The 72,089-nt window shown below is 41.2% G+C and overlaps 1 protein-coding gene across 2 annotated transcripts; it reads left to right on the plus strand.

The window, feature by feature from the left end:
- Positions 1-205: 205 nt before the first annotated feature.
- On the plus strand, positions 206-32,527 carry ngfra (nerve growth factor receptor a (TNFR superfamily, member 16)). 2 transcript variants are annotated; one of them, XM_028598903.1, is made up of 6 exons: positions 206-545; positions 3,409-3,571; positions 11,964-12,329; positions 21,962-22,202; positions 23,674-23,873; positions 30,472-32,527. In XM_028598903.1, exons 1-6 carry the CDS (start codon positions 507-509, stop codon positions 30,522-30,524), a joined length of 1,062 nt encoding a protein of 353 aa, XP_028454704.1. In that variant the 5' UTR covers positions 206-506; the 3' UTR covers positions 30,525-32,527. The 2 variants fall into 2 exon arrangements, with proteins under 2 accessions (XP_028454704.1, XP_028454705.1); XM_028598904.1 differs by lacking the exons at positions 206-545; positions 3,409-3,571 and adding an exon at positions 10,618-10,839.
- The last annotated feature ends 39,562 nt before the right edge of the window (positions 32,528-72,089 follow it).

Raw genomic sequence — 72,089 nt, forward strand, 5'->3', positions numbered from 1 at the left:
AAATGTAAATCATGTTTATGTCACTTTTGCATTTAGTCAGACCTCACTTGAGATTAGAGAGAGAGAGAGAGAGAGAGAGAGAGAGAGAGAGAGAGAGAGAGAGAGAGCAGGTTGTATAGCTAATACTGCAGGAGTATCAGGGGTAATAAACCGGAGGGTGGACGTGCCCCCTCTCTCCTCCGCAGTGCACTTGCAGCTTAGCAGCACTCCGGACAGGACGGTCTTCTCCACCTCCTGCTCCTCTTCTTCTTCTCCTCCTCCTCCTCTCTGTGTGTTTGTGTGTGCTGGTAGTGGTGGTGGTGCTGAGGAGTGCACCGACAGTCGCAGCTGACTCCAGTCCAGAGGTCCCGGACAGAGGCGTGATGGTGCGGACTCATTGATAAAATCCGCTGCCGCTGGAATTAAAATGAGCACTCCCGCTGAGCGGCTCTCCTCCTCCACATAGCGCTGCCTTCTCTGCACAAGATCTGTTTGTGTGTTTGTGTGAGTCCAGCAGGCGACGCAGGATGACTACTACCCTATCTCTGGTGATTCTGTGCGCTTGGGTAAGTACTCTTTACAGTATCTAGTGCGTGATTGCTGGAATATTTGGAATAATTTGGGTTTCTCAGAGAATGTAAATAAGTTTTTAGTGACTTAATGCACTTTGTGATATATGTTTTTTAAACATTTCGTTTCCCTGTTTCTATATGGTTTTTAATTTGCGTGAACGTTTTATAGATTCCTTTCTTAGATTGATATAACATTAGGCCATTAGTCCTGCTGGGAATTTAGTAGTGAGTTTTTCTTGACTTCAGAGATCTTCTTGGCATTTATAATCCCTTATGTGATGCCTGTGATATGTAGCCTATACGATATTTTGAACAGGGTTGAAATGTGTACTGTATCAGTGCTGTGGTGTTTCCCTCTTTGAGAAAAAGCCATATTAAAAAGGACCAATGTGTCGTTTTTTCTTCTGCTAAACATGCAGTTGCTGCATGTAGCAAAACAACTGATTTGCATGTGATATTATGCCAGTTATGTTATACCCCCTTCAGCTCCACACATGCAGCTACATGCACACACACACACGCTCATGCACACGCTCATGCACACACACACACACACACACACACACACACACACACACACACACACACACACACACACAGATTTCTGCTTCACATTGAGCTGCATCCAGTTATCCAGGAGCAGTCTGCTGAAAGGCGCCTTGGCCCAGACTTTAATAGCATTAATGAGAAGCAGTAATTTCCTTCTAATTTTTAGTCTAATTTCAGGATATTAAAATAAGAAGAGATAAGGACGCTGCAGTAAATTGATTTATTGAATTCCTAGCAGACACGAGCAGTTCATTATTTGCCTCATTTTGACATGAAACACGAGGCTCTTGTCTTCTGATAATGTGAGAAAGTTGATTATGGGAGGATGGTGGTGATGAAGCACAGAGCAGACAGAGAGGGCACATCCTCCCAGCACTCTGGTATGTCCACAGCAGCTGGTCTAATTGGGCTGCGCAGCTCAGTCATCACGTGAACAGCCCTGGATGTGAGGGGACACTCTGTTATGACAGCTGGTTTAAAGGGTGGCGACGGTCGGGTGCACTTTGGTAGAATTAAATTTAGAAATAAACTCTCAAATTGACCATGAAATTGGGGAGAGTACAAACCAAGCACATCACAGCTGGGTCACCCTACGTTGTTGTTGTTGCTGCAAGTGTGTGTGTGTGTGTGTGTGTGTGTGTGTGTGTGTGTGTGTGTGTGTGTGTGTGTGTGTGTGTGCATGTTCCTGCTGCTGGTGAACAAATTTCCTGTTGATTTTTGCCATTAATCTGTATTTGAGCTGAGTGATATTCCAGGAAGATGTCACAGGAAAGGGAGCTGGTGCAGCAGTCAGGGGCATGAGTCCTCCCCCTGTAGATACAGGAGGGAACTCTCTTGAGATTTTGGACTGCATCCAGATTTCATTTTTTGCAGACAAAAACGTGACTTTAATCCTGATGATATGCTCAAATAAAAGATTTGTGCGGAATTGTTGAGATAGCAGGTTGTAAGGTCAGGAGGAGAAATGCACCTTAAGAGCAAAATGTGGGATGACAGAATGGGGGAAATGTAACAGCAAGAATGAGAGAGTGAGCTGCTGGCTGCTCAGTACATCTGTTTCTGAATGAAAGCAGGAATGCAGAGAGAGGATGGAGGGGAGGGATGAATGACTGAGAGCAAAGATTAAATTGATGTCTCAGCAAATGTGAATTAAGTGGAAATGAGTTTTTGCTCGTTACATAATAAGAGCCACAGAACATGAAAGTGTTTCTGTATAATGGTTTTCTTTGTTCTAAAACGTCTGGATATGAATTTCTTTTATTTAACATTGTTGCATACACACCAGTGGAACAAGCCTCAGTTCTTTTGCCAGTAGAGCTGCGTGGCATTTATATCAGAGGACTTAGGAAATGCAACAAGAGAGGTGGGAGAGTAAGAAGGTGATAACTAGTACAAGTAGATTAGAAGGGATGAAGACATTCAAACCAAACCATGTACGCAAATACTTATGTGTCAGGAAGAAGGAAAAACATACAACATATGCATGTGTATTTACAGTCCAATGTCTGCATGCTGCAGGCATTTAAGGGAAAGTTAAAATGTGTTTATATGATTGATATGCAAAATAATACAGAGTTATATAAATAAAGCACGTATGTGTACTTCTCTTGATCCACTGGGAACACAAATCTGTTCAAACAATTACAGTCTACCAGTTAGGTAAAAAAAACAAGTCCCCACAAAGTAAACCATTAAATTGCACTGTCCTCCTAAGTTTTGGAGCGCAAGGACAATTTTGGTAACAGGGAACATTTTAGCCGGTCCTCACTTCGTTATTGAGCTGTCAGAGTTTTTCTTTGAGCATTTAGGGTTACAATTAGGCTCAGGGAGGGATTTAAGCATGCAGTTGTGATGGTTAAATTTAGGTGTTAGGGAATGCATTATTCCCATAAAAAAGTCCTCACAAGTACATAAATACAAGCATGTGTGTGTGTGTGTGGGAAGCAGGGGCTGACGTTCTCAGCTACTCTCACCTTTAGACAGTAATTAGGACGGGCATGTGTATAATGTTGTGCACACATTATTTTATGGTAACTGCCTCGGCCAGAGCGTGTCAAAGGGTTACTATTAGAGCTGATGTGCCTTCAGGGGAACTATTAGGGCAGTTTAGACTTGTTCAAAGTGGGTCTAATTCGGGTGGAGACAACATGATTTATGATGAATCCTGATAGCGGTTGGTTTGACAGGTTTGACACCTGGCAGTAATTTATACCAATTTGTTTTGCTGTGTATGTTTAAGTCACAGTGGCCCTGTGCTGTGTGTGTTTGTGTGAAAGTGCTGCTCTGATGTACTGTACCGCTGTCCCAGGTGGCGTTAGCGTTGGCTTCTAAGACGGAGCGGGCGGTGCAGCTCCCCTGTGACTCCGGCCAGTACACCACCAATGGAGAATGCTGCCAGGAGTGTCCACCTGGAGAAGGAGTGGTGAAGAAATGTGGCGTCACACAGACTGTCTGCTCCCAGTGTTTGGACAGTGAGTAGAAATGTTTTATTAAGTTATGGAGTTACACACCAGGACTGTCAACTACTGTACATTCTGATCAAATCAAAGACACGGGTACCACTTATGCCTACTATACACTAGAATACTTTGAACAGACTTTGGTGAAAAGACTAAAGTTTGACATCATCTCACATCTAATGTCAAAGACTGTTATAATATTTAAAGACTGGAGATCTTGCAGGGTCACAAATTGCAAGACTACAACTAGATTTGTTTTAAAAGATTTACCCATGCTAGCTAGCTACCACTAGCATTAGCTAGTAACTCAAGGGAAAGTTTGCAGATTTTCTGTTCTGCCGTACATGCAGATGAATGGTGGCAGTACTCTGAGGTCCGCGTTTATCTGCTGGTAAAACTCCCGTTGGATGACATGCTTCAGAAGGGTTGAAATCTGCAAACTTTCCCTCTTTAGCGTTTAGCTTAGTGCGGGCCCATTAGCAACCATAAACAACACTGGCTCTAGCTGTTGCTGCTTCCTGTTTGGTGCTGGAGGGAGCGCACCCATTGGTTGTTGACAATGTTCACGCGATTTCACTACCAAGAATTAAAACTTACGATAATATTAAAGGAACACGTCGACTTATTGGGAATTTAGCTTATTCACCGTAACCCCCAGAGTAAGACAAGTCGATACATACCCTTCTCATCTCCGTGCGTGCTGTAACGCTGTCTGACGGCTCCAGCGGCATCAGGCCAGCACAGAACATGCAGGTGAATGGTTCCAGCAATCCTACTGCTCCGAATAAGTGACAAAATAACGCCAACATGTTCCTATTTACATGTTGTGATTTATAGAGTCACAGCGTGTACAAAAAACAACGTAACATGAGACACAGCCGTCTTCTAACTGTAAACAAACTGGGAACTATATTCTCAGGCGGAAGAATATAGTACTTGGGCGGAGTGATATGCTCGCAGCAAGCCTGTCAGACAGCGTTACAGCACGCACGGAGATGAGAAGGGTATGTATTGACTTGTCTTACTCTGGGGGTTACGGTGAATAAGCTAAATTCCCAATAAGTCGGCATGTTCCTTTAAACACGTTTGATTTTGTCGGAACGTCAAGACAGGAAAAAGACTGACTCGGGCTGAGTTTTATGACCACCTTACACCAAACTATAGAGACGACGGGAGCGCACCCCAACTCTAGCAAGACTCTCATGATTTCATTCCGATATTGGAAAATAGTCTGCAACAGTGGAATTGCTTGAAAACTCGTTTAGTGTAAGGTCGGCAGTAGGCATCTAGGGTTTATAAGTTGTATCAAATGGTTTAATAAATGGTTATTAAATCATTAAATAATGCTTTATAGATCAGTTATTAGCCATCAATACCAACAACTTCTTGGTTTGCTAGGTTGTTAAAGGTCCCATGGGATGAAAATTTCACTTTATGAGGTATTTTAACATTAATATGCGTTCCCCCAGCCTGCCTATGGTCCCCCATTGGCTAGAAATGGTGATAGGTGTAAACCGAGCCCTGGGTATCCTGCTCTGCCTTTGAGAAAATGAAAGCTCAGATGGGCCGATCTGGAATCTGCTCCTTATCAGGTCATAAGGAGCAAGGTTACCTCCCCTTTCTCTGCTTTGCCCGCCCAGAGAATTTGGCCCACCCATGAGAGAGAGACATCATGGCTTTCAAACGAGCAAAGTGGCAATTGGTCAAGGCCACACCCCCACCCCCACCCTCCACCCTCCACCTTGACCCCACCCCCCTCTCCTCCTTAATAGCTACAGACACAGAAATGGCACATCCTAAGGAAAGCTCATTGTGGGACTGGCTCTAGTGGCTGTAATTCTGCACCAAGGCTGAATTTCGGGAAAGAGACTTCAAATACAATATTAGGGGACCACTAAGGCCTATAGAAAAGCATCCAAAGAGCACCATGTCATGGGACCTTTAAAAATAGTATCAAAACATTCTCTCATTTTTTTACAATCAGATGTCAGTTTTGTGTTTTAAGGTTTTGAGAAATTTTCCTCTGAAGATGCCAGCCCCATTCGTGGTGTTCAAAATTAAATATTACATTTGAAAAAACTCAACAGCGACAAGTCTTTCCATCAACAATGTCCATAGACTTGCTGTCAACAATTTTCATCTTTGGTACAATGTGGTTCCAATGAAATCTGCTCACTTGATTGATTCGGGTGAACTGATGCTTTAATAGATTGGATAACTAACTTATAACACCAAAATGCTAAAACTTGACTTAACAGAAACTCCACTTTCTAAAATGTGTTAAACGTAAAAGGATTACATTCAATCTGGAGACAATCAAAATACGGGAAATACAAATGTAAACGGCCTGTCTTTACCAGCATTACACACACACACATACACACACACACACACACACACACACACACACACACACACACACACACACAAATGCAATGTTTCTGCACTGACATCATCTTTATTTATACATCCACATTCATTTTCTGTGCCTAATTTAATGCTTAATGGCAGCTTGGGCCCTGAAATGAAAACAAAAAGAACATTAAAGCCAAAACAAACTCATATTGTCCAATTTTTTCATTTGTATGAAGTGTCTGTTTTGCCTTTATCGAGTGTCTTGAGAAATAAGACAGGAATTCACATGTTTGATGCTTGTAAGTGGGTCCAAATGTGTTCGCTCGCAGCTCAGCTCAGGCTGTGAACCATTAGCACTCGCTCTACAGACCAGAGCTGGGAGAGGTGCCAACACCGCAACATCCCGGAGAAGAAGAAGAAGAAGAAGAAGAAGAAGAAGAAGAAGAAGAGCCAATGCTGCAAACAAATGTGTTTTTCTAGAACTGCAACAACACAAATGTTGCACCTTTTCTTACCTTTTGAAAGACCATGCTGTGTCAGTTTGAGAATTCGAGGTGACTGACATGGAGCCGAAATCCAAAATGAGTATTGTTTAGAGTGCACTCTCAGTCGAACATTGATTAATTGCATTAATCCACTCAGACACATGCCACATGTAAAGAACTTGAAGTCTTTTAACAGCAAAACACAAGAATATCAACTGGATGTTATCATGATAAATTCTGAAGGAATGTTTGCAGGATGGCATGCTGGAAATTGTCAAGAACATTAATACTCTGGTTATCCTTGCACTTGTGAACTTATTTGCACAACAGATGCTAATCTCAGTGTTGTGTTATGTTATGAAGAATCTCAAGTCTGGCTGATATCATCCCTTTGAAGTTTGTATTCTTTGCCTCGAGGAACTCAAGAGCTGCAGCAATGGGTTCAGGGGCAGAAAGCCAATTCTCTACATCTAGAGCGCAACAGTGCCACAGGGTAAAAAGGAAAAGGACTGCGAGTCAGTTTCACATGAAGCTTCTCTGTCAAACAAAATCAATGTTAGGAAAGGTAGTGGTGTAAAATTTGCAAATAATGTTTCTTGTGCGAAAAAGAAAAGACTTCTTATGCATCTGTGTTGTTAGAAATCCAGTCACACCAGTAGATGAGAGTGAGCAGTGGGATCAATTAATAGTCTTTATCAAATGTTGCATATGATAGACTGGAGCAGGAAATTGGTTGAGTGGAGGTGCCTTCACTCCCTCCTCCCCCACCCCTTCACACAGGCGAATCCCACCAACTCTTTTTCTCCATCCTGTACTCGCTTTTCTCAGCGAGCATCCCCCCCGCCTCCTCCTCTTCTCTGTTGCTATGACTCATCGTCTGTATTAGCGGATAAAATGGTATTAGAGAGCCAGGCACCAAAGGGCACGATCTGCTCATTCATCATGCATACTGTTACATCAATGCATCTTTACTTATTTGATCCAGCTAATTAAAGCATATTGAAAAGCCTATTGTGCCTCTAACAGTGAACAATTATCTTGCTCTGCACTACAGGAGTGGTATTCACTGCTGATAAACACTCAACAATTAAGATCAAACACCCAGGCGGTTGCACTCAATTTCCGGTGCAAATGCATTTGCGTTGGTTTCAACATTGTTTTTGGTTTAGCAGATCAAATCTTAATGTACCTGAGGCCCACAGGAGCACATAAACTAAAATAAGACCGAGTGGGATTTATATAGAAGATAGAGGCCGAAACACTGACCTTACTTGGAAAACTAAAGCTATGAATACATTTTCTAAAGTGCAGAAATGAATAATTGAAGAGTAAAAGTCAACACATCCATTTCCTGTTTCATGGTAAATATGGGAGAATCTTTATTTACCCCCTTAATTCCCCACTTCCTGCCAGTGTAACCACCCCCTTCTTCATGGCCTCCTGATCGCGGCTCGGGACGAGTGCCAGCGTCAGCAGCGCTGAAATATTTATCAGTCTCCTCCACTTTTCTCCGCTGTCATGGGAGACAAGACAACCGGACCTGCCTCACTAAGTGAACCATTCAGAAAAATTTGCCCTGCAAACTGACTGAAGATCTGAGATAAAAAAAAAGAAAAAGAAGAAGACAGAGACTCACGAGTCAACGTAGTGTTTAAGAAGAGCCCCGCTGGCCGACTGGAGCTCACTGGGGTTTTATAGGGGGAAGTAGAGTAGAATCCCAGCTGGTGATGGCTGAAACAGAGCATCAAGAATCGCTTCCAACGCTGGATCATGAGGGATAAAGGAAGGGGAAATGGAGATTTTCCTCTGGCAGGTCCTCTGTGGCAGTTTCAGGTGAAGCTTCGTCCCTACATGGCATCCTAACGCAGCAAAAACTGCTCAGCACAGGATACAAGAGCAACTGTTGATTGTTAAATTACAACGTCCCTCCTTTGGTCTCCTTATAATAGATTTCTAATATCCTAAAACATCCGTTTCAAATCTGGAGGGAAGCTTAGTGGACCAATGAAGCACAGCGATAATTACACACAAAAATGTTTCACGTTCAAAAAGACAAATAAAGCCGTCACGCAGCTTTCCCCATGTTGACAATTTATGTGCAGTCAGCAGAGGGTCAGGAAGAAAATGGTGTCTCTGCTGAATGGGGGACCCTGACACGCTGTGGAGTGGCAGAAATGGCCATCCTCACTAAAAGCTTACACCTAAAGTGCTGATTGTACAGATCATCAGTTTCAAGGCCGTCCAGAGCTACATTATTGATGACACTAATGGGGCCCAAACACATCAGTGTTTTGGAGGGGGGTCTTCATGGGCTGAAGTGGCACATTTTAAGTGCATCATCCCCCGGTACACAGCCAAATCCCTGTTTACCAACGGCCCTTTTTTTTTCTGCCGAACATTAAAACTGATTGCTGAGATGTGCCGGTCATCGCTCAATTGGGGGCAATTAGAAAAAAAGGATCATATTTTATTAAAGACAACACTCTCCACCTGATTCTCGATGCCCTTTTACTTTCTTCTTATAGCCCCCAGATGAAAGCGCTGACACAAATTACACAAACCACACACACACACACACACACACACACACACACACACACACACACACACACACATCTCTCAGTGCATATGGTGGCGTTTAGACGTGTTTACACACACAAGGACTGCAAAGGGGCTCATGCATGCAAGTTAAAATTAGCCAAGGAAGCCTGCGCGCTGTGGGATAATTGAAATGAATGAGGACAGCTTTGCTGGTTGAGCCCGACTGCAAAGAAAACAAAGGCTTCAAGCTCACAAATTCAAATAATCGTTTACCTCCGAGATCTGTTATTTGTCTGGTCCGGTCAGTCGGTGTCACTCTCTTCTATCACTTCTGCCTCCGGACAGTAATAAGAGCAAGGGTTGATGACAGAGAAAAAAAAAAAAAAAACACTGAATTTAGTATGTGTGTGTGTGTGTGTGTGTGTGTGTGTGCGTCTATCCGAGAAGGAAACTGAACTCACTCACTGAGTGCCCCATTTCCCCTGACCCTTCAGTCATACATCAACACTTTGATCTCTAAATCATGTTTTTTAGACTCAGGTTGGACGTCTGACTCACAGTGGTGGTCTGAGCAAAACAGTCCCGAGATTCTCTCGATCAAGTTGACCGGCCACCCTTACTTGTTGATCCATCTTTCTGCCTACTCCCTACCTGTCTTTATATCATTACCCGTGTCTGCCCTCCTCAGTCTGCCTGTATAATGTGACAATTTTCATCGTCAGCTTCTTAGCCGTGATACTCTTTACAAGGTGTTTAGAGCTTCAGTCTGTGCCAGTGTTTACTTGCCAGAGCCGCGCTACAGCGCAAAGCAAGTGCTGGGACATTGCTGCAGGGCTTTTCACACTGACAATATGCTGTTGCTCAACATGACACACGCTAAACACTTCCCATGAAAATACACACACACACACACACACACACACACACACACACACACACACACACACGTGGCTTTATTTACAGTTACACACAGTCCCAATGATTTATTTCACTGTAAGACAAAGAGCTTTCAAACACTAAGGAGATTTATTAAACCAGTGTTAACTTGCTATTGGCTTCATTTTGTGAAATCAAGAGTGACACAGGCAGTAATTCAACAATTTACAAAGCTGTTTCAACTTACATTCTTTTTTTGGTTTCATAATGCTGCTCCTTTCCATCCCGCAAATTATTCTTTTTTTGGTATGCAGCAGGCAGCAAAACGTCACACATTGTGTCCGAACTGCAGCTCTTGCAAGGTGACCGTTCTCATGTTAAGCATGCCACAGAAAAAGTAAAATGGGATTTGGAGAACAGTGAAGCTGCCTCTTTAGTGAATCTGAGCTGGAGATTTATTTCCCTGTCAGCCTCTCTACTCCACTCCTGTCTCATTCAACCACTAAAACACACTCAGGGACGCCCCCCCTCCCATCTCTCATTGTATGCATAATTCATCAGGCATCCAATTATATCTGAAAATAATTCTATGTGAACATGCAATATTAATAAATTACTTTGAGCCCCTAGGAACTCTCAATGTAAGAATAAACTAATTTGAGGTCATCACTTCCTCAGCGATGAACTCCCCCGAATCCTCCTGATGCAAACGTTCCTGGAGAGCAAATCTGAAGTGTTTGAAGTAATTGAAAAGCAGCAGGCAATTAGTCAGCATTGGTTGTTCAACACTGATCTCCACAACTCAGCTGTGGTCTGCTATCTCAATGCTGTTGTTTCTTGTTCTTTAAAATGGGGTAGACGATGCAGTCAATTTGCAGGACATTTGTTTGACAAATGTTTGACACAAACCGCAACTAACAAACTTTGAACCACGCTGGCACATTTGTCCTGAAAGAAATATCTCAACAACTACAAGACGCGTTATGATTCCCAAAGTCAATAACTTTGGTGATCCTTCATCAGGTAAAAGTCTAAATTTGTCACTTTGGTTTATGACTGCAAAACTAATGGCATTGCCTTCAGCCTCAGCTGTACTTTGCGTTTTATGCCAATTAGCTGATGTTCGCATGCTAACATGCTTAATGAAGATAGTGAAAATGATAAATATTAGTTCTTCCATAATCCTGCAGACACACAAACAAACCCACAAAGGGACAAACCGAAATGAAACAATAACCTCCTTGGCGGAGGTAACAAAGACGTTAAGCAAAGTCAAAGACTAGTGTGTTCTCCACTCCAGGCTCCTTAGCTTCAACTAAACGGACTGACAAGCACAGACATAAGTATTAACCAATCAGAAGCAAGAACTGATTGAGGTCATTACTGGTCCAAATTAAATATTCTACACAGGCAGTTAATATCTAGGTAAGCAAATTAAACAATAGAAAATTCATTTTGACAAATATTTATCTTCTGTATGAATGGCTCCAACAACAGTATATTCAAGAACACAATATACTGAATCAATTTTCTATTTAGCAATGAATTAATCATTATAGATGATATAGTGGTAATCCAACAGAATATGTATGTGTTTAGATGAGTTTAGATCTAGCAATGTGAATAAACTATTGGCAAAAGATTTATATAAAACTTAATTCAAGCAAGACAGAATCACTCCAACACTCTCTAAAGCCTTAAAATATACCTGTCTGATTGCTTGATCATTTGGGTATACTAAACACAAGTCTTTTTCATCTGCACATCAGCGTAAGCATGTCGATGCACCTGCACCTCACTCTGTGTGTATGACTGAGATTAAAGCAGTTTACTCGGCACAGCACAAACAAATTGGGATCGATATCGTAATAAGCACTGCAGGCTTTTGACTCGCTCCCTAACAAAAGCACCTTTCTCGTCCCGGAGCACAAATCACTAAGAGCCCAGTGGATCAATGTGTCCTCCCTTCTAATGAATGTGCAGTAAACATGATTAATGTCATTAGACTCACTGTTTATCCCTCTGTTTATCTCCTCATATTTCCTGCTCTTTCCATCGTCTAACCTCCTTTACTCTTTGCCCCTTCTCTTGTTTCCTCCCTCTAACTTTTCTGTCTCGTCTCCTTTGACCTGTCCTCTCGCCTGCAGGTGAGACCTTCTCAGAGAACTACAGTCACACAGAGCAGTGCAGGCCCTGCACTGAGTGTACCGGCCTAATGCGCATGGAGACGCCCTGCACCGACTCCAACGACGCCATCTGCGTCTGCAACTACAACTTTTTCTTCAACGGGTTATCCGGCCAGTGCGAGCCGTGTACGGTGTGCCCAGTGGGCCAGGGTGTGTTCGCGCACTGCGACCACGACCATGACACGATGTGCGAGGAGTGCGTGGATGATACCTTCTCCGACCGCGAAAGCTCCCTCGACCCCTGCCTGCCCTGCACCATCTGTGATGAGGAGGACAGTGAGATACAGCTGGCTGTGTGCACACCAAACAGCGACTCGGTCTGTCACAGTAAGTCTGCCACACACGCAGGTCGCTTTCACACCTTCAGTTCACGTAACTCGGTCCAGACCAAAGAAAAGAAAGACATATACTGTTGTCTGACTTATTACAAACCAAGAGGTGCAAACATCAACTCTTATGACCGACGGATAAATCATTAATTGGACATCATCGGCGTCACGTAGACTCAGAGAAGAAAGAGCTGACAGGAAATTAATTGGCAACTATTTTGACATATGACTAATTGTGGCAGTGTTTCTACAGGCATAATTGCCACTAAACACTCTTCGCACAAATGTCTTCTAAAGTTATTATATTTTTAATGTGACAGTACTGTTGGTTGGACAAAACAAGTGACTTGAAGATGTCACCTTGGGCTTAGAAAATAGTTTATAGACCAAAAAATGGATTCAATTGAGAAAATATTAATTAGTTGCAGCCCTTAAAATGAAGTCTTGCTGCAAAATTATGAGTTTATGTGTTTTCTCTAGTGGAATAGGTGGTAAAGTATTATTAGCTGAAACTGCAACTGGACTTCACCTGACATAAAAAATAACTGGCATGACAAAAACTAAGCTTCTTGTACTTGTACTAATATAATGGGGAGGGATAGTTGATAGTTAAGTTCACACAAGCCAAAATGAACTGAGCCAATCAGGCAAGTGCACCAGAGTTTGTTTGAGCGGCATCAAACAGGTTAGGTGTGAAAAGCACCCTTAAAAGAGAACAAGAGCAGAGTACATACTGCACACTGGTTGTTAGGAATTTCAAAGCTGTGTAGGAGCCATCATTCGAGCCAGCCACCAGTGACTCCCACATGTGTCTGTGGGAACAGGCGAGGTCAGAGGTGGGTGCTGGTCATGTTTTCAAATGGCAGGAAGTTGAAAGCTTCAGCATTAAAAAGGTCAAAGACTACTGCAGTGTCAACACAGAGACAATGAATAATCTGCTCTCCCACAAAGCAGAAGGCAACATGCAAGGAGCACAGTACACTGCTTGTATTTAAGAGTGGAGGCAGCGCGTAACTAAGGAAGCTGTAAATTCTCGGGTCGGACGAGGCATGAAATCAAGCTCATCAGGGGGCTACAAGGCTCAAATCTGGGAGGTAAAAATGTCTTAGGTGGCATGGCTCTCTGTTTCCTTGATACAAATCTGCTATCTTCCTTTAAAGGTCCCATGGCATGAAAATGTCACTTTATGAAGTTTTTTAACATTAATATGCGTTCCCCCAGCCTGCCTATGGTCCCCCTGTGGCTAGAAATGGCGATAGGTATAAACCGAGCCCTGGGTATCCTGCTCTGTCTTTGAGAAAACGAAAGCTCAGATGGGCCGATCTGGGATCTCCTCCTTATGAGGTCATAAGGAGCAAGGCTACCTCCCCTTTCTCTGCTTTGCCCGCCCAGAATTTGGCCCACCCATGAGTAATTCTGCACCAAGGCTGAATTTCGGGAAAGAGACTTCAGATACAGTATTAGGGGACCACTAACGCCGCCTTCACACTGGCAGATGAAATCAGCTCCGTAATACGCAATACGCCCCCAGCGGATGTCGTACTACACCGTTGAAAAGCTTCGGAAGCGACTCACAAAAATGGCAGAGAAGCTAGAACGAGTGATTAATGTCTGAATGTACGATTCTCAATGACCTCTCTTATACAGCTATAAATAGAAAGGCTGCTGCGTGGATAAAAGTTGCCCAGGACGTTGACATGTCACGTCGGTTAAATGTGATATAGCGGTATAATGTCAATAGTACGGTGTCTGTTGCTAGCTAACCAATTAGCATTAGCAGGTTTGTTTATCAGTATCATAGCAACGCTAACTTCTGTCGGATAGGAACCGTCCGTAGCCTTTCGCTAGAGTTAAATTTTTTGAACGCATCCGGATGACCAACTGACACGATTTTTTCCGCACCGCATTCGTTTGGACACGGTTCGGACCCATTCGCATGCGGTCTGCGAATCTCCATAGGAAATGAATGACTTCCGGTCGTTTCGAAGCCGTATCGGAGCGGATTTCAACTGCCAGTGTGAAGGCGGCGTAAGGCCTATATAAAAGCATCCAAAAAGCAGCATGTCATAGGACCTTTAACGCAATATCAGATAAGTGAGGACAGTAACGTAAGGCTCGACATCTTCAGCACTCGGAACAAAAACAACCTTTTCCCAACAACAGACCCTTTTTGATTTCAGAGGAAGTTTGTGGTTATGGTCTGTCTCTGGGAAAAAACTCTTTTCCTTCCACTTGAGGTTTTTTATGCATGCATTGACCAAAGAGGCACTTACCTTGTGGAGTGATTAAATGCATGTAAGAAAGCGTTTAATACCACAAGCACTTGCTAATGCAGGGCATTTATCAATCTCCCGTGTGCATTATAATTTTTGAATGAACATGCTAATTCTGGCTTCTGATATGAATGTTGGGATCTATACTCTAGCTGCAATATTCCTTTTTCTAAGGCAGACTTGGTAGGAATTTCACGGCCTAAAACGCTGGCAGGTATTTGGATCCACCAAGTTAATGAACCTCAAAAATCTGTCAACACTCTGTTAGTAACCCATAGTAACGAGGATGCGTTTGCACTGCTGCGGGTGTACATTCCTCTTTTAATAGACTGTAATAGCTCTGACAGGCAGAGGAGAGATAGACTGGGGAAATATTAGAGCAGGAGTGGTAGATAAGGTGGAAGAAGGGCTAATAACATTGACCAGTGGTTTCCAAAGTGGGGTCCACACCATCAGAAGTGCAACATTAAAACTTTGATCATCAAAAAATTAGTTATTTCAAAAACAAACAAGACTATTCAAACTGTGGCTTCTGCTCGGGATTTTAAATCATGTGCCACCAGGTCAAGTTTTGCATGAAATCTGCCAGATTTATTCACAACAGGACACAAAAAAGGTCGAAGGTGATGTACTTCAAGCAAAACAGAGAGTTTTTTTGTGTGCAGTTTTTAGCCATGATGAATGATGGAAATGTCAGACTCTTTCTCCATCCACCTGTCTGGGCCAAACTTAAGTATCTCAATAACTATTGTCGTGAAACAGATTCCCTCTAGTGCCACCAGCAGGTTGTGGTGTTGAGTGAAATGTCTTGACAACTATTTTTTGGATTGCCATGAAATTTCATTTCAACCTCAGTTTTACATGATTGAGTGGAAAGATGATGCTAAATAACAATAAGACATGGTCATGGAACCAGGCAACAACTGTGTCCATGCAAGCTAAGATCAAGATCCTTGTTGATTTTATGGAATAGAAGCAAGGACACAAGAAAAAATCCCAAAACCTTCCTGAACTGATGCAACAAGTCTGAAGTTGAAAGCTCTGTAGAAGTCCTGGAAGCAAGTGTGCATACCAAATTTCACATGGTGAGATGGCAGGAATGACTATTTTCCCTGCTGCTTGCAAACTCTGCCTTATTTTTTTCCTCAGACCCCAAATTCCACATATATCAAAGACTTCTGCTGTACAGTCATGCAGTCTAGTCAAGGAGAAAGCCATGTCCACTCTGAAAGACTCATCAGGCTGTTGTGACAGGACTGACAGCCATCAAAACAAACCCTATGCCCCCTAAAACATGCAGAATATCTACTGTATTCTAGACATATCTGATGTACAGTAAGCCACAATACAGCCTTTTGCTGCCCATTTAGCGCCCACCCATGCAGCTGGTCCCACCTTTGACCCGCCTCGTCCTAGGCGATAGTAATGTAGCGGTAGCCACTGGAGATAAGTGACCTTGTGGGACGTCCGTTTGAAAGGAGAGCCCTGTCATATAGCACCAGTGGGCCTGTGGGTAATGGCTGTAGTCACTTGTGGTGGTGATGATGTTTCCAGGCCTTTCATGGTGGTCTATGATGCATGCAGATATGTTTTCTACAGCAAACAGGAAGTTGCCTCGCTGGGATTCACATCCCGTTTGAGTATTTTTTAGGTGAGGAAAATATTTTTTTAATTCCTATCCTGCTGTCGCTCTCACTTTCTTCTGCATGCTGTTCAAAAAGAAGAAGATATGATTGGGGCATTTTCATATCCCTAAATCCCCAGTTCATATCCAGCTGTCACCAAGTGTAAATTACATGATACAATGACAGTAACGAAATGAGGGCGAGAGAAAGAAATAGAGATGAAAACAGACAGAGGGAGCTGCAGCATATGTGCTGTGCTGGTATTCTATGCTGAGGGGTCGATTCGAGTCCTGGGATTTCTTCTGCTTATGCTCAGGTTTCGCTGAATGACCTCTATGAGTGCACACACACGCACACACACACACACACACACACACACAGAGCTTGGTCGTCTCCAGCATCAGACACACAAACACTTTTTATGAGCATCCAAAATCAATACAGCTGATAGCAGGCTAACTCGGCCAAGTGCGCTTTAACTTGTACATTTTTCATTAAACTCCGGACCTCGCACATGTGTGAACCTCTTTGATCTGAAATTGAAAACACCTCCTGCGTCTTTTATTGAAAGGTCTCTGTCAGTTTTCCAAAAGGTGCTGTTCAGTCTCCAGTGGAGGAGATTTACATCTAAGTGTGGAGTGTCTGGTCTAGTGTCTGTCCTCGACAACAAAAGAGGAAAGGATAGAAAAAAAAACATAATCACAGACTTCTTTTTCTCTTTATTACACCGCTCATCACTCTCGCCCCTCCTCCCTTCATTTGCTCTATCTCTTCTCACAGTGGCCCTGGAGTGACTCGGCTAGCCGAGTGGTGGAAGGTGGCCAGTGTGCATTCAGCGCCTTCACCGCTGCAGTATAATTACTCCTACTAATCAGAGCACTTTACAGCAGCTCCTCTGTTCATTTGAACCCCCTCCTCACTCTCTCCCAACACTCTGCCTCTCTGTCTACCCTCCCCTCCGCTCTTCCTATTAACCCTCCCTAATAGAAGACAGAGCGCTCACTTGAATAATTTGTAGTATGTGAGTGTGATGGATGTGTGCGTGTCCGGCGACAAACACAGAGGAAGATTGAGATAGAGGCAGAGCTGAGAGAGAGGGAGTGTTTGGCGGCTGATAAAGAGGTCATTGTACATGTGCTGCGCCTGATAGTTGCTCATCTCCACCCTGAACTGGCAGAAGCCAAGACACCAACCTCTGCACAAGACCCTGGGGTTAACTTCACCATAAAGACCTCAATGGCTCATAAAAATTAAATCTTTTTTTTCTCCCCCTCTCGTCCACACCCCGCTAATAAACACATCTCCCTGCACACACAGCCCCACGCTCATAAAATCCGGGCTAGTTTTATTTTGTTTCATGAGTGTTTTAAACCCACTGAAGCCAAAATTAAATTGTTAAAGCTCCACCGCCGCCTTTTAGCTCCCATTCTGTTCCAGCTGAGGTATGCAGCCTCTGGAGCCCCAGGTTTATCCTTTGGTCTACAGCCAGTCGTATTTTCTACATCAGCCTTAGAAGAAGAGGGAAAGAGGGGGAGTTACAGAGAAGTTGTAGTATACTGTAGTTAAGCTGTAGCTCTGTGTTGAGTCAGTGTTATGTGAAGCAGACTCCCAGGAGAGCTGTCATCTTGGCTCATAATGAGGAAGACAATTTACGAGTCCTAAGGTGCAACTGATGGATATAGACATCTGCATGGAGAGGACATGTCACTAAACCAAAGAAAGGCACTCACGGTAGTGCAGGATGAATGATAGCCCAGTGTGGTAAAGGAAAGGCCTCTTTGACAAACTGTATATAAAGCCAGACCTTCTTCACACTTTCACACCTTCCCATTCACAATTTATTCTATTTGCAAGCTTGTGTTGCATTGCTAATACCATTAGCCAGCCCTGCATTAGCTGAGTGATGTATGGCGGAGCTGAGGAAACCTGACTACATCCGAGGAAAGGTCAAGAAATGCGTGTAATACAGACACCCGTGTTCCACTCCTCTGAGTGCTCCCTCCTTTTAGACAGATCCGAATCAATAGCACTGCTTTAAATAGGCCTTTGCATTATTTCTGTTTCTAAGTATGGCATGCACATGGGGTGTATTTTTCTGTCCGTGAAAGATACTTTCTACCATTTCAGTAAACCAATCCCCCCCGCCACAGGAGGCAGGAATGCCTCGTCATCATCACGCAGGCAGAGAGACCAACGTGGACTCTTAACGGCCAGCAGAAGTTTTTGAAATATGTCCACATTAGTTGCCCATCAAGGTCCCATCGGACTATTAAAGCGAGTAACCGTGTGTAAATTATGCAACAAATCAATGTGTGCCATGTCAGTGAAAAGAGAATATGTGTGTAGACAGGCTTTGTCCGTGATGGTCCGCTGAATTTCTTCTTCCTGTTATTTGAGCACATCACCCTCTCAAAATTCTTCATTTAAAAGGAATAGCTTGCGTATGTCCGAGCAGATAAAGCTTTTCTGAACAAACATTTTAAATTAGTGATGCTGAGAAACAGTAGGTGCATACCATCATGCACAGAAATGAGGGGACAGCTGTTAAATGTACCAATAAAACATTTCTTGGAAGTGCTTTTGGGTTTAGTTATGCATGTTTTGAGATTCTTTCTCCAAGATAATGAAAATGACATTTAAAATATTCAACAGCAACACGTCTTCGCAAAAAATGTCCCCCATCACTCTGTATAATCCACAGAACACACTGTCAACTGTCTTCATACACACCATTTCTTTGGTTCAGAGTAGTTCCAATGAAAATGTCTCGACAGTGAGGTCTGTGGGTTATCCAGAGTAACCAGGACATTGTTTCTGGAAAGACTCACTGCTGTTGAATTATTAAAACATAATTTTTCAATCCTGTGAGAAGCACAAAGTGATTTTTTTTTCACCTCAAGTGAATTGGGGTAGAGGCAGAAATGTAAGAGGTGATTATCTGTGGGAAACCTGGAGCCTCAAACCGCGCAGAAAAAGTTGTTTGAAGCAGGGTGAAATTTGCCGTCGCAACATTCCTTGCAAAAGTCGGGATTTATAAAGAATTTCCAATGCGTAAAAATGTGCCTAGTTTTCCACAACCTTTTGACCATGCGTGTGATCGTGTGTAATGCTCCCAAGGTTTTGTAGACTGCGTTTTAGTGAACTCCAATGGTAACACGAAATATCACATGGATAAAGTACTCTTGATGCATAGCGCACAGCCTGCATGTGAGCACACTCTAAATTTTAATTTAGTTTTCGTAACAATCAATTAGGTCTATCCATGAATTATAAAAATTGATATTTATATCCAACAAATAAATCTATTTAAGGCCTCCAAACAGGATTTCTTTTCGATGTTCTACCACTGTTAGGAGCACCTTGCTCTCACAATCACTGGATCGTGTTTTTCCACCCCATTTTTACGTTTCATTATTTTTTTTTTTATCAAGGGCTCTTTTACAAGGCTGAAATATTCATTGATTGATTAATATGGACCTTATTAGGAGAACTATGGGACGACCTTGGGAGGAGCATGAGTCTCGTGCACGATCGCATAAGGTAACGCACGCCCGTATTTATAACAAGAAGAGTGCGTACCGGTTTACGCCGCAAGGTGTTATAAATCAGAATTTAGTTTTTGCGTACGAAAATCTTTCAGAATAGAATCTACGTACAGTTTTATAAATCAGGCCCCTGGACAAATAATATGAAAATTACTTGAGGTGCTAGCCTTATTAGAAAATGTGCAATGTGCAAATTACTAGTAACAAAGTTTAAAAAAATGTCGCTATGATTTAAAATGAATACCTACTTTTGAAATATGTTGTGTGAGTATTAAAGATACTGAATGAGTAAATGTAATGCATTAGCAATGAAGACTGAAATCTAGTTACAATACATGGCAACCAGTTAGTGATCCATGTTGCTCGCTGTAATCATCACACTATAGAGTTTAACCCCTAAAAAACGGAACAATTGTAAAGTACGACGACCTCTTAATAATTTGGGATGGAGCGTCCCAGTCTTTGGCCTTGAAGGAAGCCTCAGGGGTCTCCACAGGGTTAAACCTGTGAGCGTCTGTACGAAGCTAATGAGGAGCAGCCTGAGGTTCTGCTGGGAATTACGGGCTCAGATCTGAACCAGGCTGCACATTCTCCATCCCCACTAGGCTGCTGAGCTCAGAGAAGTTTTGGTTTTGGCTGGACAGGCCTTCTTCTCTCCTGCTGTACTGTACCCTGAGGGAGCGAATAACGTGCAGACAACTCTTTGAGCCTTCCTACCATCTGACAGAATCACTGCAGTGTTAGTTACAGCGCTATTCAAAACAGAAGTATAATATGACAGGACTTGTAGGAGAGATCTGATGGATAAACTGTCCTGCCCATCAGAGTGGGCATGGCGCTGCTGCTGCAACATAGGAAATTACACTGAATCATTAATGGAGCTCACAAAGAAAGAGGAAATAGGACAATTTATGAAAATTAATCCTCTCTCCAGGCTTTGCTTTGATAGAAACCAGACCCGTCCAGTAGCACAGAACCTTCCTGCCTCTCTGGCCTCAGCAAAGGCTACACTCAAAGTGATGACCTCCCTAAAGCCCCCGACTTTGTTCTACATGGATCCATATGGCCTTGATGTCATGCAATGAGCAGAGATCTCTTAGATGGGGACGGGGTGAGAAGAGACCTGGGTTGCAGGGCACAGGCCTGGTGTGTGGTGGGCTGGTGGGGGACAGATATTTGCCCCCATCATCGAGGAACATTCCTTTTCTTTTTGCACACAACAACTCAGCCAGAACCCATCTGTCTATCAGAAACAGCTGCCGCATGTGTGCAGTGCATGAGACATCTGGTTGGGGACTGGTGACTAAAACCCCCAACAAACAGGCTCTCAGAGAAGATATGAAAGTGTCTTGTCATGATTTGTAAATGTAATTTGAAATGTAGGTCGGTTGGTCCATCACTTTGGTCCAGACTGAAATACTAATTACAAACTGGCTGGATTGAAATTTGGTACATATATTCATGGTGCCCAGATCATGACTTATAAGAACTTTGCTTTTTAATCTTGTGAGAGTATGAGTTTGACATTGAACATGAATTAGAAAAATATTTGGTACAGGTTACTTACATTACATTTAGCTGATGCTTTTAGCCAAAGCAACTTCCAATTGCTATATATGTCAGAGGTCGCACGCCTCTGGAGCAACTATGGGTTAAGTGTCTGGCTCAGGAACACATTGGTTGATGTATCGCAGTGGGAATTGAACCCAAATCTCCCACACTAAAGGCATGTGTCATATCCACTGCGCCATCACCACCACCCAAGTTCAGGTTACTCAGGATGAAATGTACTTTAATTACTTTGGCATCCTCTAAATCATCATGGCAGCACCATCATCATGTTAAACTTTCTGTTTTGTGCCAATTAGCAAATGTAAACATGCAAATACACTGAATTAAAATGGTGAACATTTGAACCAATTGCCCTTCTACTTAATTTAACTTGAACATTATGCCTGCTAAACACACAATGGTACAAATCTGAGCTATTTCCTTGAGTATTTCCATTTACTAATTAATGATGTATTATTAGAAGAAAAAACTTAATTGATTCTAGAGCTACCCAGTCAGCAAAAAAAAAGAAAGCCTCACAGAGCTGCTAGAATGGCCATAAACTTAATTTTGTCTTTTTCTCAGTCGTATCTAAGCATTTCTTTTCTGACAGACGCTCCCTTTTCTCCCACACAGATCCTCTGCTCCCAACATATATCTCTCCCACCTCCGATATGGGCCTGTCTCCACCCTCCTTCACCAATTATTTCCTCCCCGATGGCTCCGACAGCCCGCTGCCGGGAGGACAGACGACCACGTCTAGCGCTGGCTCTCCTCGCTTCCTCGGCCACGGGCTCAACGAAAACCTCATCCCCATGTACTGCTCCATCCTGGCCGCCGTGGTGGTGGGCCTCGTGGCCTACATCGTTTTCAAGAGGTCAGTTAGTAGAAAAGAACGGGATGAAAAGGTGCTTTGTGGTTAAAGACATCAGCACAATTGGGTTTTGCACCTCAGCCGCAATATAATCTAGGACAAAGAGGGTGATGGAGATAGTGGCCTGCTGGGTGGTGTTGGATAGAGTGACAGATGTTGCTCCGGGCTAAAAAAAAAAAAAAAAAAGGCAGGAAGGTGGTGAAATACTCAGACCTTCCATGGTCAAAGAGGTTTTGACCCACTTCTAGAGACTCACTCGAATGTACCACAATGAGCTTTGAAAAAAAATAAAAAATAAAAGGTCACAACACTTAATGCATTACAAAGGTCACACACAAACACATTGAGGACACGATCCACACGTATGCAAGCACTCATACAGACAGATACAAGCCCGGGCTGAAACACATCTAAAACAAGTAAACAAGCTCATTAGTGGAATTGATTGTTTGAGAAGTGCCGACTGGGGGAAATTCGAGTGCCAGAGTCACGCACACATCTGGCTAATAATCCTCATGTATTTGTCGTCATGCAGAAAACGGACTGCAAATTAAGTGAATAAGTAAAACACTTAGAGGTGTTAAATATACTGTACAGCTCAATACCCAATGAATATTTTAATTGATTCATGAGTAATTTATCTTTCAAAAAGAAGCATTAGTAGAGAATTGTAAAGCTTTTTTTATGTGTTGTGAACTTCTTATGAGCATTTTTTTTATATGTAAATATACCGTTTACAATGATAATGATTTATAATTAAAATTCATAGTCATTTCTAAGAACAGGGAGTTCCCAATGTCAGATAGAGGTAGACAAAAGCAGCTAATTTCTAGCGGGTGACTGTTGCTTTTGCCAACTGGCACTTGGATTTTATCCGCTGTAGTCAGCCAGCTAATTAAGCTAACGTTAGCTCCATGGTTGGAATGAAAAGAATGCGGTCTCCACCTAGACTTTTTGAATGTTTCAAGAAAATGTAACTTCCCCAAGTCCAATAAAGAGCAGGACAGAGCCGCTAGAGCCTGAACTCTGATAGAATCCCGGAGCAGCTTCCACACAGTGGGGGAATACAACACTGTGCAGATGGTGAAAATGGATTTTCTTGTTACATAACCTGTAACCCAACAAGCTAATGCAATTAGCTGCTCCCTTAGAAACACTCTGTTACTGTAGCTGCAATAGTTAGCCGGGCATGCTAACGTTTGCAGCTTATGTTAGAGCAGACAAACACGCTGTTTTCTCCTCTTGCGTGGTTTAGATTTCGAAAGTATACAAATGGTTAAGATCTTTCCTGGAAAAAGCAAAAAAATGTTTTAGATTTTTACTTAGCATGACACAACACCTCTTAAAATCTGAAAACAATTACTGTTATTGTTTTATAACTGCTGTGAAATCCAAGTATCGACCTACACATAGGATCACCATGAATCATATCGAGAGGATCGCTATCCTCCTTTGACATGCCGTTTCTCCACAGGTGGAATAGCTGCAAGCAGAACAAGCAGGCAGCTAATAACCGCGCAGCTACAAACAACCAGATGGTGACGCCGGAGGGAGAGAAGCTGCACAGCGACAGCGGAATTTCGGTGGACAGTCAGAGTCTGCAGGAGCAGCAGCAGCAGGCCCAGGCTGAAGTCCAGGCTCAGCCCTCACACTCACGCACACAGGAACAGATAGGTAAGCATAAAACTCACTCTTTATTTTTGTGATTAACAGAAGTATGAATATTTTAATGATGGAACCAGGGCATTGATTAGGGCTGGGCGACAATCCAATATTATTGTAACCTATCAAGTACATTTAATTTACATAACCCAATATCACAAATGTATTTGCTATAATTAAATTTTTTATTTTCAATTTTTCAATTCAATTTTATTTATAGTATCAAATCATAACATAGGTTATCTAGAGACACTTTACAGATAGAGTAGGTCTAGACCACACTCTATAATTTACAAAGCCCCAACAATTCCAACAATTCCAGTAATTCCCTCAAGAGCAAGCAGTGCGACAGTGGAGAGGAAAAACTCCCTCTTGGGAAGAAACCTCGGACAGACCCAGGCTCTTGGTAGGCGTTGTGTGACGGGCCGGTTGGGGGTGTGATGAACAGTGGCAATAGTAGTCACATTAATAATGGAACAGTGACTGGATGTAGCGGGAAGCAGCAGGGTTCAGCAGGAAGCACCATGACATTGCAGGGCACCGCTGAGCTCAGCAGGGAGTGCAGCAGGACCACGGCGACAGCTGGAACCAGGATCTTGGTGCCAACGTTCTCCAAGGAAATATGCTGGGGGAAAAAACATGTGATGCACACCGTGTCTTCTTTATTAGGTACAGCTGTACAGTGTAATGCAATCCAATCAGAGTATATCAGAGTATAATGTTCTTTTGACACTGTCATTAAATTATATATTTTAGCATTGAGGACATAGTTAGTAATAGTGTTTCTAATTTAACTATGACTGCAGTAATAAACATATTAAATTCACACATTTTCGATAAAGTCACCAAAAGTTAAAAATCATGAGCTTTGTAAAGACAGATTTTATGGCGGGGCTGTTGTTTTGGATTGCATTTGCTTGTACATCGGTACCTGTGGGAAAATATTGTAATCAATATTGTTATATGGATTTCAATCAAATTGCCCAGTCCTAGCATCAGTTACTGTAACTAAACCCCAAGGCGTGTCAACATTTTTACATCTACTATCTGTTAAATATAGTCAAGATTCCAGGCCTGGACCTACAACTTTATTTATAACTTTATTTTAAACTCTTAACATAAGACACTCCTCCAAGCTTGAATACATTCCTACTTGACGCTGTGATATTCTAGTTGTCCTTATCGATTACATCAAGATACTCTGATTTTGCGTGTAGTGGTTCTCCAGCAGCGTGAAAGTCTTTTCCTTGGAATAAAAGACACATTTCTGGGGGTTGCGATCAAAAACAATACATCATATGCACAGGACACCTAGCTGCCAAGAGCAGCCAAATATTACATGCATGATGTATTAGACTGCAGGAATGTAGAGAATATGATTGAGGCACCTGTAGTAACATGAATATAAGGCGCGTACTGAACATTAGTTTGGCTGTATGCCTCCTAATCATAAATATTGAGCTATACCATCAGTATGAGGCTGAAGAATTCAGCGCTGACAGACGTTGACACAGTTTCTATCTTAGTGTGCAGTACATTTAAAAATAGTAATGTATAAGGAAAGTACGTAACTGCATATCTTTAATCTTACTACTCTTCTGTATCTATATTTGTCTCTGTTTGACTCTTAAAGTATTTTGGGTGTTTGTTTGTGGGACAGACTTTACCACGTAGTGTTACAAGCCAGACAAAATCTAAAAGGTTTAGTGAGATTAACTCACTAGATCATGCTTGGCTTGGAGGGATAAAAACAACATTATGCACTTTAGAGATCTATTATAAAGCAATTTTCCAAGAGCTTAATTTACTTCTTTCGGTGCAGTGCAGTGTTTAGTTTTTAAGGATTTAAAGGATAAGACATGCGTTATATTGTTATTGTTAAATGCCATGAAAAGACCAAATCCAACTACTCCTACTTCGATGAAAAGAGAAAAATTGGTGAATTATGTATTAATATTAATATTTCAGACCTATTAGCAGCCCTCACACTGGGTACCAACACACACAAAATGAGGCTTGGTGCATTGTCTGGAAACTGCAGAGTGGCTACAAAAAGAGGATAACCTTTAAACAGCTTGGAGAATAAAAGCAAGTGCTGCAGGAATGAGATGTGACCTCAGAGCAGTCTACCTTCCTTCCAATACTCAAATAGCACTCACATTAAAGAGATGAAACTATCGCTCTCACTCAAACTATACTGTACACGTAAACCTGAGAGGCATTTTACTTGAAGAAGAACTCAAGTTCAGTCATAATCTTGTTATTCATTCAGTCATTCATGCTTCTCTCCTAGACTTTCTCTCTAAGGATCTCATATGTTTCCTTCCTCGTCTTCTTGTGAATTATAGTAAGGCCTCGAAAATGGTTATGCAGGAATAATAATGTGCTAACAAGCCATTCAGCCGATACATCCTCCCTCGAACAATCAACATCACTGTGTCTTTTTTGGTATAACCATTACGTTCTAATGAGGCTTGGGAAAAGCTTATTTTGTTTTGTTTGAGTCCCTTTTTCTATTCTTTCACTCAACAAATGCAAAGCCTGCTGCACGTCAAAGAAAAGAAGGAATTTCTTTTGAGGAAGGAGCTTGGGATTGGTTCATTGAGAAGATGAGTGCCCAGTTAACCCTGTCGCCTCTTTAACTAATTGTCTCATTAGCAGGTGTTTTGAGAAGGGGTCCAGGCCTAGTCTCGCTGCTTTTCAAAATCTGATCCAGTGCCAGCGTTTAGCACGTGCTAATTGGCATTAGCAGCGTCTGCGGGTACGGAAGCCATTAAAAAGGCAGCAAATGCTCTCGTGCTGGGGGCCGTTGGTTCTTCCACAACCAACTGGTTCTGTTAAAATACGCGAGAGGGTGAGAATATGCACAATAAATCCACGATAAATCGCAGGGGGTTTCCTGTTTCCAATGAACCATATTTTACTGCTGGCTAAAATAATGGGAACACCTCCAGTCAAAACAAGTGAAATAAGCCTTTAAAAAGAGAAATAGAGCAATGAAAATGTCTGTTTTGACTGACAACATTCAGAGAGGGTATTCCCTGCATGAGTCACTGGTGAGCGCTCCTACATAAAGAGTGCTCGGCCTCATTTCTGTCTGCTCATCTCCATTAAAAAGGACCATCTATCTGTGCAGCACTCCTCCCTGCCCGTTTCCCCCTCTAAATCGTGCATATTGAATGTGTTTAAAATTTAAACGAGACTCTAAGCCCTTGCTCACATCGCCCATCCGTGCATTACTGTCCTGCGTTTGACCTCAGAGTCTACACAAAATAGAATCAAGGCAAATGTCAGTCAAAAAAAGAAATCTGAAGGAGGGTTAAATCTTGATTTGTGAAAAAGAAGGGGTACACATCTTGGTGTTCCAGCTTTAAAACGGACTGAAAATCATGCAGCAGCAAGCATGCAGTCCTGAATATCAGCAACACAGATTGTTATTGAAATAAACTTTTCTATGTAGACAGCACAATGTAATGCATTCCAAAATGCACTGAGATGCTTCATGAATCAGGTGTAGGTGAGCCTTACTGAAAAGCCTGAGGGAGGAGGGTCATTATTACAGCACTGCAATTAACAGCTATAGAGGGGTTCCAGTTTAGTTTGCATTTGTGATTATGGACAAGAGACCTGGGGACCTGCAGGAGCTCAACAGTACATCCAGTGCGTAACACTATCCAGCAGAAAGTTACAGTAATAATGTAGCTGAGTCATGTAACAAATTACTAATGCAATTTCAATAATAGAGGATGGATGACTCATAATTTCTCCCTCATTTTGATGAATCTTCTTTGTGTGGAAGTATTCCCATCATTGCTGGGTGACAACAACATTAGGCATACAGTAATCAGTATTTTAGATTAGATTAGATTCAACTTTATTGTCATTGTGCAGAGTACAAGTACAAAGACAGCAAAATGCAGTCCAACCAGAAGTGCAAAAAAAAGAAAAGTGCAATGCGATATACAAGTATAGACAGGTGGTGCATAGGCAGGACAAGAAATATATTGGTGTTATAAGAGCACAATAAATATAGCTATGTAACATGAACAACATGTACAGATATGTGCAATGTAGTAGCAGTGACATTATACTAGTAGTAAGAATAATATAGATACAGATATATGCAGTGTATTAACAGAATATATTAATATTAATTTGCCTTGTTCATTTAGAGGTAATGGGATTCACGTTCTTTCCTCATTTTTGGCCTACAGTTCACATGCCCAAGGGTCCCAAAGGCAGAGCTTAGTGACTCAGGTACTACACTAAAGAACTAGAAATCCCTTTTTTCCACATTCCTTTTTTTAATTCCCACTGCATCTGGAGTTAAATTGGGCAAAGTAGTTTGATAAGAGATTGATAAATGATAGTGCTGTTTGAGAAACTATTTCTTTTGTGTTTTGTATTTACAGTTACCCATCTCTGATGGTTGAGTAGATGTGAAGCGGATCAGAATCATGGAAAACACAAATGATTTTTCACTTTCGTTAACATTGCGAGATAGGGCGTTTGTGCTGCATTCGTGTGGTGTTGGAATAATTGGAGAAATTTGTTCCACAACTGGGAACATTCACCCTGCATTAACATTGTGAGATGTTAAAGAGCATGCCTTGGCGGAGTACTGCGCTCTCCAAGTGCCCTTCTAGATTTTTGTTTTCGAAGCATTTCTTGTTGGAAAGCCACAAGGCTCAGCCAAAAGAAGAGATGTCCCAATCACTTCATTTCTCCTGATGCTTTAGAATCTGCAGAGTCTGATCAAATATACTCAAAATATTTACTTTTGTTCTATTCGGATAATTTCTTCCCACTACATAATACAGCTACATAGTGCATGCTTTAGGTAACGCTAAACTTACCCCAAATTAGTAAAACCATTTATTATATTTGACAGCAGAAAAAAATAATAAAATTTCAAGAAAATACATGGAGGCCTTTGGGGAGTAGGCTAGATAAAAGATGAATTAATATTTGCTTAACAGATCTGACAAACGAAATTAAAACCAGTGAGCACAGAGACAAAAAGAACTACATAAATCTCTATATTTAAATAAACGTAGCTTTGGCAACAACAACAAAAATACTGTGTTCATGTGGGATCCAATCTCTCATCTCTCAAGCTAATTGAGAAAATACGTTTTCTGGGTCTTCAAGAGTTAACATTATCTTACACAATACTCTAGAGAAAGATGCAAACGAGTGAAAGGGTTGGAGCTGTGGTGGGTAAGATGTGACTGTCATTGACTTATAATATGTACATGGAATTTGGGGTTTAAATGGAAAAGTAATAAAATAAGTTGCACAATGAAGGACTGTCTCAAGGGAGCGATTAGTAAAGTAACAAAACAAGTAATATATTTTTCAAATTAGTAAAACAATCCCAATGTCTATTCAATTTTCCCCGGGAGTTCTTGTGATCACCATGAAACCATCTGAAATTCCATCCCAATCAGCAAATTTAAAAGCTTTTATCGTGGCTTAGGGTCCAATCAGGATTGCCTGAATGTGCTGATTAAAAAAGAAAGAAAGAAAGTTGGTAACAAAGCTTTGCTGGGAGTTCACATTTCAGAACAGATTGAACTGATTCAATGAAAGACAGCTTGTATTGATTCTTGGAATGAGGTCGGACTGAAAACATCGGACAGCCATGTGGCCACCATTATCACCGCTGCCTCCAAAATGAGGTGTAATGGAACAGAAACAGTTGCAGTGAAGGTAGAAGTACAGGTGCAAGCCACTGATCCTGTTCCTGTGCGTTACAGATGGCTGTGCATTGGCCAGCATCGGTGTCTCTCTGCTCTTTGTCACTGCTGATGCCTGTCGTGTCTGTTTAGACTGAAAGGAAGAGAGAGGAGTGCTATGGACTGTGGCCGTCACTGGACAGAATCAATGTGGGTAGAACCAGTGAGCAGAGAGGCAGAGTATAGCACTCAAAGTGTATTTTATAACAGAAAAATGTGTGGAAGAAGATTTTCAGCAACGGAAAAGGAATGAAAACCGAAGGAAGGTATGACATAACTCAACAAAAGAATCCCCCTCTTCTAAAGCTTTAAAATAAACCATCTTGTAAACTTCCCTGGCACAAGGATGCATTGATACTAGAATACACCAACCGGACTCGTGGGTCCTCTCAGAAATGCCTCTGCATTCCCGAGGCGTTTCCATGGCTTCCCTCAATGGACAACAGGTTAAGAGGTTTGTGGGAAAAGAGTGCATTTGTCTCCCATCCTCATCCGGCTAATGACTCCAGTTTAGGAGGTTCAGATTGAGTGAGTGAGTGACACCACAGGGCCCCCTGCAGGGAAAAGTGTGATTATCAGGGTTTTTTTTTTCATGCAGAAGGTTTTTGGTGGATAGGAAGTTACAATATTTGTGGGCAGGGAATCGCACTGAAAAACATTCAGACACTAATCAAGGTGCCCTTAATCAAAGGACTTCCCACTTACTAAGAAGAGCTGCTCAGTGGGAAACACAAGAAGACTGTGTTGGTACAATTGAGAATACTTAATTGTGTATGAAAAATGTTCATGAACCACCGCTCATTTAAATATCACCACAAATCACCTGTGTCCTCTCCCAGGGCCTGACATTCATTTTGACTTTCTCTCTGCAGTGGTGAGGGTGGATGGCGGCCCCCAGCCTGACACGCCTTCTCCTGATGTCTAAAGGACGAGGAAGAGGAAGAAAAAGAAGAAGAGGAGGCGTCAGAGCTAAGGACGTGGAGAGGAGAGCAGGGACTTGAACTGTGGACCAAAAAGAAAGCAGGGGCAAGGATCACATGGAGACGTAAAACTGACCGATTCATATCTGAAGTGGACAAAGGAGCAGAGACTTTTATGGACATTTCAGCACCTTTGGGCCACAGTCTGACTCTTCATCCCTGCATATAGAGTCCAACTCTATCAATCAGTGTGTGCCTGGACACAACTTCTACGGCAATATCAACCAATCTGTACCAATGTCACTGCAGATACATAATCATAGATATATGCCAGTGCATCTCATATTAACTGACTACTCCAGTATCTAATAATGACATAATTCTCACTAACTGCCAACGTAGTCTCCTCAGCCCCTTCTTAAGCTTTACATTGTCCCCTTACTTCCACAATCACTCGCCATGAAACATATGTGCCTGAAGTAAATAGGTAGAAAGGTTCTCCATTATCTCCTCTTTCTCTTCCTTGTGCATCAGAGACTTTCTTCCTCATAGACCAGCGTTTTTTCCTCTCACATCTTCCTCTGTGGCGTCCCACCGTCAGATAATCCTCCGTCTCTCTCCATAGAATTCCCTCTATTAGACCCCCGCCATCATCTGCGATACAAAAAGCAGCGGGGGAGCCGTGAGTCATTCCCGAAACTTCTTCTGAAGTTCTTTATTCTTTTATAATTTAACCACAGACGCTTTTCATGGCATGTCGTCTTGTAAAATGTGTCATTGTTTCAGATCGGCTGCACCGACTGATGCACATGACTCATATTTGAGACAAAGGTGAATAGCTGTGCAGCCTGCTCGGTTATCAACTATCTTTTCTTTGGGTGAGATGAATCTTCCGGAACTCGACGCTGACCCCTTCACAGCGCCTCCAGGCATTGAATTTCATGCTTATAATGTAACACACCCTAATGTTTGTCTCCCGTTTGTGGTGCATTACTTTCATTTTGTGGCTTGAGTTACACAGCTGATTCAGCAGGGTGCCTCCATGGCCCTAACATAAGAGAAACCTCTCCAGACTGTGGAGCTCTGCTGACTCACTGTGATGCTGTCTAATGACGCCATCAGTGACCCAGTATACAGAGCTGCTCATTAAACAGATGCTTCAATGAATTTGGTACTGAAAAGAAACAGAGGAATCCCATTTGTCGTGCTTTACGCTTACCGAGTGGAAAATTGGGACACCCCTCAGAGGCACCCACCCTCTCCACACTCACTCTTAGAGTCTTGCGTACGACTCTGTCGGCGTGATAGAGCCTGATAAACAGTGCGGAGGCGCTAATGCATCGGTGGCGGCGGCGCCCAAGTCAACACGGGGCCCATTAGATAGACATCCTGACAGGCAGGTAGTAATTACCTCAGGGTTTCAGCTTCATTTACCCTCTGCTTGGCTCGGCTCAGCCACTTCTCATCGGGATTAATGCTGCGGACAACAGAGGGGCGACACGGCTCTCTTTGAAGCCTCAGCATGACATTACCGATCCCTTATCTAAGTCTGAAGCCACTGACATTTACTATAATGCCATGGTGATATAAAAGCACTTAGTTGCAAGGCAGGGTTGCACCTTTTATCACGCAGGACCACTTTACGCTGCCTCCCTCCTGCTGCTTGCAGTAACTGTAAAAGCAGTCGACATAGATATCTAGTAAAAGAAGTATAGTGTAGCAGAGTTTGACTGCACTGCTTTAGCATTCATTTCTACAGAAGCGTGTACTTTCTCAGGGTACCTCTTGTTGTGGTGTGATTTAAGATTATCAAGAGATCTGTAGAGGATTTCTGTAAACAACCTGTAGATGTATGATAGAGTAGGTAGGTAGGCAGGTACAGATATAAAGCAGCTGTTGATGTTGAAAAAAAGACAAAGATACGGGTTGACATGCTAATTAGCTGATTCCGACATGATTCAGACACTGAATTTTAAGACATAGTTTGACATTTTGGGGAAAAAAAAAAGTTATTCACTTTATTTCTCAGACTTTAATAAGAAGATTGATACCACTCTCATGTCACGTACAGTAAAGACAATGCTACCGCCAGCATGTGGTTAGCTTAGCTGAGCATAAAGACGGGAGTAACAGCTAGCCTGACTCTGTCCAGAGATTACAAAATCCACCCAGCAGGACCTTGAAAACTTACTCATTACTACATTATATCTAGTTTGTTTAATACAAAAAACACGTTTGGTGATAAGCTGGACCATAACTTTGTGACAATGTATCCATCTTCTTATGCAACTCTGGAAAAGAAAGCGAATACCTGTACGAACTAAGATATGTTTAATTGTTAACGGAGCTTGTAGAGTTTAGTGAGCAATGGAGGGATAAGAAATGTCTGGAAGACAGAGAAAGTGAATCATTAAATCATGTGCGACGCTGCATGGATCGGTCGCATGGTCACCAAAATCTCAAGAAAATTAAAGTTTGTGGTCTCTTTGCTTGTGATTCATCTGGAATCAGTGCAGCGATATTAATGGAAACTAATAAAACACTGCTGTTCTTTTGCTCTCACACTCACACACACACACACACACACACACACACACACACACACACACACACACACACACAGTGTATGATTCACTCCTCTACTGAGAGCCGGTGTGATTCATCCTGATCCTAGCTGCCGCAGTGACATTAAAGCAGACACTGCTACAGTATGAGTGACCAGAGTGTTGATTTAGAGAAAAGAAAATCCTCGACTCTGTGTCCCCCGAGGCCCAATTGACCCTCGAGCAGCGCACTCATCCACCCTGAACCGACTTATTCTCCTGCAGCTTGTGAAGTGAGAAACACAATGGAAGAATGTACAACCTGAATTATAAACAGAAATATGCAAGACACATTCAAGGATAAGGTTTATGTTTGCCCTCATTCTGTTGTTGTCTTTCCTGTTGGTTTATATTCTGAATAGTATTACACTTTTTGGAGTCAGTATTTTTTCTAAATGATATGTTATTTTGTAGCACTTATTAGATGTAATATGAATGCACTCAAAGAGTGTACCACAGTTCAAGTGCCTGTGTACAGTGTCAGGTCTTTAAGTTTAGAAGTTTGACTATATTTTTTTGTGCAGTTTTTCCACTTATTTTATGATTTTTTTTGTGCATTTCTTTGATATGTTGAGAGCTAATAAAGGTTTTTAGTAAACAGAATTCAGATGAACTTTGGAGACTCAAGCAAACTGTATAAACCTGGCACAAATACAGAGAGACTTACAGTACACATAGTTTGCCAATGAAGACATACTGTATGTTAACATGCTATAAATACTTGCAACTAACAGGAGGTTCATGTAGCAGTACAAAAACATATACAAGACACCTGAGACGTCTACTCTAAAACTCACATATGCTATTAGTCAATAGAAATTCCCTCTACTGTGCAGAGGTTTTGCATGTACAGTAAGTGTCATCATGTACCTCCAGAGGCGACGAGACATGTAATCTGCCGTAACATGAAAATCGTTACAAACTTGAAACAGATGGATCAGGACCTGCTCCTGAAAAAGCTGAATGTCACTTGTACTTACCTACTAATGTAAAATGCATTGTGTAAATGTGAATTTCTTATAGTTGATACAAGATACAAAAATACACTATAAAATGTAAAAAAAACTAAAAACTAAAATGTGTGCAAATGAATTGAGCATCTATAATACAATAAACAGAGAAATCATTGCATTATGTCTCCCATTTGTCTTTGTAGCTAAGCTAAGGCTGGCTATGTTTAAAAGCACAGAGCAATTTGATGTTTAATGTGTTAAAAAAAAACAGTTTCACATTTTGTGAAATACGCTTATGTTTTCTTCTCATATTCACAATACAAAAAGGTATGAAGACATCATACGAGGGTTAGAGAAACCTCGGTAAATTCAACTCTAATAGAGACACATTTGAAAATTTCAACTGTAAAGACCTCAAAATCTTGAGGAAATGTCCACAGTACGTTACACACAGACTTGATGTTAGGCTAAAGAAATGCACTTTTAGTATTTGTTTCCCCCCTCTTTACAAAACACCCAAAAACATTTGTGAAAATTACCTCAAGCACATGAAAATAAAATGCTGAAACCAGAAAGTATGGCGTGGCAGACTGGCAGCCAAACCACAGTCAAAAGCAGGAACATGTGTGTGTCCATTGGACCCAGAGTGTGGTTCCCTGCAGTCTTATCGCCACTTAAACATTCTGGGGTCCAACAGGGTTTTTCCCTGCTACATTCATGGATGTGTCATTAACCATTATCAGATAAAAAAATATCTAAGCAACATCCCCAACTATTAAATCTTGGATGAACTCACAGTAAGTAAGGAGTGAGACAAAATATGCAACAACTCAGTAAATCTAAAATAACTGTTGCCAACCTAAGGGTGACCACATACTGCTAAAAACCAAAACCTGCACTTAGCTCTAATAAAAAAGCAAAAGTGACACACTTTTAGTGCTTGCTATACAGCATACATGAGTTTGTGTGGAGACCAGATTAATCTCAGTGATAAAATCTTCCAGAAACAGAAAGGACAAAAGAGGACGCAGAAGAGGAGGAAAGTCACCAAATACAAAAAAAACATTTTGGGGATGCACTACAATTTCAACAACAGTACTTACATTTTTACTTCATTGGTTTTGTAGACAAGTGTGTCTGTAAAAGAAAAACAAAATCAACAGTGTGAAATGTTTCTGTACAGCGTATTTCCCTCCTTGACTGGTTCCTATATGAAGGGCCTGAATGCAGCGAACCACACTGAGATGGTGGGTGACAGATAGACTGCAGAATTTTAATTTGATCAGCAGGGAGCACTTATATGGAGACACTAATCAAACTACGTTTTCCATCCATCAAGATAAATCAAGACTGCAAGTCAGCTGAAATGGCAGAAAAAAAAAGTCTTAAATAGATAAAAGGAAACAGACATGCCTATTGTATGAAAAGCAAAAACACATAATAAAATATGCTCAGGGAGATAAAACTCAAACACAACTCAACCCAAAAAGAAATGTCACGCTGTGTGTGATGTGGCGCTCCTTTGTTAATGTTTTGTTGTTTTTATTAGCAATTTAAAATCAGCAAAGGATTGCTGGATTCTGCCTGAGACACTAGCAGAGTTACATGAACGAACCAAAATATTGCCAAGAGGGTTGACAGCCTCTATCAGCACCTGCTGCACTGGAATTTACATGGTATAACATCATGTCTGATTGGTTGAAACCCAAAGACAGAAAAACAAAAAGCAATTATTTTTTTTTTTTTTAAGAAAATACTCCCCTTGAAAAATCTGTCTTTTCAGTTTCAAATACTTGGGTTTGAATAGTGGCTCGGACAAGTTTTTGGCTTGCCACTTTATAGAGGACGACAGCTGTATTCAGCTTACATCAAAGCAGAAAAACAGACTGTCCTCTCCATAAAAACGACATCATTGGTCATTGTTCAAAAGCTCGAAATCACCATGTTTACGTTCACCTGATAAAAGCTCTTTTCTGGTTGTGCAAAGACGGAAGTAGCATGATAACACTGCAAAGCCTCTTAGGGGTGGATGGACAAGTTAACAAAGTGTCTGACTTAGACATGTGCGACTGATGTTCCCATCCTGTCTGAAAGTAAAAGACATTGCACAAGTCTTCTCCAGCTTCATTTGCCAAACATTTTTCTTCATCTGACATTGTCTGGAGCAAGCTACAAGCTTTTCGTTTGCCTACATGCCATATCTGCAACTCAAAAAGACTACAGTATCTCAATGCATATGGGATTGTCATAGTTCTTATCGTTCCTTTTTCTCTTTAAAATAACTGTGACAACAGGCGGGAGGGAGAAATAGTTAAGTCCCCGGAGACAGGAAGCACAAGAATTTATGGGAAATGTGGCTCTCATTTTGAAAACATAAAACACTACATGTCGCATGTCAAGAGTTCCCATTTAAATGCAGGTTGGGGTGAAATCAAAATGCTGAAACACTGACACACATCTGTAATGACACATCTTGGACTGTGGCTCAGTCAGTCTACATCTGCATACAATGTGAGCTGGCGTCCGGAGGGAGGATATTTTGGGGAAAATGGCGTCTATCCACACCGTGTAGGAAGGGGTGAATCTGTCTTTCAATGTGCTCCAAATGGTTGAACTCCTGGCTGTGATTTCAAAACACTTGACAAATAAATATACAAAACACAGAGGAATAAAAACACTGCACGCACACAGAACAAACTGGAAACATGGGGCCGTACTATGTTTCTGATTTATCAGTGTTTTCTTACAGGTCTCTGCAGGGTGAGAAATCAGTGTGGGAGAGCTGGCTGCAGGCCTGGATACCAGCTCTGGATCATGTGCGGGGCACACGAGGAAACCATCCGGCACAGCAGCAGTTAACACATAAGCAAATCAACCAATCCACCCCTGGCCTCTCCCTTCTGCCTGCATCCCACGTAGAAAGAAGGGGACCACCCTGTCCCAACTCACTAAGCTTTATGTATAAAGACGGAGGAACAAGAGTCGAAAAAAGATAGAAGTGGTGCTGGGGAAATGAGACCTGAGAGTGATGGAGGCCAGCTGTGGGAGCTCCATCCTGTAACACCTCACTCTGGTGGCTAGCACGACCCACCAAGTCAAACACACCCAACCACAAACCCTCATCAGTCAGACTTATTCCAATTTATCACGTTGCACTTGTTGCCGTGGGACTTCTAGGACACGCTGAATTTGAAAAGAAGAGAGAGTGTTTTGTCTCGGTCTAGAAATATGAACCTCTAGGTATCACACAGTACCAAATATATCTTATGATCCATCCAAATCCATAAATCAAATCCATATGTATACAGACCTCTACTTCCATTTACACCTTTGCAGTAGAAAAGGTAAACATATAGTCAGCTTCACTGTATAAAGGTTTGCTCTTTTAATGACAGGTAATCAACCAGACAGATTACTTCTTAAATAAACCTTTTTTTGTTGCTTCAGTTAAATTATTCTTATTTATTAACGCTCAACTTTTAGAGTCACTAAAAAAACTCAACGCTGTGGATTTCCGTGCATGGGTCTGATTTGCTTACTTCCTGCTCTGCTATAAAGTAGTGTGACTGGACAGCATATTTGACTAATGAAACGTTAGAGTGAGACTCAGTGGGATTCAGTTTGCCCACATCCATTACTTGACTGTCGCCTCGTATCAAGACAGAGATGAATAATTTCAGAGCAGGGTTAGATTTTCTTTTCTCAGTTCAACAGCCGAGGGAAAGAAATGAAAATGTGACTGTAATGTATGCACCATCTACTTTATGCCCAGTACAACTTTTTTTTTATGTAGTATATCACATTGTTTCACAGTAAACAAGGCAGAAAGTGACCGAGAAAAAAACCCCCAAAAATAACTCAGTAACTTACATTCGAAGGAAACGCAGTGTAGGTGCACAAAATGCGAGAAAAAAAAAGTATACTTTGTAGCAAAGGGAAACAATATAGACAGACACCTTTTTAAATTAATTGAATACATTTACATTTCAAAAAATACTTTTCATGTTAATGTTTTTTTTTTTTTTTTTTTACCTTTTAGTTTTTGACCACTTCCTCAATGGGTACCAAGAATGTTATGTTGGATGTTGAATATTAAACTAGCCAATACTTAAAATTCAGCCCCAAATCTAGCTGATACAGACACATTTGAGACATGAAGCAGGCCCATTACTCACTCTTAGCTCACAGGCTACATTTAGTCTCTTTACCTCTTCCCACTGGACATTGTGTATCTAAAATTCCATTTAAAGTTCTCATATTATGCTTTTTGGCTTTTCCCCTTTCCTTTATTGGAAAGGGACTTACCATCTTCCAGAGAAAACACTGTTCACAAACTGCTCCAAACAGCTCTATTGTAGTCCAGCCTTTACTTCCGTGACGAACGTGCGTCACTTTGTAACACACGTTATAATGCTCGCCTAGCTGCTAGCATGGCACTCCCTCATGCTCTGCAACTGACTAGCTAGAAGTGAGATGTCTCACTCTGTAGCTAAAACAGAGAGCTCAACACACAGGGTGAAAAGAGGAGCTGCAGCAATGTGCAGTACAACAAATTTATGGCATTTTCCGAAAATTAAACCACATAAACCTATTCTGGTACAACCTCTAAATACAATTATGAACCTGAAACTAAGCTCATATTATGATGAGCACTTAAAAATAGGCAGCCAATGGCAGGCTTATTCCAACGGTCTACATCTGGTGAGAGACCAATCTTCTTGCAACCCATGAGACATATGGACACAGACAACTGCAAAAGTCAGAGCGAAAGAAGGAAATTTGTCAATAAATTACATTTAGAAATAGTAAATGAACTCAACCTGTGCCTCGAAGGTTCATGCAACACCCAAAAAGAACTCTGCAGCAGCAGCAGCTTTGACAGAGGACTCGTTCCTTTGACTTGTGGATTTCTTAATACTGGATTTACTACATTCGTATTGGGCTGATTATATTAATCCTATTGTTGGATTAAGAAAAAATTTATTAACTGTTACAACATTGTGTTCATTGTCTTACTTTCAGTCTGGGTTGTGAACCATTGCCGTTTTGAGTTGACTTGCTGTATATACCCAACAGATGATGCAACTACCCATAACTCTCTGTCTTTGTGATGGAGTATCATTCACACAAACCACAATAACAGCACTAACTGTACACCATATGTTTATCTGTGAGCCCCACAGGTGGCAAAATTAAGCCACTACTACTATAAATATCTGCATTGCCAACAAATGTACAGACTTTTTTTCTTCCTCTAGCCTCTCTGATGCTATATGTGCCACGCTGACACACCTGGTCTTATGTGCTCAGAAATTATTTTTAATAGAAAGCAGACAGAAACAATCAGACAGAACACACACTGTGTTAATGTTTGTGAGACACACCTCCTCTGTTTGATTACAAGACAAGGCATGATTTCTCCACTCTAATCATCTTGGCTTTTCATCCTGATGAGTTTGTATATGACAAACAGCTCACACACATACAAACATATATTTAAGCATTTGCAGGAACAAATTAAGCCTTTTCCCCTGCATACAGACGGCCATATCAACCACTACCTCGGGGTACTGAGGCTGATCAGAGGCATCACACCAGTGGATGATATATAGAAAAACAGGGCAAGGTAAAGTGATCTTACATCGTTACACTGGTCTGAGCTTCATAGAGTATTGTTGATATCAGTTACATGAAGTGAAACAGTGAAAGAGGTCTAACTCCTGCTTTCAAAACCCCCCTTTTACAAACAGAATCTGACTTTCAAGTGAAGCGAATGTAACAGTCAGCTTTTCCTCATTACTTTGCCATTCTCACCTTGTAATGGACTCTATTTCTGTCAACAACAATACATTCAGACATGTTTTCTTGCATAGACCCTCTGCTGCTGCTGCTGCTGGTGCAGCTGCAATGCCCAGATGCTTTCAGCACTATGCCTCATGAATACTGAATATCCAACGCATGCATAAAAAGATAGATAGGTGGCATCCGCTGTGTGAGTAGAAGGTATGTGGGCAAGTCAGCAACTGGAGTTTTTCTGATGAATATGGTGTTGTAAATAAGAGAGAGAGAAAGGGATGTTTTTGAAGATACAATAAGATAGATTGCAGCCAGCGAGAAGTTGGGTTGCTATCTCCTCGTGGTCGGAGATGCTGGGTACCCACAGCACGTCTTGCTGTATCTGCACCAATCTGGCTGCGTGGGTGACAGTAAGCAGACAGCTCGCTCTGCTCCACAGCACACCTCAGTCCAGCAAATGGACCTGGAAATCAGTTTTATGATAAAGCATTATCTCCTGCATTTGTTAAGGCAGAGACTATTACACTGAGACAATAAAGTACGGCTGTCTCGAAGGAATTATTTCCATTTCTCCCTGCTCTTCTCTGAATAAACAGTATTGGGGGAAGTCATCATTTATAAAGGCAGAGACTAGGAGATGACCTGATATGTTGCAGAACCAACATATCAGCACAAAAAATAGCACTAGCTTGAAAAAAAGAATACCGTTAAAAAACTGTTTTTTTATATTCAACCACTATATATATATATATATATATATATATATATATATATATATATATATATATATATATATATATATATATATATATATATACACATATACATATATATACAGTATATATATATATAAAAGTTTGGACACACCTTCTCATTCAATGTCTTTCTTTATTTTCATGACTATTTACATTGTAGATTCTCACTGAAGGCATCAAAACTATGAATGAACACATATGGAATTATGTACTTAACAAAAAAGTGTGAAATAACTGAAAACATGTCTTATATTTTAGATTATTCAAAGTAGCCACCCTTTGCTTTTTTGATAACTCTGCAAACCCTTGGTGTTCTCTCAATGAGTTTCATGAGGTAGTCACCTGAAATGGTTTTACCTTCACAGGTGTGCCTTGTCAGGGTTAATTAGTGGAAGTTTTCCCCTTATTAATAAAAAAGCAAAGGGTGGCTACTTTGAAGAATCTAAAATATAAGACATGTTTTCAGTTATTTCACACTTTTTTGTTACATAATTCCATGTGTGTTCATTCATAGTTTTGAGGCCTTCAGTGAGAATCTACAATGTAATTAGTCATGAAAATAAAAAGGAAACGCATTGAATGAGAAGGTGTGTCCAAACCTTTGGCCTGTACTGTGTGTGTGTGTGTGTGTGTGTGTGTGTGTGTGTGTGTGTGTGTGTGTGTGTGTGTGTGTGTATATATATATATATAGATATATATATATATAGTAAAATCGAGATGAACATTACATAGGTCATACTAAAGTAGGGCTGCAACTAACGATTATTTTCATAGTCGATTAATCTGTTGTTTTTTTCTCGATTAATCAATTAGTGGTTTGGTCTCTAAAATGTCAGAAAATGGTGAAAAATGTGGATCAGTGTCCAAAAGACCAAGATGACGTCCTCAAATGTCTTGTTTTGTCCACAACTCAAATATATTCAGTTTACTGTCACAGAGGAGAGAAGAAACTAGAAAATATTCACATTTAAGAAGCTGGAATCAAAGAATTATTTACTTTTTTATTAAAATTACTCAAACCAACTAATTCATTATCAAAATAGTTGGCGATTAATTTAAGAGTTGACAACTAATCGATTAATCTTTGCAGCTCTATACTAAAGCATATATACTGATTCAAATCAAACAACTTAAGGACGGTTACGTGATTTGGAGTTGTTGTTACTTCTTACCTTCACTTAGGTCATGTATGAGAGCTCATTACCTGCCATTACGAGCTGACTTGCAGAAAAAACTAAAATCCCACATGCATTTTGGCTGACCATCCAGAGAACATCTAATATATCTGACAGGTCTAATGGATAATTACTTCTCTTGTGAAAAACCACACACCAACCACAGTGGCTTTTATTGTTCTGAAAAGCCATACTGAAACAATGCTGGATTTCACAACGCACTTGGCACGTCAACATAATGCCATAAAAAAAAAGCTATTTTCCCACTAGAATCCTGTGCTGACCAATCCCTGACTGCTGACTCTTCTTAATGAGATAAAGTGGTGATTAAAACAAAGAGAGGCTGCAAGATCCATTATGGTGAGAAAGTAGACAATACAAAGTTGAGATAAGAACTGTCTCAAGACTTAGTGGACATTTTTTACAAAAAACAAAACACTTTGTTACGTCACCCTTGTGTCTTTGCAGGAAACGAGAGGTTTTCCTCAGAGGACGCCCCCTAACTGTAAATGAACCCCAGAGCACCGGCATGGATGTGCGATCATCAATCAGAGCTCTGCAGCTTCATCAACACCATGAGGATGTGGGTGTGTTGAGAAGCCTCACCCTCACTGAGTCAAACATAAGACGTCTTGGTTAACAGAACTCAGCATTTGACAGTATTTATAACCTGTTACTTGGCCAAAAGAATTAGGTGCCTTTGTCTGTTTGCCACATGCTGCGTGGCCGTGGGGTGAAGTTTTGAGCGATCAGGTAACAATAAGCGGCGAAGTAATGAATGGCTTAAGGTATTGAGTAAAGAGGACAAGGCAGACTTGAGTGCAGGAGTCTGAAAAGTTGACACAAAGTGTGTCATGTTAACTCCCAGATGAGGTCATCAATCAGCGGCACAGTGCGAGGGGGTCTGACAGCTGCTAATTTAGGTGGGGGGATAAAGGGATAGTCTGAAAGATAATATGACTGAGCTGCAAGTCAAACTGAGCAGATGTCTACTGGTATGTGTTCTTTTTTTTGGCCGCATCTGTCCCATTTTCTCTTTTCTCCACTGCTGCCTCTTGCCTCTCACAGCATCACACTGAAGATTTTCCTTTTGAGGGCTTATCAACACATCTGTCTGGAGAAGTTAGTGTTCCCATCCATTTTTTAACACCATGTTTTTCTAAAGCGCCACTGGATCCCTGAACAGCTTTGCTAGTTTCCCTTTAGGCCTCCCGGAGTCAAGAAAAAAACAGGGTGTGAAACAAAAGACCCCCCCGACTGCCCACCACCTCACATTAACCTGCAGAGACTCCCTGAACCCCCCAGTCTGATCAGAAAAAGCTTGTATTGTTACAGCATGGGAACTAATGAAGAAGGGACAAGGTGCAATGGATTTCACTGTAGCGTGCTGGCTTTGCATGAACAGGTTGATCTATAAATGGAGTCAAACAGCTGTTGAGTCACAATTCCTTGTTAAAGCTCGCCACTCATTGTGGGCTCTCTTAAACATAAAGTCACCTTTACAGATGGGAAGCTAGTGGTTTCCAAGAGGCCTGACATAATTACATTTATTTGTAACTGCACCAGAAAAGTGTGAAGCAATGGTGAACTTATCAATGAGATTTTATTCCATAGCACATTCATAATGCTGTAATATGATATAACAAAAATATCTCAGCACAGTGAAACCCAGTGTCTGAGCTATGCTTGGAAAAGCTGTTTTCCATCTAGAAACCGCTCCTCAGACATTGGATGAATATTTTACTTTGCATTTGACATGTTGATGCCAAACGGCATCTAAAAATGACTATGAATAGACCCAGTGATTGTCTACCCAAAGAAAAATAGAAAATTTGCAAGCTAAGAAGGCACATCCAGCAAACCCGGACCTGAGCAGCACTAACTGACGGCCAGACAATCATTTTCTATTAGCTGAGGGATTGGGCAAATTTACAGATGCAGCTGTGCTTGTCCTTAGTCAGCCCACGTGGATCCACTCACCATCTTTATGAAAGTGGTCCTACTAAATTGTATTATATTAGATTCCAGTGTTCCTCCCCTCCCTTCCTCTCTGGTCTCACACTCCTTCTCTCTGAGCAGCACTCGGCTGATACTGAACAGCCAGAGCAGAGAAACTGTTTCTTTGGCTAGTGGTTCAGGACACACTCTTAGCTACTTCTCGTCTTTGATGATGGCAGGGGAGCAGGAAAACTGGACAAACCCTGCATCTGTATCTAATCAATGGGTGTGATAGGTTGTAGAGGCGATATGGAAGCTCTCCTTTGTAATAGTAAATATGCCAAAATACCCAGAGGCCCTGTTCACTCTACAATACAGAGACAGTTAAGTTGTGCTTAGAGAGAGTCATTAAAACTGCATTATCACAGTAAGTGCTGTGAGGAGAGTAACTACAAATGAACACTTGTTAGCTTTATGGCACTGGTGGTATTGGCATAGAGACTGGAACCTACAACAACACAGGCTTCATGGGCCACAAAAAATGTATTTCAAACAAGGTTGTTGAAGTCCTAATGAACCAACTCTGAGTTAAGTAATGCGAAATCAGCATCAGTAAAGAAAATACAGTACATTTAGACTTAGACAATTGCTACCACCAACATCTCTGAACCAAACAACCTGAATACAAACCGAAGTGACAAAAAAGAAAAAGATGAAGGCAAAATAAAATCATTTTGTGGGAGTCTGGCACAGAAGAAAACACAGCGGAGCACAGAACTACCAGCACTATGGTGAAAGCTTGTTTTTTACCTCAAAGCTGAAAACATATAGTCTGACATAGATAGCAAGCAAGATTTTATTTGACACATCTCGCACAATGTGACATTCAACAAAACTGTGAGGGCGCTGTTATTGCAGTGTCAGAACCTTTAAACATAAATGAGGATGCGATTTCTCCAACAGCCTAAAACACAAAGCACCTCATAAAGCAAATCATTTAGATGTCATTTGTATTCAGTGCCAACTACAACAATATTACGTGCTAAGAGCAGCATCATGCACCACTAATGCACGACATCGTGATAAAAGTAATTTGTTACCGTCTGGCTTTAAATGTGTCTGCGTGGAGATGGGTGGCTTAATGCACTAAAGAGTCACATTGTGCAGAGAGGGCTGTTGGGCCAGATTTGACAATGAGTGTCATAGTGCTGCTCCTCAACATGAAAAATGAAGTGACTCATGTATGAGTGCATCTGCTGAAAGAAGTGAATGAATGCATCAGACAGCTGGGGGAAGATCAAAAACAAAGACCTGAGTTTATGTCTAGAGGGCCGTCCAGGAGAGTGGACATGTTCCTCATAAATGCCACCCTCAAGAAATCACTCAAATGCATCACAACTCGCCGTCTCTATAGTGAGCTTGGACGTAAATGCAAAAAGTGCATTAATGGGTTTGGATGAAAGCATTGTGTGCAGCATAGAGCTCTCCATTTCTGTATAATGAGCTCAGTAATAGCAAAGTTAAGAACGTTAGTTATGTAAACTGCACTTTGGGTCTGGCGTCACTCAGCTGTTACTGTGAGTCTATAATTAGGATGGTACAGGCATTTGATTTGAAAAAGGAAAAGGTCACTGAGGATTTTTAGTAATAAACTTTAACTGTCTTAAGCCCTTAGTCAGGACTAAAGAACGCTGATGTACACACAACAAATCTTCCACTGATATGTATTCTGGCCGTTTCTGTTGTCTCAACTGATGCAGACTCTTTGACGTCTCTTTCCAATAACAACCCCGCCTCCAACGTGAAGCATGTGTTGCAGGTGTACACCATATTCTGTGGTTCAAAAGTTTCTGCATCCACTGCTGTCATCACGGCTGATGTATTCTGCAGCTTACAGACAGCAGATGCTCTCCTCTGCATGGTGCATTCACGTCCATCCACTGACATTTTTCATCGACTCGCATCAACCCGTGAACCAAGCATTATCCAGATCCGGAGAGAGAACTGCATTATTTCAAATGTGGAACTGATTTTATGCCTTATCATGAAGATATTATTAGGCTCAATCAGGAGCATGACTGTAAAAGATGTGTAACTCAGTCCTCATAACTGAGATCTTTTGGATCCAGTTAAGTGGAAAATCTATTGGTATAAAACTAGGGAAAAACCCACTCCACTCTCTTAAATCTTACTCTCAATTGCATCTTTACACCAATTTTAAGTATTTATATGAGGAGTTGTTCCAAGTCAAATTTATTGCATGTGCAAACTCATTCCTCCTATAAATCCAAAGGTTATTTCCATCCAGAGAAAACTACCTTCTCCTGAAGCTCCTTGGAAAAGTTAAGCATGCTGCAAGAAAAGGTACAACACCCTGAACCTGCTGGATGCAATTCTAATGAAATTATGTCAAATTTGAAAATTCAAAACTACGTTTAAAATGCTTGCAGCATTAGATGATTTCTCTTTGGAGCTTTCAAAGTTTAAACAGCTATTTTTTGTTGCGATTTGCTGCACTGTCTTTGGTTGCTGTACAGGAGATACAATGGAAGAATCATTGTTGTATCCTGGATGTGCATTCATGTCAATGTCAGCGCTATCAGTGTCAGCTCAGGGAAAATGCAAATGAACAGGCAAAGTCCCGGTCAGGGTACAAATACCCACTTAATGTACATTTTCACTGGCCAACTTTTAAGAAAGAAATTGAGCTTTAAATGGTTAATTGTGTCTCCTGAATCCAAATCCATACCAAGGGCAGGTGTCAAGGATTTGAGGTCAGTATTTTGCTGTATGTCAGTGTAAAGCACATGGAGGTTTAATAGGTTGTGCTGAAAAAACAAAACAAAAAAACTAGGCTAAATGTAATAGGGAAACACAAAACATACATTACCTGCAATGAACTGTGTTGTTAAAGGTCAGATTTCACACACCCATGGAGGTATTTAATCCAACCATGGTTACAAGCAATAATCGTTTAAAACAAAATATAAAAATAGGCATTGTCATCTGTAAATGGTTTAATTATTGCCTTGGATTAACACCGTATTAAGCACAATAAAATCCCCTGACAGTTCTCTTCAAAGGTTAGACACTCTGAACCTGCCTGGATGCAATTTCAATGAAATAGTTTCCGAATCGTAAACTTAAAATCTGGTTGAAAACATTTGCAGCGTTATATTAGCAGTAGGTGAAGTTGTAGCTATCGGCTAACCACAGGCCTTTCAACTGGTTTGGGGGTAGATTCTTCTTTTACTGCAGATCAGGGAGCAGTTTCTGATTCCACAAACGGCTGCACAGAGAAGCATTTACTGTAAAAGCCTAATTGAAAGAACAGAGAAACTTGGCCTCATTTTTTGTGAGGGAGTCTCTGTTTATTTCTTTTTCTCTTTTCCTTACTCCACTCTTTTATTTCTTCATCCTCTTGCTTTTTCCTCAGCCACACCTGTTTCTTCGTCCTTAAATGCCTCCCTGTATTTTCTCTCTCCTGCAGTGAGGCAACTATAACTTGTGAGGTGGTTCCATATTAACTCAAAGTGGCTTCCATGTGCCTCTGATTAGCTCATCAAAAGGAAAGGGGTTCTAAGTTAAGTTCTACGGTTTCAAATTTCTTGACAAAGGTTGGAGGTCTGAAATATTGAGCCATGCTAGCTGCTCTGAGGCTCTATTTAGGCACAGTGGTGATTTAAGCCAAATGCTAATATCAACATGCTAACATGCTCACAATGCCAATCAATCAATTTTCTTTGTCAGATAAAATTGTATGAGGTACAATTTAATGCTATTAGCTAATTATTAGGGCTGCCACTTCTTAGTCGATTAGTCGACTAATTGGTCATTTTGGTCTTAGTTGACTAAGATTTCTTTAGTCGATTAGTCATTTTTTATGCTTATTCATGCTTAATTACTCATTTCCAAGAAACATATGAGCACATTTATGGTAAACACAAGATTTAAAGTGGTGCTTTTGCAGGATTAATTGTGGAGAAACTCAGTTTTACAGATGGTTAATTAACTACATTTATATTGTACTTTTCTAGTCTTAACCACCTCTCAAAGCGCACAGCTCTGTCAATTAGTCGACTAAGAATTTCTTTAGTACAGCTGAGGCTGATGGGAATGTCAGTTTTGGAAGTATTTTGGTGAACATTTTGGGATTTTAAGAATTCTGACTTGATCATTGCTCGAAATGAAAAGTCAATTCATCCTAAGGGGGTAAAAACCACAAACGTCAACCTCATGGTGGCGCTAGAGGAAGAGTCAGGGGATCACCAAAAGTAATGTATTATTCATCTCCTGGGGAGAAAGTTGGCACTTTCTGTCCACCCAAATGGGTTTTAACTATTGAAAATAATCTCCATTCAAGTTAGACTGGGGCTCACAAGTACCACATTAGGGAAACATACCAGCCTACAGATGTGTCTGAACACACCCAGACAAAAGGTCATGCCCTGAAATTAGCAGACAGGACATCGGTCTCTGCTGTGTTGTGACAGTTGAGACAGCAGTGGGTGTCTGGATAGACTGACTGACATGTGAACGAAACTCCACAAAGTCCCAGCAGGTGTTTCAGCTCCAGTCGGAGGAGTAAAAAACCAAACCATGTCAGGTGTCGGGCACGGACTGACCCAAAATCACCTCGCCTTTTATTCCGAAGGGGGCTAATTCCTCTTATACCAAATAGTGAGGTCTCTACTAGGCCCTGCTCCCACTACTGCTGTTATTTTGTAGCTGTCCAAATTGAATTCACAATACTGGTAAATAGGCACCAGCTGTCAGGAGAAGTAAGAACATAATCAAGCTTTGTAAAGGTAGTTATGTAAATCAGTTTTTAAATGAGTTTGGAGAACCTATGCCCCCTCTTTTATCATCATTTTCAATCCCTGATTGTCACCATTTCCCTCCATTTCTGGTAAGCTTTCATCCATGTCTTTTATTTCCCATTACCCGAAGAAAATGCACATGCCAGTATGAGTTGATAAACCACAACTATCACCTCCCTCTCTTCCTTTACTAAATTGGAAACTACACTGTATCTCATTGGGCCTGTAGTGCAGAGACCAGTACATCGTACAGTACAACATTGGGGGGGGGGGGTTGTTTGTGAAGCGGTGCAGAGGCTGAAGGTTATTTTCTCAGCGCAGACATGCTCTCAGCCCTACGGAGGGGGAATGCAGTGGTGTGGAATGGAGAGCTTTTTAAAAGCCAGTGAATAAAAGCTTTGACATCCCCTCTGCCCTGCGTCCCCACCACCGCTCCCATCATCTCTTTCCTCCAGCCGCCCTCACGCCACTGTTTCTACCAGAGCACGTTGAGATGCAGCGAACACAATTAGGCCTGATGTAATGAAATCACACTGTGCTCTGGTTAATGGAGATGTTGGAGAATAGGGTCAGCGGGTGGACTCTGTGTGTGTGTGTGTGTGTGTGTGTGTGTGTGTGTGTGTGTGTGTGTGTGTGTGCAGAGAATAGACGCAGTTGTCAGGCATTTCTTTTACGATTTTCAAATGGACCACCAGCCTCACTTCTATCAGGTTAAGGATATCGTTTATACACGCCTATAAAAATCCCCCACTCAGATATGTTATTTAATCAATATAAAGTATCTATTTGACAGAGATATTAGGGTGGATTATCCCCAAACCACATTTTCTTGATTAACCTCGTAAAAATGTGTTTAGTCTGGCTGATGGACAAAGTGAAGTGATTATATCTCAACCTTTTGCATGCTGCCAAGAACGACAGCTAACAAATTACCTTGAGTTCTTAAAAAAAAGGTAAAAATATTTTTTCCACTGGACGTCAAACAATGATAGTTTTAACCTCACTGCCAAGCTGCCCGTGCAAGAACAGCGCACTAAAAAACGCATTACACCGAACATAACAACACTTCATTATACTCGGTGCGACCTTATCCAGCAACACCTTTGTGTAGAATCCGATTAAATACTCATTGACATTTAATTCCTGCATCACATCATAGCGAGCTAGTGACCTCTGATCAGTGCAGCATGAGTCAAAATGCCGTCTCATTATACGCTGTACTGTAGATGTCAAGCCCTCACGCACAGGACTGAGCTACGCTCCGACTCAGGAATCAAACTTCTTCCTCGACCTCTGAGAATATTCAAGTGTCCCTTGGACACAGTGATCCTGAGCAGTAAATCAGCCAGATAATGAAAAAGGTCCATACGAGTAGCAGCAGAAGCACAAGACCGGATTAATGGACCTAATGAGGTATGTAGCACTGGGCTGGTGGCTATTTGGGATATTAAGGATATAAGGTCATTCAACATGTTCCAATGTCTTAGACAATATAATAATTCCTCTGTTGGAAAATAATGTGTTATCTAGCAGATCTACCAGATTTTGTTATTGTTAGAATTAGAAAGTAGTAGTAGAAAGTTGTTTTATTTGGAGGTGTGTTATAGTTTTTTTCAGTCTGGAATCCATAATAGAAGCTGTTTCTATTATAAATGAATTGGATGATTCTGTAGGACAGGATGCATGTCCAACACCAAGGTTTAACAAAGAAGAAAATAATAAAGGATGGTTGGACTTGAGTTTGAAAATAGTTGGTACATCACAAGGAATCTTGTCTCACAAAAGTATGGACTAAATAGGTATTTCCAGCCACTGTTTTTTATGCACATTTCAAATTTGTACATAAAAAACAACAAAAACAACAAACAGAATGGAAATGCTGGAAACAATAGTGAATGGAGATCTGCATTTCCTGGATGTTCTGTTCAAATTTGCGCTAAATTTGGATGGAAACTTGACTAGTGTCAGATTACTGTTTCTATTGCCCCCCAAAAAAGAATCACCAGTGAAAGGAAGAACGACACAGTAATTCATCTAGTAAACATAAAAGTACACAGAGACCACATGAGTAAAAGCAACCTATGCTGAAACCTAAGGGTGACATCATGGAGACTATGTCCATATTTTATACAGTCATATTTAATACAGTCTATGGTTAGCCCAACTGTATATTAACCAGTCCCTCCAGGATTTCGCAATGTCGCAATTGCGCCAATTCACGCGAATTCAACCAATCACCGCGACTTTTCCGCTAATTTGACCAATAACCGGAGTTTCCCGCGACTTCAACCAATCCCAGCAGTCCCACGTGCCAGACTTTACGTCAGTAGAATGTTACGCTGAGAGCCACTGACCAAGCGGGAGTGAGAGAGAGCTTGTTTCCGATATTAAGACGAGACTCGAACATCTCACATTTACCAACAAAACGTACAGCGAAAAACATTTCAGACCGTCCTGCCAACCTGTACTTTTTAACATCAATGTACGCTATAATGTTTCTTCACTCTAAAGTCGCTGAAGCGGCTGCTGTTTCAATCCTGTCAGCTGTCTGCAGCGGGCGGGGCCGCTCACACTGTTTTTTGGGGGAGCAGAAAAAGAAAGAAAGAAAAAGATTCCAATCAATATTTGCCTAGTAACGGACAGGCCCGCAGGAAGTGCGCCAGGCTTTGAAGCAAATCGAACACAGCGGATCAAACGGTGGAATTGCAACTCCCGGGCCGTCACGTGATGCCCTCTGGCCCAAAAAGACTTTTTCCCCCCATTCACTTATACGTGGCCAAAGACATGTATGTAAATCAGTGGGGTTTTGTAACCGTCACAACACCCGCAAATGAGTCGTATTACTATCAGAATTTAATCCATTCTGCACGATTAAATAATGTAATCCCCATTCAAGTTAGTGGAGAGCTAAACCGGAAGTAGCTGGCTTGGCTGGCAGAGGTCTTTAGTGTCCCTGCTCTATGGGCCGCGCAATACCGAAGCAGTGCCGATCATCAGTCAGGTCATTTTTGGCTCCATGAAGGCTTCGTGTGCCACTGCACAACTCTCTGGGAATAAACAGGGCTTCGCCTCAAACACTGTATCCAGGTTTTTTATAATACATCCATGGTAACAGCGACAAATATAACAAAATCAGTTTGTTTGCTTTAAAACTGTGCAAGTAGTGGTTGCCATAGCAATGGCATGTTCAACTGAAACTTAACATTAAACTTTATTTTATTTGTTTCTTAATCTAGGTACTTTAAATGTTGTGCTTTGCTGCCTAACTCTAACCAAACAATATTTGACACGCTGACATTGTAGGCATACATAATTTAAAAAAACTGCTGTATATATGTTCACTTCTTGTGTTTATATTTGCCACATGCCCAGCAGTCTTTTGCACTAGTTATGGTTTATGTTGTTTTTATGAGCACAAATAAAAGCATTACAGTGTATAAGTGTGTGTGCTGGATGGAGGTGATTTATTGTAGCACACCGTTCTGCTCTCTATCCGCCCCTCTTTCCTCTCCGACCCCTCCCTCCCTGCTCACCCTCTCAGACAGCAGTAGTAATGGGCAGGTCTTTGGTTACTGGGTCCTCTGGGGTATTAATCAGCTAACGGGCTGCCGTGGAGGTGGGTGAGGCGCCGTACGCTGATGCACAGGCTTTTTAATCAAAACTTCCTGCACAAATTGCTCTTTGTTTGAAAGACTGATTAAATTACCACTTTGATCTCTTGAAGCCAATTTAGCTTTTCCTGCCGGATTGCACATCTATGTTTATGTGCAAACAAACGCACATACAAAAAGACAAATGTGAACAATGCACAATCAAGCATGTGGAGAGCTGCACAAAGCCCTTAAAGTGCTCATATTATGCTTTTGGGCATTTCCCCTTTCCTTTATGAAAGGGGAAAAAGCCCAAAGTCCACCCCAAAGGGACTTACCATCTCCAACAGAAAACACTGTTCACAAACTGCTCCAAACAGCTCTGTTGTAGTCCAGCCTTTACTTCCATGACAAACATGCGTCTTTGTAACACACGTTATAATGCTCGCCTAGCTGCTAGCGTGGCATGCTCTCATACTCTGCAACCGACTAGCTAGCAGTACTTACTGCGCATGTGCGACTCCCAACAAAGATAGTACAGAAGCGAGATGCCTCACTCTGTAGCTAAAACTGAGAGCTCAACACACAGGGTGAAAAGAGGAGCTGCAGCAATGTGCACTACAACAAATATGGTGTTTTCTGAAAATTAAACCACATAAACCTATTCTGGTACAACCTCTAAATACAATTCTGAACCTGAAAATTAGCATAATATGAGCACTTTAAAAACCGTACAGCAGTTAAGATTTATGAATCAGAAGCATTAATGGAGCATAAAATTAAAAACTGTTTTCTCCACAACAGTCCCAGAGAATTGTTCTTCTGAGGGTTCATGAGCTGTATTGAAATCCCTGTTGGAAATAATGCTGCATTTTCATCTGCTTACTGAAAGCCTCGCTCAGGTGCCTAACGCAGACATCCATCTAACAGCCCCCCTATAGCCGACGCTGGCTCCAGACCAACATTATTATTGCTGTCTCTACATTTAAAGGCTTACATATGGCTTAATCCAGAAATGATTTGTGCGTCTGGCGTTTCACACTTCAGATCTCCGAACGCTTCAGCAAAATGATTCATGGAGATTTTCAAAAACATTCACCCTGGGAGTTGAACCCAGAGCTCAGTGATCACACGACACCCGAGAAGCTGCAGGACTGACGGAGTAGAGGGGTAATCATGAGATATGTGATAGGAGCAAATGTCTGACAGCGTTGGCATTGCCGTGGCATTTGGTTTGTGCATTTGTTGCTGTCTGCTGCTCCGTGTGGGTCAAATGGTCATTTTAGAAGTTTTTTTGCATATGTTTTCTTAGGGAACACCAGATAGCATAAGGTAAGTTGACAATGAACAAATTTTTTTTGTGACTTTTTTGTTCTTCTTGGCAACCTCCGAACATATCTGGCAACCAAGCAAGCTCACACAAACCGCAAAATGTATTAGCAAATGTAATGTCAACCAGCTCATGTGTGTACTGTTGAAACTCATCTGTAGTCCATTAAACAGCCCGTTCAGGAAGAGTACTTCAGTTTCATGGAGAGGTTTTCTGTCAGGGCCTTTTTGCTGTAAACTCACTATTCCCCTTTAAGAATTATACAGATCTTAGTACAGTACAGAGTACATTTCAGTTATCAACAACGAAGACAGCGGCCACACTTCCAACAAGCAAATATCGCAGATAAAAAGTATCAAAACTAAATCAGGGTATAATTTAATCCCTACCGTATAGAGGCACTTTGTACTGCAGGAATCCAGGAAGCATAACACTTAAACAGAGGAGAGAGTGAGTGAAAGGGTGGAAAAGGAGAGTGGCTGATGGGGAGGTAATATAAGAGGAGGGAACACACTGCAGAAGGGATAAAGAGCAGTCTGGAGAAGATGGCATAGAGAGGAGAGAGGACTCTTCTTTCTCTGTGGAGGACTGTCTGGATGAATCATGAGGTGAACCAAATGCCGTCCAGTTTAAACTAATGGGGAGGGAATTTATGGTAACACTTAAAGAATGAGATCAATAGGGCCAGTGCTTCCAGCAGTGAGGAGGAGGAGGAGAGCGCTGGCACAACAGAGGGTCAATATCATCCAAACAGGATCAGTTAGAGTTCTGTTACAGCAGTCAGAGAGGAAGAAACAGAGGTCAATACCAGTTACCTGGGGCCTCGTGACAGGTTGGTTTAATCTCACAAAGTAAATGCTCAAACACTCTTTTATCATTTTCAGTCACTTTACTTTAAGTGGCACTCAAAGCACGCACTCGCAGTTTTCTATCTGCCTGAATTTGCTGCATCTTTTTTAGAGAATGGTCTAATGTAACTTTGGATTGTGAAAGTGTCCAAAAGTCTGCGTATTTTTATGCCAACAACGTTTTTGGATCATGTTTTCTTCCGGGGAAGGAAGTGCTACATTGTTGTGCCTCACGCAAGTTGGAAGGAGATGGTCAGGGTGGAAAGTGGGTGTATAAAGCTCAGGAATCTGATGCTGGAGACCGGGGTCACTGGAGTCTTGTGTGTGGTTAGGTTTAGGCAACAAAAGCTCCTAAAGCCAGGGAGAGATCCTGATTCCGGTTAAATGTCAAAAAAGTGAACACCCTGTCACTGTAGATTTTTCAGTGCTGAACCAAGACCACTATTGTTTCCCAATAACAGATGACTGTGAGTGCCAAAACATGACCATAAAAAGTTTAATAAAGCTTACACAAGTGAATATTGTTTTGCAAGAACGGAAATTGTAGGAAAAATGCATTAAATACATTGTCAGTGAACATTTTACTGATACATACAGCATTATCATTTTGCGGCCTGCTAGATATGACACTTTATTTTTTATTACGTTAATAAAAAATGTAAGTTGGGTCACATTAGATTTCCTTTCAAATGTATTTGCTATTACAAACGAGTAGTACATAAGCATACTTTCTAGGAAACACGGTTGCCAGATCAGAGTGATTATTGCAGTAAAAAAATGACTGAATTGGCTGCAGCTTTTTGTTTGATTTGACTTTGGCTTGTAAAAGGTTCTAAATCAGATTATCCTTATGCAGAAACTGCAATTATTGGTGGAATTGTCAAATTGCCTAAAAAAAACATTACAAAAGTACGCAATTTCAAAAAACACAAGTTCCTGGAGGGAATGCCACCCTACCAGAGAATGTTGGATAATTCTACTACAGGTTACAGTGTGTTCAGTGACAATGTTTAGCATCCAATGCCAACATTTAAAAAAAATTACTTTTTTCTACGGTATCTACACATGGCAACTCTGCTATGGTTATAGCGTTTTCACATAAAATGGATATATATATAAAAAAAAAAAGGATGTGAATACACCGTTTCTACCGCTGTACTTTCTGCTTCACTAACTAAACCTGCTTCATGTCAGATTCACACCTTCACCCCCCAGAGGAGACCCTTTCTTTTCTCAATCAGATTTTCTCCTGACCCTGAACGCTGTTAAGAAGGTGCTACAAAACCCTCGCTGGTCTAAGGACTCAGATTTGAGGGGGTGGAGAAGTGCAGTCTGCTGGGCTTTACTTCCATTAAAAACAGTTGTGCAGTATGGAGACGCTGCCTCACTCCACAGTGAAATATTGTTTTCAGCAACAATTATCCAAGGTGTTTTTTTATATTTATATATAAAATGCTTTTGCTTTACCCTCGGCTACAGCAAATATTGCATTTTTCTCAGGCAGTGGGTGGATGTTTTTTGAAGACAGACTGTAAAATGTTAAACAGTGAGGTAAAAGCTTTGGAGATGAATTAACAGTGCTTGTATTTATTTCCCACATTCATGTTTTTCTCTTTTCTCCGTTTTTCTCTGAACCAAAATATTGGACTAGGGCTGCAACTAACGATTATTTTCATAGTCGATTAATCTGTTGATTATGTTCATGATTATTCGATTAGTTGTTTAGTCTATAAAATGTCAGAAAATGGTGAAAAATGTGGATCAGTGTTTCCCAAAAGCTCGAGGATGTCCTCAAATGTCTTAAAAAAAAAAAAGATATTCAGTTTACTGTCACAGAGGAGAAAAGGAACTAGAAATTATTTTACATTTAAGAAGCTGGGATCAAAATATTTTTACTCAAACCGACTAATCGATTATCAAAATAGTTGCCGATTAATTTAAGAGTTGACAACTAATCGATTAATCTTTGCAGCTCTATAGTGAACTGTGACACAATGGCTTAAATCCCAATTTAACATGTTGTACTCATCAAAATGTAGGATGTACATCCAAAATAAATTTTAAAATAAAAGCTTTTAACCATTTAACCGAGATTTGAAGTAATGACACAAGCCTTGATCCAAGGTCTGTCTTTCTTTGGACCAGACTACCAACTCTTTTTTTAGTCAGCCAGTGGCCTGGCATAAGATCCAAATCGCTGAAGAACTCCACCGACCAAGTGCCTGTGACGAGATGAAGTGAGGGAAGAAAGGGGCTGAGATGTCAGACAGCTGTCAGACATTTTATTTTATGATTTCAAATAGACCACCAGTCAGGTTGGTAGCTAAGGATTCTGGGTCGCAGAATATTGCTCTGCCCCTTCCTTCATTCATTAATTCCCCCCGCTTTTAACCAAAATAATCCTCCTGGAATTTTTGTGGGCGATCTCCAACTGTGGGCACCAGGAGTCATGACCACCATCCTCACCACTGCCATGTGTGTGTTTTTGCATGATTTAAAAAGTACTTTCTTGAGAGAGCACAGAAGGAAAATTGCATTTAGAAGCCAATTTAAAAAAGTCAAAAAGGGTATTAAATCCTCCCATTTTTACTGTAACTTTAGAATATAGAGGAAGAATTTAAGCATTTTGGAGGTCATTTTCCTTTGATTTCATGTGAACAAAAGCCATTTTCTCTATTGCCCCTTTAAATATGTTGAATTTAAAGGAAATGTGATGTACATATGTAAAATGTCAATGGCATGCCACCACCATGCAATTATTGTACAACAACCACTGTGGTCTGGAAATGTGTTGGAGAAAGAATCACTGACATGAGACAAAAGGTGTGAAGCGCTAAAGATGTGAACAGTATGGCCACTTTTTTCCTCAGGACTGGCTTCAAATATTTGCACTTAACGGGTCACATGAAAAGAAAAGACCCAAGGCTAATATTGCGGTACTACATGATTGGTTCAATACGTATTGGTTCTGCCTCTTTAACACAAACGTTTTTAATAATAAGTTCCATTTTCAAGGACTGGTAAGGCCTTTAAGTCTGCTTGTGATCTAGGGTGGGGGGGAAGACACTTTAATTCATGAGGTAGTTTGACGAGAGGTCAATGGTTTCCATGCACAGACATAGTAAAGAGTCCTGTAAAGTAAAGCACAATATTACCATATCCTGTGCAGGCTGGGGATGCAGGCAGTCGAGCTTTGCATTGAGGTTGGAAACAGGGCGACATATGCTGCGTATCAGAGAGGATTTACCCGTCTGTCTCTCTGCAGTTTGGCATGTGTTTGGCTTTGGTTTGGGAGGACTGGGACCTGCTGTCGGTGTGATGGAGAGTATTGTGCTCCGGGGGAGGAGAGGGTGATGACAGTGTTTAATCCCTCACTGTGGCACAGGACTGCTGTCCACCTCACCACAAAAAAAAAGGATGAATCAGATCGAACTCTTAACCCTGCAACCGAACACAAAGACGACCACACTCGGGACGCAGGAAGCTGACAAGAGGGGAGTAACGTACATGCATGTGGAGGTTAAAGCACTAGAGTGCCTGTCTGGATGGATACCAAGGTTATATTCTCATGAGCTGGGTCTTGAGAATTTTTTTTCACCCCCTACTCCCCTGCAGTACCTTTAGTCTTACTGTACTCCATTAAATGCTCACTAACTCCAATGTGGACCCCTGGTTTCGCTCTACTGTACTCTACAACACTGTGCCCAGCTAGAGGCATGGCATGTCTGTTTTGTTTTAAAGATCCAAACCTTTAATTACAAGAGTTTAGGCCAGCCAGGGGCCGCTCAAGGAAAGCCATTAGGAGGTGTGTGTGAGCTGAGCCAGCCTCGGTGCGGTTACAGTAGTGCGGGGCTCTGTCTAATGACTGGAGTGGCCTGTGTCTGCACTGTAATGAAGGCAGGAGTTACTTAATCTTCAGCCTTACTTTATAAGGTGTCCTTTCAACCCTATTGGAACAGGGATAAGTCTAACATGTCAGAGACAAATCCTTATAAAGAACTGCAGTTTGACTGGCCACACTGAGCAGAGCTGACAGCCTGCTGACGTGCAACACTCCACTACGCTTGTAAGGTCATACCCGCTTGAGCCTCCATTATGAAAACTACTTGTTTTATTGTTGCATGAGATATTGCATTCAGTTGGCAAAAGTGATTGGGCTGTAAATCCACTGATGATGGGAGGAGTGATGCAACAGAGAGAGAGAGCAGGAGGAGGGGAGTGGGAGGCGGGGTTGCAATTAGAGAAGTGAAAGACCACCAGGGCGCCTGCTGCACAAACTCTCAGCTGCCACACGTTTAAAGTATTCAGAAAAACATAGCAGCAGTACCAAAGTCAGTGACAGTGAGTGAGAGCAAGAGAGGCAGATTGCAATTTGAGTTGTACAAACATTTTTGGGTGGCAGAGCCGCTCTGGAGACAGAAATCATCTGATTGGCTGAGCTAAAGCTCAGTGGGCGGAGACAAAGTGACTTTTAGAAGAAATAAAGAAAACTGTGGTCATCTCATACAAAACAGATAGGCACTTCAGAAATAAAAGTTTTGCTCTCAACTCTTCTGTTTACTGTCATGTAGGGTTTACGGTCTGTAAAAGTCACTGATGGAAACAAAATCCTAATTTTAGCCTCAATGTTAATTACAAGTAGGATGATTGAGTTTTTGATGAGAGTAACTTTATAAAAATGCAATTATTAACAACATTCACAATAATATAATCAGTACAACTTGTAGAGAATGAGCAAATGTTGCTGCATGCTTTTGATGTTTTTCTTCAATGGTTTCAAGGATTCATAAATATAAAATACCATGTAGATTAAAATAAAAGCTGACAATAGAGCCTAAAGGTAGGACAACAAGCATTTACCCATAATATGTACTTAATAATAGACGGTACAATGACAGGGCCCTGCTATAAAGTATACTGTACATGCAATGTTATATGCAGTAGAGTAACATTCTCCCGCCATGCTTCATAGAAAATATATAGTAGGGCTGTCTGAAGACATTCATAGTCAACACTCATCATAACACTCAACACTTGTGAGATGTGCTCATAAGTTTCTTGGGAAGAAGTCATTCAGCATTACAAAGCATTAAAAAATGACTAATCGACTAAAGAAATCTTAGTCAACTAAGAGGGGGCCAGCCCTAATAAATAGGATGAACAAGGTAGGTATATATATATATATATATATATATATATATAAAAGAATTATGACAGTAGTGGGAAAGACGTTTATGCAAAGGTAGTGATATGGAAAAAAGATTGCATCATTTCATAGATGCAATTTAAGCGAAAGTTTTTGTTTTGTTAAATAAAAGCTCAGGAAAACACACTGAAGTAACAGCAGCAGCAACTAGTGTTATAAATTCAGATATAAAAAGGATATTGGCTGATGGCATTAAATATAAATACTTACAAGTTGTCACCTCATCCCAGGGAAAATAGAAAATAAAGGCAACTGGGTTTATTCAGTGCTGTCGAAAGTATGGTACTGTTGAACAAACTGCTCAAAAATAAGATGGAGGAACAACAGATGATTCATCTTTTTGCCCTTCTTGAACTTTATTATCATGATACAGTCTATATTCACCAACCTCAGGCAAACAAACAAGCTAAAAACCACACATGGAGAGCCACAGTAAATGATCCTTGAGCTGATTGAAACATACCTCGCTACTTCGTCTTTCGGGAGCCACTGCCATTCTAACCTGCGGTTTCCTGCCTTGATGGGAGAAGGACCAAGCAGCTTCTACATCCTGTCCATAGTAAAAGAACAAGTCGCCTTTAACGACGGCTGTACTGCTTATTCAACTAATGAGTGCGTTTATTTGTGATGGAAACACTAGCTTCAATTGGGGCTCTTCACAATCTTCTCACTCAGAGTTGCTGTTGACCTTTTCTTGGGGGCTCCATCAGGAGAGCAGAAATCTAAAACGATTAATATGTTTACTTAAAGCACAGGCCGCTGATTGATACCTTGATTGATTGAGTCGGAGGCCAATTACATGAACCAAAAGATCAGCGCTTTCCAAACAGTGTAAACAAGCCATTACCACTGAGCCTTTCCTTCCTTATAAAGATCAAGTACAAATACAGGTAGAGCTCCCTTTCACATTTGCAATCCACGTCCTGTTGGCTTTCCATTCCTCCAAAGTCTACCTCTGGTCCACAGGCAACCCCCTTAATGACCTGAAGTGACCTTTTTAATGGGCAAGGCATTGAAGAATGGACATAACCATCGGCTCTCCATCATGGCAGAGAAAATAAAGAGGAAGGAAGTGACAACCTGGAGAGGGTTGATGCTTCCCATATGTCAGTGGGACTGGGACTCGTTCCTAATCATGGCATGGCCTGGAGACATGTACGGTGAGACAAACTTTTAAATAAACCAATCACTAGTATTATTCCCATGATGGCTATTAATCTACACCAAAAAAATGATAATGCAAAAATGATGTGCAGAAGAGACGATAAGATGAGACTCCTAACCCTGAGGGAAGAGATCTAAGACATCAGACCTACAAACATTACTTCTGTTAACACAAGGCACACATGTGCAGCTTTGAGGGAACACAGAGCCCTTAGAGCTGTAACGTTATTTTAAGGCAACAGTATTTACACGTTGGCGCCTGGCTCACCTGGTAGAGCGTGTGCCCATATAAAGAGGTTTACTCCTCAATGCAGCAGCCGCGGGTTCGACTCCAACCTGTGGCCCTTTGCTGCATGTCATTCCCCCTCTCTCTCTCTCCCCTTTCATGTCCTCAGCTTTCCTATAAACGAAGACCTAAAATGCCCCCAAAAACAGTATTTACATGTCAAGCATGTAGACGAGTGTAAAATCGGGTGTATATGTGTTTATGGCCCTCAGAGTGAAAACACAAAGTGGGAGAAGTCACACATCAAATTAGAAAGGCAACCATCTTGTCAAACACACCCGGGAGCAGCGCTCTGAGTGACGAGGGTTAACCATGCATGCAAATGTTATCAAAGGAGGAATGCAAAATCACCATTAGCCTTGTCTGGTTTCTTCCAATTCCTCTTGTGTCAGAAGAACCAGTTGTGGCAAGCGTGTTTTCACAGCATCAATTCCCTCCCCAGTGAGCCAGAACAAGAAAATCCCTGTTTAATAAGAAACCACTTGAGAGGACATACAGTAAGTGAGCTGATATAGACAATTCATAACTAATTTGGAAATAAAACATCCTTGACATGAGGACTTAATAGAAATGGGCTAAATTTGTTTTACATTTAATACTACCATATGGCTTCATCGACCACATGGTGTGTGTAGGGGAAGTCATTATTCATAGTCAATAACCTCTCTTTTCCCTGCATTTGTAGCTCACATCGCCATCGCAAATCAATTACAAGTGATATGAGGCTGAACACATGTTGTACGGCTCAAACACTGTACTTATTCTCTCGCTGTACAACTGGATATCAGTCAAAAATCAGTCATTGCATTGGTTTTGGGACACATAGTCCAGCACCAGGCACCTGCAGAGTTAATGTTCACTGGGCTGCATTACCGCTGGCTCAGTGGGTTATAACAGCATTTCCTGGGACCCAGAAGCCATCAAACCTCACCTGTCTGCAGGCTGAATGAGAAAACCCTTTCAGACTGGACCTCAGGCTGTCAGTGGGGATTACACAGCCAGTGTTTCCGATAGGCATGGGACAGGCCCCTGCCCACCTCCTAAAACCTGGTTAATGGTTCCTCCGTTTCGGACTCATCCCCTGCCAGCCAGAAACCGTTCACACTGATCCACCAGAGCTTATAAGAAGTGTGCAGATTTGTAAAGATAATATACAAATACTGCTATTAATAATTGATTCCAATTCAGAAAATTATTTCAGAACTTCAGAATGAAAGTAACTGAAATGAAAATAAGAGTGAGTTTGTCAAGTTCTTATGGCTATACATGTTGGCAAACATGAGCTTGACCATGGTAAAAAAGCAAATTCACAAAGCAATCTCAACATTACGTACTCGGTCGTTCCAGAGCTTTTACACACATCACACAGTCTTCTTTAGCAGATAGTAGTAGTGGAAGTGTAGATATTTTAAGTCCTTGTTGCTGCTCATATTCTTTGAAAGCTCCCTATAAGAGCTGAGCATTTTCCGTAAGATCTAACTGGTACAACTATTTGGTATAAATGACATAAGCATCTCTGATTAAAATTGCTTCATTGAGCTCTAAATGCGGCAGTTCCTTCAAACCCACAGCAAAAACAATGGCCATGCACGTCCAAACTGACAGCGGGATGTAAAACAAAGTTCACGAATCGGGTGAGTGAGCAAGTTGCCAACATGAAATAAAAATGTCATCGCTGGCACATGGAAATGGCGCAACACCTGAGAGAATCTCATTAAATAGCAGAATAAAAGCAATAAATAAGTTCGTTGTGACGTCTGCTGCGTCTGGCTGAAATATGGCGGTGAGCTGTTAGCAGTGATCTGAGAGAGGCGATTCTGACGGCTTCATCTCGGGGTCAGCGCACTCAGCGGAGCCCAGTAAACAGTCCTTTCCACAGGCCGGGAGTTTAATGACAGAGGTGGGAGAGCCGGGCTCCACACCTGGACACCATCCAGAATGACATCCCCCTCTTCTCTCTCGCCGACTGTAAAGAAAGGCTTTCTATGAACTGTACATGTGTGAGTCAATGATTTTACCGTATGCCAGTGTGTGGACGTTTAAGATGCTTCACCATCATGCCGCGTGTGAGAGCGAACCCTCGATGAACCACTTGAACTGGCCTTTGTGTTGATGTCAGTGAAGCTTCATATCAACACTGTCAAACATCTTTGTGTGTGTGTTTGTTGTTGAAACCAGAGGTGATGGTTAGTGTGTAGGGATGTTTATTTCATCCCAGGCAAAGCACTGTCAGAACAAGTGACACGACGGCCCTCATTTGCACACAGACACACACTCGCACCCACATACAAAGATAGACAAATACACATAGATATACTACACTGCTATTCCTCATTAGTACTCTAGTATATATTGCAGTTGTCTCATCTCTTGTTAAATGGGAATAGAACAAAGTTGAAAGAAAGACAATTGGCCAGAGACAATTTAATCAATGTTTGTAAATGTGGAGAAATCCCTTCCGGAGCTCCACACTTTCATGATTTACAGTCTGGAAAAGCTCCACTGACAAACTGGAGATTTACTTGGTTGACTCATGGAATGTATTCTGAGGTTTTCTACCTAAACTGTGTTTACTTACACAGTAGGGCCACCAATTACAAACCAAACCACATTTCAGAAAATCACCATGGGTACTGTAAAATTCCCACATGCATATTTTTGAGCATGTCTTCTGGGCATATCTGTAATATTAGTTGACATGCATAAAAGAAAATCTCTGGGATTATTGGGCACATTATTGTAGGGAGATTCACACTACGGTTGCACGATATTGACAAAATGTGATATTGCGATATTGATTATGAATATTGCGATATTGATATTAATTTCGATATTTTTAAACATATGTAAAATTACAAAAGTTATGGGAAAATGCATAAAAATTAGTGCTGTCAAACGATTAAAATATGTAATCGCGATTAATCGCATTAATGTTACAGTTAACTCGCAATTAATCACATATTTTTATCTATTCTAAATGTCCCTTGATTTCTTTTTGTCCCATTATTTTTTCTCATTTTAATGCTCTTATCAACATGGAAAAGTGGATCGGCTTGCTTTGTGCTTTTGTCGCCTGGCTTTGATGAGGGGGCGGAGAATTCGCATCAGCTGTGTGCTTGGCCATCAAGTGGTATTTCAGACTGGATGTGCTGCGATGATAGCTCAGTTCACAACGACAAAACACACAGATCACTTTGGTCTTGTCAATGGAACCATTTGGCAACTTTTTAAAAGTAAACTTTCCATTCAGAATCTTATTGGCATCCATTTCGGCGCCACGTGCTCGCCATTCACTCAAAACGTAACGTTAGCCTACTACTCTTTGGCCGGCTCGCAAACCCGAACAAGTGTGTGCGGCGTGCGTTAATGCTGTTAACGCGTTTAACTGACCGCACTAATCAAAATAGATTCATAACAAAACAAGTTTTCTTACAACACAAGGTTTACTTCAACTGACAGTCATATTGGACTGGTACAACATTAATTATAAATTAGATTATATTTTAAATAAATAAATAGGGACCATGTCTACAGAACAGGACATGTTTTACTGGTTGTACAGTATAAAATATATAAATAAAGAGAACAGGATAACTTTTCTTTCGCTTTTCTGATTTGTTCTGTTTTGTTGTCTCTATTTCTTCACTTGCACTGTCACTCTGTCCAAATATGCACACACATGGTACGCTCCATAGGGTTTGTCACGTAGTGGCCCTGTGCGCTGACGTGTACTAATATGTGCAAGTGGTACGGTAACTGGCCAATGAAATGATGATCATTGTAGCATTTCAAGCGGGCTCTAACTAAGCCACACAGCCAACGGACGGGACGCAGCGCTCCACAATATAAACAAAATATTGCATACTTATTGCAAATCTTTCAATAAAATATTGCACAACGTGATATCGCGATAACGATATTGAGTTGATATATCATGCACCCCTAATTCACACATCACTTGCTCGCTTTACATGGAGGTCAAAGGCCACGGAGCTGGTGAGGTTCAGTCAATTTTATTTAATGGATGGATATGTTAGAGTTGACCGTAGACTCACTAAGAGATTAGTTTAGACCATCCATAAACTCTTGATAAAGAGATGGTAACAGCGCCCTGGTGTCCTATACGCCCACTGGAGCTCGTGGGGGGGGGGGGGGAAGGAAAGAGGAAAAAGTATGCTTTTATCCATGTGGCATAAAAAAAAAAAAAAAGAAATAAAAAAAAATCACTTCCAGCACTCAACTATATTAGGCTATTTAGAGTAAGAACTTCTTCAATAAATATGGACTAATACAATGTAAAAGTGCACTAACATGTATTGCCCGGGGTCTTGACACACGATGACCCTAAAGCAATGCAAACACACATCTGTGTTTAGATGAATGTTAAAGGTGGTAGAACTATGGAGTATTTGTTTTTCTATAATGTAGGTTTTCTTTATCTCACAGGTGACCTAATCCTTCCTCCAATTCCCCGATCCACAGATGGAAGTAATGTGCCATGAAAGGAAACAAACTGCTAGCAAAGGCAGAAAAGAACAACACAGCTGGCAAGTAAAGATGGATTTGAACAACAGGTTTGAAATTATAAAAAAAAGAAAAGAAAAATCAGCATTGCAAATGTTTTATGGAGAAGGAAATGCATTTAACCCATTTGTTAGAATTAGAAAGGTGAGTAACGCTGAATGTAAAAATAAACTTTGCCTATTTAGAAAAAGCATCTTTAATTCTAATGGACTTGTATTAAAGTCACAGAAGTACAGCTCTCTGTGTGTCTCTGGGTTAATGCTTGCACCCCGTTCACTCAGCTGAAGGTTGGTTTCTCTAAGAATCGGGGCTACCGCTGAACTTTATAGATGTCTTCACACTGGTTATTTCTGTTCCAACATTAGAAACACACATCTGAATATGACCTGAACAGGTAATATTTTCTGCACAAAGGTCGTCTTTACGTCTGGTTTACTCACTTAGACTTTGGGACGGTTCCATGTGCATGTTCAGTCCATTAACACCTCCATACTGCTCCACCACCATCACCATCTCCTGTCCCATAACTCTCAGTTAGGAGACGGCCTCGAACTGCAGTCACTATGGAAACCTATTTTCCCAAAGAACACCACTCTATCGGTGAAAACGCACTTTACAGCACTTGAGACAGCTCTTTTATAGACTGTCACATGGTATGGGTCAGTTTTTCACTGGGGTCATATTAACTAAGGTCCTCTAAACTTGTCACATATATTAGTCCCAGATGATTGAGATGAATGATGGATTATTCATCACACAGGCATTCTGGAACTAAAGTACAAAAGCTCTTATAATGCTACAAAAATAAAGTTTCATATCCTCCTCAGGATCCCCACCATTCTAATGCAAAATAAATGAAGTTAAACTGTGAAACATTATTAGAGTTATATCTTTTGTCTCTTCCTAACACAGTAATGTCATTATTGAGAATGGGCCCATTTGTATTTTTGAATTATAATGTTATGAATTATGAAGTAAAATCTTCTGAATTAGATCTCAGCCCTATACTGAATGTGTGAAATGGTTTAGATCTGAGGTTTTCAAAGAGGGAGGCAGGCCTCCCCAGGGGGGTTCCAAACTGTTTCAGGGGAGGCTCAGTGCTAAGTGAATTGCAGTGAAAGATTATTACATTCGTCATGTTAGTAATCAAAAGATCATATGAAATAGCCTAAATGTGTGCGATTTGGTTTTGGGGGATTGTACAGGTTGTTTTTACACTTTCCCAGAGTCAGAAACTAAAAAATGCCTTAGGACAGACCTTTTTTTTATGTATTTGGTGTAGTGGGAAGTTATGCGAAACAGCAATATTGGGCAATCTTGGCTCAATTGTTGAGTATTTATGAAATAAATTAACATCGAGGATTGAGCAAAATCCAGGAATTAAGCCAAATTTAGCATATAAACCGGAGAGAGGGGGGGCTCAGACTTTAAAAAAACCCAGGTTTAGATAGATGAATTTATTCAACAACAATAAAAAGGTAGATTACAGACTCCATTAATTCTGTATAAACATGCAAATAACACTGTAAAACATGATTCTCTCTCTTTAAGGTTATGGAGCTTTGTCGTCATGGTCATGGTCCAGTGTCCCATGTTAAAGTTGGATATTTTTGTTGTCCGATCCATTCACCCCAACCTCCTCCCTCTGTGGACTTTGTCACACCTTATTGTATTATAGATTTAATTTAAGACTGATTGAATTAAAGATGCAGTAGGTAAGTCTTATAAAACTAACTTTCTGTCATATTTGCTGAAACTGACCCTATGTTCCAGTAGAACTACATGAATTATGTAATATAAAAAAATCCAGCTCCTCTGGCACCACCTACAGCCTGTAGTGTGATTGGCAAAATCCCACCGCTCCCGGTTGATTTTCTCCAATCAGGGCCACAGGGGGTGTCTGAAGAACGATGCAGATGTAGCCACATTTCTTCTCGACAGGTAACATAATTACCATGAATGATTTATCTTTCACTTGGTTATTAGTAGTCAAAAGTCCACAAAGCTACGTTGGTGAGGATAATTGTAACGTTTGCACAGTGGTCGGTCAGATATTATGCTGAAATGGCTAACGCTAGCCTGCTAGTTAGCATCGTTTTACTGTTGGTGAGTAAAGTTAACATTGTGTTAGTGTTTAGTTATTGAAAATATTGTCTGACATGCCGGCAGTTCTGTCACACTCCCTTGTGTGGGCGGGGCTCAGGAGACGGTTTGGGCTGCAGCAGAAAGGGGGGAGGGACTGAGAAGTTGTCGATGTTCAAATTTGTTGGCAAAATCCTGGATCTTCACAATCTTTCCTACAGCAGCTTTAAATTTTGTTGGCAAGAAAAACTAAACACAGTAACTAATAATGACAAAGCCAAAATAAATATGGAATCAAAAAAATGAAATGTCTTATTACAAAAAGTTAGACCCTTTATTAGATGCTTTGTAGGGGCACCTTTGGCTGCAATTACATATTCAAGTCTTATTGGAAAAGTCTCTACAAGCAACTGGATTTACTGTATTTAGTTTCTCTCAAGACGACTGATTGGATTCAGAGAATCTGTAAACTACCACCAAATTTGACCCATGTATTCAAACACTGCATACGTAACAATAAAAAGGAAACAATTTCATTCATTTAAAGTAAAAGCTTTTCCCTGAGAACAATAGCCACAATAGGATTCACAGGTGGCTGGTTGTTAGTCTGTACAGAGCACTTATATCTTTAGAGATCTTATATTTCAAGGGGCTCTGTCTTTGCTGAAACAACTGCTGTCATTAAGACAGAGGGGGCTCCCGCTCTGTGTATCCTTGGCTATAATAAGAAACAGGATGGAGCTCCAGCACTACTGTTCTGTATGTATACACAATTCATCACACACGCAAAAAAAAAAAAAAAAAAACTCACACGGATAACACGGCAGCCTTCTGACAGTGTCTCCTGGGTTCGTGCGTCTCTGCAGTCAAGTTTTACCACCCAGACAGCAGCTTTCAGCTGGTGGGGGTAAGAAGAGAGGAGGAGGAGGGGTGTGGGGGGGATAAAGAAGGAACGCATTCATCTTCTCCTCGAATGGAGATGTTATAACAAAGAGAGTAGCACATTCACCCCAGGGATTTTAGCCATTTGGACAGAGAAAAGTGGATTGTACACTTAAAACATGCACACTTTTTCCCTGTGTGCAGCCTTAAGTCCCCGAGCATGGGGGATTTCCTTCATGTGGTTGCTGCAGATATGTGAGCATCATCACGCACTTGCAGTTCTTGGATGCTTCTGCTGAAACAAGTTGCTTTTCAAGATGGAGTGAATCATAATTGGATGCGACTACATATGAGGGAAATTGAGATGGATCGGGACGCGGATCAATACAAGTAAGTGGCCGGCTGCGCTGGGGCGCTTCGATGGACCCGCACGCCTATCTCTTCTTCTCTCTCTGCGTCCAGCTCTCATTTTCACCACAACATCATAACCCACTATTGGGTCTATATAGGCTCATTAGTGGCAGATAGGGAGGAGGGTGTTGGGGGGGGAGGTTGAGAGGAGGTGGAGGGGCAGAAGCCATTACAGGAACCACCTGCCCTCTACCCATCACATCACTCTGCCCCCAGCCTCTCACCCACCATACACACTCTATACCAACCTCAATACCATCCACTTAAAAGCCCTCTCACTGACTATATCAGAAATCCACTTTTATAAGATTAAAGGGAGGGAGGCGGGCCAGACACCATCATAGAGGAGATAGATGATGGGGGATGAGGGGGAGGATGTGGTGTTCGGGGTGGTTGGGTTCAGGGGAAGAGGAGAGAGGGGTTGAAGCGACAAAGTCCGACCAGTCTTGAGTAAAAAGCAAAAGTGGCGAGTAACACAGCGGCCTTGAGTAAGAAGCCCTGTCATCTAGAGTGAGGGTGTGGGTAGTGGCAGAGAGGAAGAATGGTGGAGAAAACAAAAGAGACAGAGGGCTGATTCAACAGCTGTAAATGAAATCTTTATGGAAGGCCGCGATTGCCCACGGAGGCTCTTGAAGACGTGTGATGTCCATCCATGATTTTATATGACGAGGGATAAAACCGCCGGGAGGCTTTTCGGCTAAGAGGGGAATGTGAGACCCGATGCGTGTCATGAGTGGATTGGAACAAAACTGTAGTGTTAAAACTGAATGTTGGTTAAAGCATATGGTCCACACATTTCTGAGCTGACCATGAAACAAGAAAATGAGAACACTTGTAAACAATGAGCATCCCGCAGCTATATATGGACATCCCGACCAAAGGAAGGGACTGTAAATCTTTTTTTTTAAACAAATCTGATCCTGTTTCAATTAGCATTGCTGACTGGTCATGATTGCGAAGTAATGCATTATTCATATCTGGCATAAATTGAGAAAATTGACCGTGACAGCTTGATCATAGACAACAGAAAGCCAATACGAAAATGTAACATCATATGGTTGGCATGTGATTTGAAAAAACAAAAACAGCCTACGTCAGGTGAAGGGGTAAAAAAGGTGAGATTAAATCAACATGTGTCTGCCGTTTTAATTCCCACCAGGCAGTGACTGCAATTCAGAATCATATTGACTTGAGGATTTAATGGCCCAGACTTTGCATCTGCTCAGTGAAACCTTCTCGTCGGTCAGCATAGTATGCCACAGTCCAGCTCCACAGAGAGAAAAAAAACTAAACATCTACAGTATTTTCCAACCATACCTCATGGGAAAAGATCATTGCCATCCAAGTATTGTTCTTAACCCCCTACAAGAACACTTTTTAGATGGAAACAGAGATGTGGTTTTACTAACTAATGAGTAGCACACACAGACTAATCCGCAGTGCACTGAGATCCACAGAAAATATACAACCCAAGCTATATACAAGCCCTTGGTGTCTCATCCCTAAACACTATCTGATCATCAGCATCTGACATTCAGTGGATTCAAGACGTTTCGGAGAAGAGATTTAGAACAGCTGCAACTGTTTGACAAGCCTCTTTCTAAAGATGACAAGGATCCTCTGTGGGTAAGTAATAGAAACTATTCAGAAGCAGAGAGCTATGGACTATGTATTCACATTTTGCTGATCATGTGTATATTCAGTCTAAATTAAGTTATTTCTACATTAAAAAAAACAAACATGCATTTGGATAAATCTTGGTTTTATAGCAAATTTTTCAGTGTATGCAGTGTTTTTACTATGTTCTATAGCAGTTACTTTGCCGTGCCGTATTTGCTCATGATTTCATGAATTCCCATGCCTTCATTTACACTGACTGTATGTTATATATTTCTTGTGCTTATATTATAAATGACATGTTAGGTTTTAACACTTGCTTACTTATTTACTGTTTTTGCGCTATTCTTATTTGTATTCCGTTTCTGCTTCATGCATTGTAACATTTTGTTACAATATAAAAATGGCACATGACAACATTGCACTTTGGCAGTATAATGGTTTGACTTTTGAAACGTTTCATGAGTAGTTGAAACCAACTACCAAAAGTAGTTTCAGAAACCATTTGGTGTCACACACCTGAAGCGTTCTCTTGTTCTTACAAATGAAAAACACTCATTAACCATCTCTGTAACTCACTATACAGCATATATCATTCTCACAGTTGAATCCTGAGGTATCACATTCATTCTTGTCACCATCACTGTATGAGGGAGTCTTTATATTGTCCTGTTTTTCTCAAATGTGTAATTATACACATAAGTATGCTCAAGAACATACCACAACTACTTCTTTTTACTGGCAGCCGGTCAAAGCAGGTCAACCATTACCAATGATTCTCACTGCTATTGAGAAGACGATCTTGTGGTGTTGTATTGTTACCAATATGATCCATATGAACCATAACGGATATTGAAAATGAATTGGATAGAAAAAGTAAATGTGGGTTGTAAGCAAGATGGTGGCTCTTTTCTATTGTAGCCCAAGTCATTTAGACTGATACTATAAGTGTAATTTCGGGAGTAAGAATACATCTTTGCTATGTGCAGAGAGTGTACAGTGTCCTGATATCAGCTGACCCGTGTCCTTTCATCCTCAACCACAGGACCACAGGCAGTGGAGCCGAGGCAACAATACCAAAAGAATCCAGAGATAAAGCAGACTCATTTTCACGGTTGCTCAGGTTGGGTGTGATGGACACTGCAAAGGTGCAGGCAGTGCCAGTGCCACACTGTGATGAATGGGTCCTGCGGTGCGTCGTGACTCACTCCGCCTTGAGCGGGCACTGTGCCCACCCCCCACTCCCCTACTCTTGGTTCCTTTCCTCCCATTCCCCCTCTCCTGCAGCAGATGAGTCAGAGAGGCTGTTACAGCATGAGATGGCTTAGCATGGAGAGGGAATTAATGAAATAAAAGAATGAGAAACCTGCCATTAGGGACCCTTGCCGGCATGCAGTGATGGCACACTTGATTTAATTTAGGGTTTTTAATCTAAGAAGAGGGGCTATGCTTTTATATCTCTTTTTCTCTTCTTGGCAGGCAGCACTTTTTGAGCTTTCCAGGGAGTTCTAATTGTTTTAAGCGCTTCCTGGGCAGGTGTCAGCCGTGACGGCCTCGCTTTGGAGGAGAAAGGAAGGGTAGTGGTCACAG

This window comes from Perca flavescens, chromosome 15, assembly GCF_004354835.1.
Source record: "Perca flavescens isolate YP-PL-M2 chromosome 15, PFLA_1.0, whole genome shotgun sequence".
Taxonomy (NCBI): Eukaryota; Metazoa; Chordata; class Actinopteri; order Perciformes; family Percidae; genus Perca; species Perca flavescens.

Bases quoted from the DNA above. Each gene is read 5' to 3' on its own strand.
- ngfra (XM_028598903.1), top strand. From the start codon at position 507: ATGACTACTACCCTATCTCTGGTGATTCTGTGCGCTTGG. The intron at 3,572-11,963 runs GTGAGTAGAAAT...TCTCGCCTGCAG, and splicing joins CTGCTCCCAGTGTTTGGACA to GTGAGACCTTCTCAGAGAAC. The intron at 23,874-30,471 runs GTAAGCATAAAA...TTCTCTCTGCAG, and splicing joins ACGCACACAGGAACAGATAG to TGGTGAGGGTGGATGGCGGC.